We start from the raw sequence: 60,361 nt of genomic DNA on the forward strand, positions 1-60,361 counted from the left end.
AACAAGTTTCATCAATTATAAGATGTAGTGACGGTAAAATACACCTTCCTTCAACAGATATCGTCTTAGTTATGCAAAGTCAAGCATACAGAGAGGGGGAACTACTGTAGGCCCGTGTTAAGACACGGTTGTAAGTTTTTATAATGTGGATATGTTAATTAGTCTTTGATTACTTTGGATCTCCACAAGTAGCTCTATCCTCTCAAATTGTTTCCGACGCTTAAAAAAATGTATCAGTCACATCTCTGGTTATTTTCAGAAAAATAAAAAATTTAGAAATTTTCAGATCATATTTTTTCTAAATGCTCCTGGCTCCTATTTCACTACATTTTTGTAGAACTTGCTATTTATATCCAACTAGATATTGAACATTGTCTTCGTATGTGTCATATAGAAGTTATTTGAATTTGAAGTTTGACTTATTTTTTGTTGAAAATCATGTTGATTTATATGACGTATTCATGTTTTATATATATAACACCATTGGTGCATTTTAAAAGTGAAACTTTTCTAATAATGCTGAATTCATTATAAATCCCCTTATGACCAAGATCCCCATGTCTAACAAAAATCTACTTGAAGAAGGCATAAGATATTGTTAAAAACTGCTTGATCTATTCAGCAAATAAATATCTGTCTTCACTTTTCTGTAAAAACAGCTGAATACAAAACTTGGCTTAAATTGTTTCTCTGTAATATGCATACAGAACCAGTATGAAAAAGGCAAGTCAAAGAATGTATATTGTGTGTGAAGTGCTGCTAGTTGGCTAAAACTAAAATTTTTGTAGATTCGTATTTTCCAACAGACTGATATCTTCATAAAATACACATATACAGACAAAATACTCAATCATGAATCGCATCAATAACTTTTCATGAAAAATGTTACTCTTGATAGTTTGACCATAGTAAAAAAGTAGGCAAAAACTGGAATTGATTAAACGATGTATCAATCAGCATAATTCAATATGAAGAGTCTAAGCTGCACAGAAAATGTTAGAAACAATTGCTCAACATTACACAACACAAGCATTTGAACTTACTTCTCTCGGAAGCCTTTGACAGTTAATGGCATCCCCCTTTGTTTTCTTCTAAAAGCAGTCCGGCATTTGGAATCTATATTCAGCTTGATCCTGTGCCATTGCTGCTCTGTGATACCAAACATGTGGGTGAGATGACCTATCATAGAAATGCCGTAATTATATAGAGACACTATACAATCAACACTTCAAAGTACTTTGATATTGATTTGAGTTACAGACATTTGACTAAATGACAGACAAATGTCATTTATAACACATAATGCACATACAGAAAATAAATCCAACCATTTAAGATCATTTTAGAGAGATAAATTACCACATTTAGTTGAAAAATTTTTTTTACTCCCATAAAAAAATTGTATATTACAAAATTAAATTTATAGCTATCTATTCATGCTACTAAAGCCTGCTACCTATTTTTGATGTTGAATATAAATAGAGCTTCAGAAGCAATACAAGTTTCACCAGTGGTCATTCACTTCACTAGTTTTTATTTCATTTTTTTCAGGACAAGAGTAATCAGTTGCAAATAAATAGACTCATATTTATTTGAATCTAGCAGGCCCCAACAAGCACCTAAATGAATAGGTGCTTGATTTAAAGTGGAAAAAGTGAATGAGTAAATTAGCAGCTGTAATGAATTCTTATTGCACATTCAAATGGTTCAATAAGAATGCACATTATTCAAGTGCCACTTAAATCCTCAAAATCCTTAAAGACATGATTTTTGAATTTGATTTGCCCAAGTATTTTGGACACAAGTCTTAAAACAATATAGCATTAATAAATAATTATAAAAACTAGAATTAAAAATTACTTTTTCAAATCTAATTTGACAGTAATTTCATGTAAAAGATTTTAATGAAAAAATAAAATAAACAACAATACTAACATCGTATGCCAAAAATCCTTAGGGGATCCAACTGCAGCTTTCCATGTTTGCCTGCCCCAGATATATTTGAACATGCCTGAGTTTCTCTGTCGAAAAGGTAGTCAAGTAGAGTCAGAGCCATCTTTTCAGGAGTAGTACAGGAGTGATTGATGGAAAGCAATGTCCTGATATAGGAAAATGATTAAGTCAACAAGTGTAATAAAGCAGAAAATTTAATTGCCCAGTGCATATAGTGGATTTAATTTCATTACTAATCTTTTATCAAAACATGTGACAAGGAAAGGGTCCCAAGGTGATGTCTGCAAAAAGTTTTGAAAAACTGCCACTGATTCTACTGATTTAAAGATGAACAAAAATATATAAAAATTAGGTAGAATTATGGGCAATTCAAAAAAAAAAAAAAAAAAAAATTAAAAATTAATATTTTGGCAGCCAAAAATGAATTTAAAAACCAACAGCAATCCTAGAGTGTTAAAGCGATGTCATTCAAACAACACATGATCAGGTACAGCACAGACAAAGAGAAAAGAAAAATAGAGCTAGGATGTGTGAAAGTGAAAAGTTTTTTATAGATATCACCAAGAAGCGCAAGAGACAATGAGTTTTTGAGGCCATGAACTCTGTTGTCATTTTTAATAATTTTTAAATAATTGCACTCTGGCAGAATTTTTCTAAGTCTCTGGGTGAGATGAATGTACTTAAATTTCCTCATAATTTTATGAGGATGACATGTTGGGATCTTTTTCTTGTGAGATAAACAGGTAGAAAAAAAAGGTAAACTGTGGGTAAAATTTACGCCATGTGAGATATTTGAAGTAAGGTCTAACAGAAAATAAGAAAAAAACTTTTCACTTACTTTGGAGTAATATCACATCTAACCCTACAATTGGGATTGTCTGGGTTTCCAAGCCATGATCCATCGGGATATGCATCTACGAAAGTGTAACATAGGGAAAACAACTTTAATTTTTTTTTATTTCACAAATACAAACATGTAATACACAAATCCAGACATGTGTTGCACAAATACAAGCATGCAGTACACAAATCTGTAGACATGTTACATAAATACAAACATAATACACACCAAAAAAATAGATGTACACATATTATTTGTTTATTTAAATTGAGTTACAGTTAAGACAATTAAATTGGGACAGAACAGGCCATGCTGGGAAGGGGAGGGGTAAATTAAAATTTTCAAATAATTTTAATATTATTTTAATTTTACAATACATTCACCAATTAAAACTTCAAATCATGCAGAATCTAGTATCACTGCAATCAGTCTTCTATTTGAGAAAGTATCTCTGCAACGAGCAGCCAGACCTACAACATGGCACTTATTCAACATGAAAATTAAAGCATTTGAAATTTCACTTCAAAATATGAAAGACAGATGGCAGCAGTAACCAAAAAAACACACACACTCACACACTTGTGTACCGATAAGGAAAATTCCACAGAAGAATGTGTACAAGGTGCATGTACATAGTTAAGTAATAGTATCATTAAAATCAAATGTACAACAGACAATACACACAACTTGAACATCCTTTGCTATGTAGCTACATAATGAAGTTTTTCCAGCAACATAAATTGTGATGAGTCATTATTATTCATTATCTCCATGCTCATTGGCAAAAGAATTTCTGACTTTGGCCTTTTTCCCTCATCACTGAGGATAACAAGTATCACCAAAGAATTGAACAGCTGTTAACAGAGCTCCAAATAAATGGGAGTCAAATAATAGAGATTTTACTATTAGAATAATACAGTGGAACCTCCCGTAATGGACACTCACCATTTGCGGACACTTTTTTAACTGACAGGCCTCAATGTATTTTACTAATCTGTCAATAGACACTTGTCATTGACAGACAAAATTTTCGGCCTGTATGGTCGTTCATTACCTTGAGAGATTGCACTATACAGTGATACCCTAGCCTAACTTATGTCATCAGTAATATGTTTCAAGACTGATGACAAGTCAGAAAAGATGATGATGATTCAAGTCAGAAAAGACCTAAGTTGAGGTAAACTTTTCCAATGGTAATGCCAGGGCTTGGCAAATCCCAAGTGCCAGGTCACCACGGTGGCTAAAAAATTGGGATTGATGCCTAATATTTTCTACACACAATGTGGTTGCTAAATCGAAGTCAGGACAAAACGAAACTTTTAGAATTCGTTTCAACGTATCTATTAACATAGAAGGGGGTTGCTGTGTCCTGGAAAACTTGAAAGAAATATAATTTTTCAACTGTCTTTTGTCTGAGAAAAACAAACAAACAAACAAAAAAAATATTTTTTCATCTATTAAAAAAAATTTCTGACCCTCCTTCCTCCCCAGGCAGATTCTGCATTGTCCTTGAGCAAAATATAATTTAATGTCAGTCTTTCCATGCAAAATAGGAAAATCACATCTACATACTGTACATAAATGTTTCTTGTTGTGGATCAATGAACTCTTAAAAGCAGTTTTATATTTTCTTTCCGACGACATATTTAATCAGAGGAAACAATTAAAAACCTCAAAATACAAAGCTACTGATGAAAAAACTTATTGTGTTTACGGCATGGCTGTTAATGGAATACAATAATGATTATACAGGAATTTTGGCAACCAAGGTCATACCCCTGATAAATGATTGCCGATAAACGCTACGTAAACAAAGTCACATCTTTGCCAGTTGCTTAAATGCAATCACCAACACTTTTTTTATGGCCATGGCTGCCCTCTACGGGTGTTTTTCCCAACGATGATGGTAGTCATTGACGGCACGACAATATGCAAGCTTGCAGAAAATCTAATTTTCCGTCAAAATCCAGAAAAATTTTAACATTTGGAGAGCAGGAGGAAGGGTTAAAAATCCGGAGTCTTCCGCCTAAATCTGGAGAGTTGGCAGGTCTGTGCATCTAATTAGGAAAAAAAATTGGGGTAGGTTGTGTCATAGACATGGTCAAGTTTTGACGTGAATGAGTTTTTTGTGCCTTGAACTCCGTGGTAGGTACTGGCATAATTAAATTATATCACTACCATCGGCTTTGTGTTTGGAATAGCTAACACACAATACCAATTTTGTCTATTTTCATTGTGAACTACTCAAGATATAGTGGGAAAACAATTTTTTATGAATCAGGGCAGCGAGCCTGGTGCTCAGTTGGAAAGAGAGATTAAAACCAGAGTGGATTTGTCATTTGTCTTTGCAATGTGCATCTGATACCATTATTTTACTTGCATTGCATATTTTTTATTTAGCGAAAAACTTTTGTTATGAATCAGGGCAGTGGGTCTGGAGCCCAGACGGGAAGATATATTAAAAAAGGAACATCATTGAATACACCTTAACAGTGCGCATCTGATGATAGCATTGCTTTTGCCTTGTCTTGGGCACTTCCTGAGATATGAGCGTTTAAAGAATTTTGTTCAGCAACTTTTTGCGAATGCTCCCAGTATCATCAGATGATGTGCCAGAGTGGCATGGTGGTAAGATGCTCGTCTACCATTGTGAAGGTTATTGTCAGGGTCCCGGGTTCGAACCCAAGGGAGGAAATAGATAAGTTATTTTTCCTAATGAACTTGAGGCGACCACCGATAGACAGCGCCTTCATTTTCAACCCATCTCACTAATGGCAGTAAATTGCAATATAGCGATATGACCAGAGTTGGTGTTTGGTGAAGTAGTAGTATCATCAGATGATTTAACAGTCGTATTCATGCTAAAATCATTTTTAGGATGAAACGTCAAAGTAGAAGGATGTAAGTCAGGGGCATTAGTATAACCAAGTTTCTTTTTACACATGCACCTATTATTCCAATATAAATATGAACACAAAACTTTTCCAAATACAAGAATTTATTATTCACTAAAAACTATTCACATAATTCAATAAGAAATAAAACTTTCTGCAGTTTATCAACATGAAGAATAAATGTTATTTAATTGAATTCACATAAATAATATTTTTAATTTAAAGAATAATAAACAATCATACCTTCACAATTCAGGAAATTTAAGCGTGAATAAGATTTGTCATCTGAAAAGTAAATGAAAGTTACTACAGGTGAGAAAATATTATAAAAGGAAGCTGTACAAACACAAAACTATACAAACTCAGTACAGTTTTATGTTTGATTTGATGGTATTATTTTGTTTTATAAATATAACTCCATGTTTCTAATGTATTAAAACATACTAAGTATTGGCAAATCTTAATAAGCAGTCCTGGTCAAATTTTCCATGAAGAATAATATAACAGTATATTGTCATGATTTCCTGTGGTAAAGCCAAATTTTACATAGCTGAAATTCTTTTTTGTTCTGGCTGAGTATTGTAATTTTGGTACTAGTAGATATCCAAAATTGCTCCATCTTAATGCACTAAATAAATTTACTTTTGCTAATGAATTTGAGTGCGACACTGAAGTATCAAACATCATGATCACATTTATCAAGGAAATTTGCATTATTTTTGTCAAATTTTGCCAGACATATTTTTGGACGTTTATAAGTCAAGTGTAGAAGTAGTATATTTGTTTCAAAACCAAAATTAGCATCACTTATGAAATAAAATTAATATTTCATTACAACATTTTATAAAGCAATCTTGAGCACAAAAATTTTTTTCCATTGGGACCATTCAAGTATTACGTAAGTAAATTTTTAGCCATTTTTGACCCCCTCCCACCCCTTGTCAGCAAAATTTCGTCATCAGCTCTGCCCCTCTGAGTCCTAACTCATATTTTCATAAAGGGTGGTTAATGACGTAAGTATTATCCGAAGCCCCCCCCTCCCCCCCCCCTTGTCATCAAAAGTCAGCAAATCAGAACCCCCCCCCCCCCATCGATCGATGATGACATAATACTTGAACGGCCCCATTCCCACAATTTCAAGTATTTATCCTACTTAATTATAATGCAAAATGATTTATTTCCTTAGGCTTCATGACAGACATACAGAAAACTAGCTATTACGTAGAAATACTGATTTTAAATGATTGATGATGCTATAAAAAAAAGTTCCCATAATCACTTATAAAATAATTTCAAAACAAAAAAGCATAAAAAGTGAAATTAAGTTAAAAATTTAATAACATGATTATTTACTTCCGGTTTCAACAGGCACACCAAGCACAATTTGCTTTGATCTGCAACAAAACAAAAATAGGTAAAAAAAATGAAACAATATTGAAAGTCACTTTCATATTTTTACATCTGGAAAATTCAGATTTCAATGAACTCGCAATTCTAAACTCTGAGACTATAGATAATTAGTTTTGGCTCCCCATAACTCATTTTGAATATGTTCATTTTCATTGAAGCCTGCTAATAATTATAAACATATAAACCATGATTTATGTGATTACGTTTTTGATATTTTATAGATATTTAATAAGTCACCGAAAACCACAAATGCATAATTATTTACATACATAAAAGATAGAAGAAATACGTGAATACCTTCCTTTTCTTGGCACATCATAACCCAATTCCATTCTAGTAGCTTTGAGCAGAGCATTATCAATTTTTTCTTCTAGTTTTTGACATTTTGAACCTATTTTCTGGACTTTCTTTTCAATGGCATCTAGTCTTGTCAGCACAGTTTGTTGCACTGACAAAAGCATCTCCTAGAAATGAACATAGGTTTTAAATGAATATACAATTGCATATCAACTATTCACTAAATAGTTTTCATAGAAGAAATTAAAAGCAGCATATATAGGTGATATATGAGTAATCACTTGCGTATTGATAATAATACATACAAAGAATGAATAACATAGATACTACTAAACTGTAACTAAAATTATTTTCAAATGCATTCCCATAGCTACCAACTTTGGAGAATGAAAATTTGGGAGGTTTTCGCATGGATCCAAATTCCATACAAAAATAAATGTAAAAGAGATCTTTTAAAACATTTTAGGGATTTTTCATTAGTAAAAGGGAAATTTTAAGGATATTTTTGCATTGCAAAAACTGTGACACCATGCAAGCCATCACTAATCATTTGGTTGAATTACCTCTCGAAATCAAATCTTGCAAACCAAAAAATCTCAGTTGGGCTCGAAACGAGAAATATAGATAAAGCAGATTCAAGTGACCGTGCCAATTTTGGATTTTGAAAGGCCAGATTGACGCTTGCTGATTGGCAAATTTTGTGTTTTCTCCCAAAAAGATGAATTTTTTATTTTTTTGTGATTTGACAAAATGGTGACAATTTACACAACATTTATGAACCAACAGTTTTTTTTCAGGTAAATTCTTGGGGAATAATTTTTTCCTTAAATGTACGAATTTTTTATAATCACAGGTGAAATTCGGGAGATAAAAGAATTTTTTGGTAGTCCGAGAGATACAGTAAAAATTTGGGAGCCTCCCGGAAAATCCAGGAGACTCGGCAGCTATACATACATTTCAAAACAAATTCTGGATACAATGCAGCACAAAAAAATTTAATATTATGAAATTTATATATTTGAAATTTAAATCATTTTTCAAAGACTTCATAACAGGTTATTCACATTTAATTTTTTATCTCAAAATTATAGGCCTAATCAAAACATACTTATGAGAGTAAGCTTTTGTTTCTTTCACAACAAGGGTGAACAATAAATTAAAATTTATAACCATTGAACTTTGATATTTCAAAAAGTGTCACAGGAAATTATTAATTTGAGACATCAAAAATCTGAGTCACAGACTATAGATAATAAAATTAAGCAGAATATGCCCAAAATCTACGGCATATATCGCAGAACAATTAGAGATACTGCACATCAATCTGGAATAATTTTACGGAAAAAGTGCAGGAAACACCATTATGGAGATTTATACTACTACCGAACCACACATTCACCTTGTCCATATTTCTCTGAGAAACTTTTAATGAAGTGGTACATGCTGGAATGTCAGTGTGCATGTGTAGTGAATCTAATGTGAAGTTTGTTTCTGTGTAAAGCTTATGTGCAGTGCTGCCATCTTTTTTTCTAACTATGAGTAAAATGTAATGATTGAACAATTGTATTGTCGCTCTTTGTGGAGAGACTTTCTAATGGGGAGATTGGCTCGCATTTGAGCCTCAAAGTTGGGAAGCATGGAGATTTTTACTTAAGAAATCACCATCGGCTCAAAATGGAACATATGGTCAAAGCAAACACAAGTTATCTCACCAAAATTGGTGATGGATGATTGCAATTTTGCATGTCACAAAGCCGAATTGATGCTAGTTGTTTTTGTCTTTGCCTCTGAAAATGTAATTACATACTTTTTTGTTATTTGACACAATGGTGACAATTTACATTACGCTTGTGACATCATTTCGGGGATTAAAAATGAAAGCATCAGTCTTTTTCTATGTAAATTCTTTGGGAATAATTTTTTCCTATAAGTAGGTTTATTTACAGACATGGTGGAAATTTGGGAGATATAATAATTTTTTGGCAGTTCGGGCGATAGAGTAGAACTTCGGGAGTCTGATGGGAAAATCTGGTTGACTTGGCAGCTATGATATTTGTCCATTCTGTACTTTGTCAAAGTGATAACAATACCCAAAGGACAACATTATTCATGATTGTAATAAGCTGCGTCTTTTGTACCTGCATATGCAGCATTACAGTGAGGTGCTGTGTTACTTTGAGGTTAATGGCTACTTTATTATTGTCTATACAATAATTCTCAGAATTCAGATATTTGAAATACTGCAATACTTATACCTTAAATTTCTCTTCTGGATCTTGCTTCTGTCGTTTTGGCGGTGGTTCGAGTAGCTTGACAACATTTTGTTTTCCATTTTCAACCGGAAGCAATTTTCCTCCAAGAGACGATGAGGTTATGATGAAACTATTCTCAAGATTGATGAAAGGATGGAGAGTTGACAGACTAGAAACATCTTTCGCAGCATCAACTACTGGATCTATACTATCATTGTTTATGATGAGTAGCTCAGTAGACACCGGAACATGCAGTACACTACTCGCTATCTCGTCTTTGTCTGCCGCACAAAATATAACAATTAAATACACTAAAACATTAAGAAAAGAAATAATGCACTGCATGCTTAAAATTTTGAATTATCCAAGGGCATAATACTATTGTAGAAAGAGGATTTAAACATATACATACCATTGATTAGCTTTTCCAATGGGTTCTCTTTATGCGATTCATTGAAGATCTCATTCATCCTGAAAATTAGTAATAAAAAGTATTTAAGTAAAAGACTTAAAATAAGATTATATTCAGTAAGTAACGATTGCAAAAAACTTTGTAAGAAACTTTGATTGCAAAGTCATCAAATACAGAAAATTCTCATTATCATCAATAAAATTTATGAGGCAAATCGCGATACACAAATTACAGCTATTTGTGTGCTCTTACCATGATTCAGGGCTTTGCCAGAAATTAATTTTAGAGGTCCTGTGAGGTTGTATGTTTTTGTGAGGTCATTTATTTTTATGAAAATAGTCTCCAATTTTTGTGAAAAAGACCAATAATTTAGTGAGTGTCAAAACATTATAGTTGATTTTGCACAAAGGAAATAAATTTAAAATTTATGGTTCCATTAATTTGTATTTTGTAAGAGTCTGGTTTTCAGATTTGGCTACTTGTGAAGGATCCAGAAAACGGACCAAAATTTTGGCAGAACAGATATGATTCTATTATAATTTTTGAGAATTAACACTTGATTTTCACAAAAAAAAAAAAAAATTACACCTGTCTCTCAGACAAAGGCATTATCATTAATCAGCACTTTCCTGTTTTTTAATCCCTATTGGAAATTAGGGACATTTGATCAGTCTCTTTAAGGATGTGTCTATGTAGAGATGATTTTCAAGAGGTTTCTTAGTCGTTAGTAGGTTCTTGTTGGATGTGTATAGGATTAGGCTCACTCAGCCTGACCTCTGTTTGTGGTGGTTTTACTTTGCAAATTCGCTGTGCTCTTTCTCTCTCTATTTTTTCTTGTTGTCTCTCTCCTTTCCCACTGATTGTACAGTTCCAACTGCAGCCTTGGCTACACAAAATCAAAGAGACACAATGCTAGGTCCTGCCTGATTTATAGGCGGTGGCACCTTCCGAGTCTGGCATTTGTTTAGTGTGTGCTGCTCGGTTCACAATGAAATATTTTGTGACAGCCATACAAATGAATGGAAAATATAAACAAACCACTCAATGACTATGCAGAGTGCGCACATGTAGATACACATTGACATAAATCCTTTTCAATGCACTGTCTATGTATGAATATTTGTGACTTTTTGATAACAAATAACAATCTACAATTATTGCAATACCAAACAGAGGAAAAATTATAATAGTAGTAGTCTTTAGCGGAAGCAGATTTAAAGGCGGGTGTTATTTTCTTAAATAACGGTTAATATTTTCTTCTATGCCGGGACTTCAACTGACCTTAATCTGCTTCGGCTCTTTAGTTTATTTGTAACAAAAGTTTATGGAAAAAGATCAATCAGAATTATTGACTTTAGTACAAGCTACAATCTACTACTCTGGGTAAACGCAGTGCCTTTAAACATATGGGGATCACCAGGGACCCCATAATGAGATCTGTTACCATGATTTTTGAGATTACGTAAAATCGATAGACATATTTCCAGCCCAATAAAGGTCTCAAGTTCCAGGGGCTCCGGGACGATTCTTATCATTTTTGTTTATTTACTATGGGGGAGGGGCTCAAAGATCCCTGCCTAGGGACTAGACTGCATGATGTGGGGCATGAAAAGGGCCACAGAGCATCACTTTGCCCGGGGGCTCCCACGAAACTGAGACAGCCTCTGGTAAACAAAATGTGGGGAGAAAGAAGTACACAATTGTTTTTCTTTCAATTGCAAATTTTCAATTGCATCTTTAAAATGCAAATAGCTGCGCATATCAAATGAATGGTCATCTAATTAGATTAACAGAAAATAAAATGAACTTAAACACTAAGAACCTTTCATGATGTGGATATGGAAGAACTTCCCGGACGCGGGGTTGATATTATTAATATCGTGGATTTTAATTGACACGCGTCCCATTCCCCGGTTGACTGCACCAATAAAATGAATCCGTGGATGCATTTTCAATCCACGTAAACAATCCACGAAGTGATCGAAACCCGAACCGAAACAATGTCTAACGCGGATGTAAACAAACACTGCTTTTGGGAGAAATTTAAAAAAAAAAAAAAACCACGAAAATCACGTACCTTCACGAAATTTGCGATAATGGCGCCGTTTCTCGTCGGCTTCACGAGATTTGACCGACCGCTCTCTCCACAGATAACTCTACGGACTTCGCCTCGTGAACGATTTCGCTGCCTCCGATTCGATAATAAATCTGGTTTGATTGGTAATTTTAGCTGCCTGCAATAAGAATAAGTTACGTTTATTTTAATTGAATTAAATTTTTTTTTTCATCCGAAAAATGCAAATGAAACAAATTCGGAAAGAATTTAAATAAGGAAAAAATTGTAAAGAGTTAATTTAAAATATATTTCGTTATTTATAACAAAAAAACGAATTGATTTCGTTTTATCACGGAAAAGTTTCTTTTTCGCATTCAGTCGATATTGACGTTTTTTTCCCGATTTCTGCAAAACGAAGTTAGAAATTGCCCGGGGCTTCCGAGTTCAAACACATATTCGGTATTTAACCAAACTTTTCCTTTATTGAAGGGATCTTCTAATGCCAGATTTTTCTCGCAGCCCTTTCCCCCTCAAATCGAAATCGGGAAAGGAAAATATAACTTCTTGGAAGTGAAAAAATAACTTGTCCTAATTGACATGTCTTCACAAACAGAAACATATATTTGGTCTTAAGTAATGGAGAATTATTTTTGACTATATATACAAATATATTTAAGTTTAATTACAAAATTAAAAAAAAGTTTTTTTTGTTACTGGAATTTTAATGTTCTTTGTAATATTTAATTAATTTATTACTTTATGTTGCTGCTTCAACTGGAATTCAATTGATATACGTAATTGAAGTGTCAAAATAATAATAATAATAATAATAAAAAATAAAAAAAAAGTCGAAAGGTCTCTATTAAATGAAATGAATGAAACTCTGAAAGCAAAAATTATGCGTTGGTTTTTTTCCCCTCACATTTTTATTATATTTGCACTGAAATCAAATTTATAGAGTTGAAGCTTTCAACATATTTAGAAATGTTTGAAATTGCAATGTCAAGTGTACCGATTTCTACATGGACGAATTCAGCATTTGCCTAGAGCAGCGGTGCGCAAACCGGGAGTCGTGAACCCCTAATGGGTCCCGTCAATGAACTAGGGCGGTCACGAGAGATTCATCAAAATCAAAACTTCGCAATAAGAAATTCATTTTTATTTAAAAATATTTAAAAACTAAAGAATGCTTTTATTCAGCTGCGCCATGTATAATACAATGTAATTTTATTAAATGCTACTTGTACAGTGATCAACTCGGCCGCTGTGGTGGTCGAGTGGTTATAGTGCCGGACTCGTGATGCGAGGATCCGGGTTCGAACCCCACAGTGGTGGTCGGCTGAAGTTGGTTTTCTGTGGTTCCCAACTTCAAGGCGCAAATGCGAGCCGATCTCCCCGTTAAAAAGTCCCGCCACAGAGAGCAACAGTCCTACAACGGTAAATCATTCAACCATAACACTTCACTCATAGTTAGTAAAAACTGGGGGCAGATGACAGCACTACACATAACAAGCATTACACAGAAACAAACTTTATGTCAGGTTGCACTACACGTACACGCACATTCCCGCATGTACCGATTCATTGGGGGGTTCCGCGGGGGGGGGGGGTGCATGTGTGGTGTAGCAGTAGTAGGTAGGGGATCGGGGATCCATGATGTTCTTAAGTCAGCCACCTCGTTGGGCAATTTGCCTGTTGTGGCGTTGTATTTGTATTCGTAATATATCGGCTCCGTCATGCCAGAATCCCGAATGTACAATGTCTTTGCAAAAAAAGGGTGAAATATGATGTTCGAATTTTTAACTCTACCCACGTTACTTTATGGAAGTTGTTTTCCTAAAATGTTTTGTGACGTGTGTTTCAATAGGGATACACATCTGCGTTTCAGTCAGCAAAGCAAGGTATCAAATCAGCCGATAAAAAGAAAATTTGTACATTTGGGCTTCTGGCATGCGGTGGATGATATCAAGTTAGTATTTTTACCGGGTGACTAAGAGAGAATCACCCAATTTCTCAAAGTTGTATACTTCTTTAAAATTAAAAACACAGAATAGAATGAATATGTGAATATACGGGATGGGGAAGGAAATGTGTCGACGTTTTATGAATAATTTTTGTTAATGGTCAATTTTAAGTGTAGGATCATTTTAAAATCGGATGATTCTTTCTTAGTCACCCTGCATACGAAAACCAAGGACCATACACCTCGCTACACTTCTATCTTGCATTACTAAACCAGACATGCACCTCGTCCATATTCCCCCGCGGAACTTCTAACGAATTGGTACATGTTGGAATGTGTGTGTACGTATAGTGAACCTTCCATGAAGTTTTTTCTGTTTAATGCTCGTTATATGTCGTGCTACCATCTGCGATCAATTTTTTTAGATGAGTTTTTCTCAACTCATGGGGAGTGAAGTGTAGTGAATGAATAATTATACCGTCGCAGACCTGTTGCTCTCTGCGGCGAGACTTTTTAACGGAGAGATCGGCTCGCATTCGCGCCTCGATGTTGGGAACCACAGAAAACCAACTTCAGCGATCACCACTGCGGCGACGGTGGGGTTGCATAAGGGATACTAAATACTGTACATCAAAAAACAAAGTAAATATTTGTATGATATTGATGGAGATTGAATATCTTTGGAAGCCAATATCGGCTAACTTAAAATCGAACCTAATTAAAATGTTTTCGAAATCAGGAAAGTGTAACAGAGTGTTGAGAACATCAAACATTTTTTTTACTTAACAAAATTTAAATACATATTTTTTTATAATACAGAAATTTTAATGTTCTTTGTCTTTTTTTTATATTTATTTTTGCATCACTGATTTAATCGGAATTAAATTGATATATGTAGTTAAAACTTAAAAAAAATATCAAAAGGTTCAATTCTATTGCTTTCTGCTTTAATGAAATGAATGAAACCGAAAGCCGAAATTCTGTATTATATAACACTATTTATTATTATTATTTTTTACATCGTGATCCTCACGTATTCCCATGGGATCAGCATAATCCATCCAGGGACTTTGTTGATGTTAGTAGACATCCATGACCGAATCCAGTCCTGCATAGTGAGAGGCCACTCCCTAACCTCTCGACTGCTAAGGGGGGCAACTTTTTTGCTAAGGGGGCTGCTAAGGGGGGCAACTAAAATCATATTTATAGAGTTAAAACTTCTAACACATTTATGAATGTTTGAAATTCCAATAAATGAAAGCTATGAATTCGAAACCAATCAAAATGGAAGCCAAAATATGCCTCTTTTATTATACTATCTTGTTTCCATGAGATATTTTGAGTGAATGTCAACTGAGAATACACAACAGTTATCTACAGCGTACTGGTTTCACACACAGTATAGTGTGATTCAAAACTGCATCGTAAGAAAAAAATTTGCATTGCAAACTTCAAGGTAAAAAAAAAAAGAAAAAAGAAATTCAAACAAAACATTTAACGAAATAGCGAAATCACAGCCACACGTGCTCTGCAACAAACAAAGAGTTGTTGCCGTTAATTGGGAAATTTACCAGAAAATTCTAAATATAAAATAAAAAGAATATCATTGCCTTATGAGCAAAGGCAATTCTGAATTTCTGAATATCTTCGACTTGGCTGCAGTAATAAACCTTTAAAGAACCCTTTGCACGTATGCAAACCTGCGCATTTAAGGGCGTTCAACAAAGCACAGATCTTTACCAAGGAACGATACGGTTCTACTTTTGATAGACAAGGCATGCAGAAAGGGTTCCCTTGGCCACGGTCTCACGCTACCCCCCCCCCCCCCCTTCCCAGATTAATCCTGGGGTCGATTCCCTATGGCCCTTTGATAATAATTGCATTGATACTGTGGAGGGCAGAATCATTTTCAGCACTGGGCCAGGAAATACTTAAGCTCGAACTTACTAGTTAGGTTTTATTAAATATATTCATTTATACATGCTATGACGATTAGCATAGGTTCGCAGCGTTCAGCAGTTGTTTCAAGCAATTGCTATCGGTATGCGGTGGATTTTTTGTTTCTTGATGAATATAACGACAAATTTGTAGATGATAATAGCAAGCTATTTAGAAATTTGTATAATACATTGTTTAAGGGTAACCTTATTCAGTTTTTTTGTTGGACAAATGAGAAATAAACACACACACATCACGAATGATTAATTAATGAAAAACAAGTTCTTCCCAACGTATGACCTGTTTATATCAGCTCAAGCCACGCAATCGACCAACTGGTACCACAACAAAAAAATAAGATGACACGATGAAATGCATGCGGGTTGCCATTACTGAAAATGCTAGCGACAAACACCTCTAATTACTGTATTAGCATTTGTCCGATTTTCTTCTCTTATAATTTTTGAATAGAAAGAAAAGAAATGATTATCGTACCATTATGCAAATAAGCCATATCTTGAAGAAGCGTAACAGGTTTATCAGCGCTCTAGAAAAACAATTCAAATAATTTTGTCATGTTAACCAACTTTCGTGTACACATGAGTTTTCTCGTTTAAAAATTTTGAAAAATCATCAAGCGTGATCTAAATACCACGAGGCCCGATAACTTTTAAAAGTCACAAATTCCTGTGATTATCAGGACAACGATTGAATAATTATAAAAATGTGATCCAGTATTTTGTGTGAAAAAATCTTGAACGAGACATTAATCTTGACTGATCACTTTTGCTCATAATTTTAGGTATCCATAATCGACTACAGTCAAACTCGGTTATAAAGACCTCGGTTGTAACGACACCTTGGCTATAACGTCAATAATTGATTATTTGGACTGATTCCCATAGAGAATAATATAAATGAATCTTGCTTACAATATCGATGACACCATAACTGGGATTTAACGTCAAATTTTTCATCGTTTTTGCTTCCGTTTTTATGGTCTTTTCTTGAGAGATTCCCAGAATCGCAGCTTATCTCGTCAAGGAAATGTTCATCTACTTTGTACTAACATTAAAAAGAAAGATTCACGTTACATGGTCGACAACTCGACTTGCTTTTCATTGACACACGACCCGTATTCGCAATATTTCAGTATTTTCCAGTTATTTTGTCATTTCTTATTTTTTCCATCAGAAAATATTTTTCCACCGAAGCTTACTTTTAATTCTTAATTTTTATTGGAATCGAGGATGAAGGTAATTTGCATAATTTACAAATTGTGTTACAATGAATACGACTAAATATTCATCTCGCATATTTTGCCATGTTAAATTCTCTCCCCCCCCCCCCCCCATGAAATACGTTTTCAATCGTATACATTGTACATAATGCATCGTATTACAGTGGAACTGCGGTTGACGAGCTTAATTCGTTCTGCCAACGTGCTCGTTATCGCTCGTTATTCGAATCAAACTTCCTCGTAGGAAATAATGGAAACTTGGATAATACCACACGTGCATACCAGTGGCGCCGACATGGAGAAAATATTAAAGGGGAGGAGGCTGAATGTTGCTAGTCGTCCCGATGTACGGGGCTCAAGCGCATATGCAGGAGATGGACTGGGCATTGCTTTTTTTCGAAATTATTGGTCGGGGCTCAGCCCCCTTACAAGATTTTTTGGGGTGGGGCTCAAATGACCTCAGCCCCTAAGTTCTGGCGCCTGTGCCACTATAACAACACTATGAACGAGAGAGCATTCACTCAAAACAGTAAAATAAGTAACTACGATGTGAAAAAAGAGAGCACGTTTCGTGTGCAGATGATGCCTGCTAAGAAAGTGTTTGAGCAGTGACGTCACGGAGTAGCTCCGAGACCACGCCCACCGAGTCAAGGTGGCAAGCACGACTTCAAAGTGACGAATCAGCTTTTACTATATAGCCCTGAGATGGTGCTCGTATTCGCATAGGCGGAGATAGACTTGGAAGTCTGGGGGGGGGGGGCACGGTCATTATTGCTGGGGAGGCACGATGATGATGATGTCAATTCATATATACTTATATACATTAGATCAGTCGACTCCACATTTGAAGCTGCCTCCCCCCCCCCGTATTTCTGCCCATGCGCACTCGAAAAAAAGATGAGAACCCATGCTTTGGATGAGAATCGAGACAATAAAGGATTCTGTGTCATCCATTTCGCATTATTGAATATTGATGCATTCGCATTGATGGTGGATGCATCATTGTTCGTTAAATGCATATTTTTTTAATGGACTTCCATTAAAAGTTAAAAAAAAAATTATAGGCATACAGACCGGATTTTTTTTTTTCACGTGAACATTCAGTGGCAACATTTTGCCTCGGGCAATTCATGTTCTCTGTATGGCGAAGGAGCATTGCCGAAAGCAAAGATGCTTTTCATTCATTCATTTTTTTTCCCTGCATTTTTCATGCTCAAAAACAGGGGAACCGGAAGTGTTTCTAACCTGTGGGTGCTAACAGAGCTAAAACTGGGGGAAGGGGCAAAAGGAGCAATTGCCCCGGGTGGCAAAGTTAGAGATAGAACAAAAATACCGTTATATAAAATCATTGAATTATACCATGGGGGGAATCATGGTTGTTCCTCTCACAAAAATCATAGTTACGATTCTGGGTGCGCGTCTTCAGCTTTATGCGAGAAATTTCGATTGCTGAATCAATTCTGTGGTTGCTCGGACTTATGCCACAAAGTACCGTGGCTGCTCGAGCACCCACATCTCTCCCGGCTCCGACCACTGCACAAAATGTTCAACAATATCATTAATGTAGCTTCTCGACTGTATTCTCAGTTCCAGTACAACTTACTACAAGTCATCATTGATAAAAAAAGAAACCCATAAAGTGCACATTGTTTAACCAACAGTCACTAGAAAAATACATGCTAGCGCATAGCGTAATTAGAAATGAGGCATAGATTACTAGCTCATTGAATTCAGATATACGTTTGTCATGCCGATGAAATAGGTAGACCGAATGCCATGCAGTTTCTGGAGCATGAATATGAAATACGTACGTAAGATTTAGTTACTCTTTTGTCAAATCTCGAATTCGGTTGATGAAAAAAGGTTCTTCGCTTAAAACTATAGCCCACAGGGGTTCCCAACTTGTGCCCCGTGTGCACTTCCCGGGGGCTCCCCTGCCACTCTAGAAGAACAAAATCAATCCGTAAATTCTATAAATAAATTAAAAAAAAATCCTAAGGGGGATCCGTCATTTAGAAATATATTTTAAAATGTTGTCCGCGAGTCCAAAAATGAAGTCCACGGAATCACTGCTTAACTAAATGAAATAAACAAATTAAAGCACGTTCTGAATTGATATTACGTCACTGTTTCCCAAAGTGGGCAATATCGCTCCCTGGGGGGGGGGGGGCGATTATAAGGGTCTAAGAAGGAGATAAAAGTTTTGGGTTTAGTATAGGATCCTATAGGTTGGCTCTCGAATTTGGGGGCAATGAGAAGAAAAACTTTTTATTGAAGGGGTCGATAGAGAACAAGAAGTTCGGGAAGCTATGCATTATCTGAATAAATACGGGTCGGTACAGAAGAAATTTTGCAGTACTGAATATTTTTCTCCCCTTTTTTGTCTTTATTTCGGTAGTAGCTTAAACGTAAATTACGGATTTGTAATGATAGATACTTTTACAGGAAGTATCTCAATCAGACAACATAAGTAAAAGTTACTGCTTCTTTTAAATGAAAAATTTCCGAGAATATTTCACAGTGAACGTTATTTATGGCCAATATTTATTGCAAAAAACCAGCAGGCTAAATCTCCTCGGAAATTTAATTTTTCAAATAAATAATTTGTGATTGGTAGAAATGAAGCGGAGTTTTGCTGAAATATCAATGTGTGTGATGGAATTTATTCATTTTTTTTTCAAGGTTTACTTCTGTGCAATAGCCATGACGTTTTTGTACCACCAAACGTATGCTTCCACTATGTCCAAGAGTTTTTCGAAGGTCGCGCGGACTGTACACGGTGGTTCTTCGAATCCCGAGAAGATACGCGACATTAGAAAATTCACTATTTGCGACTCCAAGGGCTGTCGTCGAAGTGAATACGATTTAAGCCCGCAGCACAAAGAAACGATTGCAGCGAATCGGTTCCTCCGTTTGCCCAGCAGAATAAGCAGGTGGTCATCTAGAAGGCCACCGGGCCACCATTCTACAAATTTTTTTCCATCCCTATTCGATAACCACAACAGGAGAAGAAGGCGGTCGAATTCCGAGCGAGAACTTCCAAACAACAACAACAACAACAACGTGTTCGGTGACATGAGGGGAGACAGAGATGCTCAGATAGACATCACTGCTCAGTTCCCGGAACAGATGCCCGACAAAAATCTCGAAAATCGGCTCGGTGATCTGGTCCAGAGAGTTCTCGATAAACTCGAGCAAGAAGACAAACGCGTCGTCGGAACGATTGGAACGACATCGCCTGAAATGATGTCATCTACCATCAAAGCACCGGTCTATCACCAGTCTTCACAGGAAGAGCAAGAAAACTACGAACTCAGCGATAAAAGTGTCACGCAACAAATTTATTCAGCCACGTGAGTTTAGTCTTGGGATTTCTATTTTATACGATAGGGAAAACAACTTAAGATGCGTTCACACTGCTCGTGTTTGTACCCGCGTGCAAGCAACACATACCAGCATTCCAGAGAAACAAACTTAACGTTAGGTTCACAACACATACATGCGCATTCCGACATGTACCCATTCGTTAGAGGAATATGGACGAGGTGCATGTACGGTTTAGTAGTCGTCTTTGTAGTCTGAAGGCCAGATGTAGGATATGGCTACCGTTCGCAGACCAGAAACTGGTGTAGCTATAATGATGTGTACATTGCTACTATTCTTACGAAACACTTTTCACAAGCTGGATGGAGACCCTTGGTGCGCCGCATTTGGCTCGCGGACCGGAAATTATGCAACCCTCACTATTGGCGTACGCAAGGGAGGGGGGTTCTAACCCCCCCCCCCCTCAAGCCGAGATTATAGTGTTATTTTGCAGGAAAAAACGTAAACCCCCTGAGAAGAAAAGAAAACTGAAAACCCTGCTTGAGAAAATTCTGCGTACGCCTACGGCCCTGACAAAAAACCTTATAATTTCACTGTTTTTTTATGATGCCTGATGCTGTTGACAATTTCGAATCAAAGTTCGAGAGCAATTGGAGTATCAGGCCTAGACATGAACCCCAAAAAGCATAAGCAACTCTAGTTACTCTTCGGAAGACAAGTTTTCAGCACAAGTAGTGTAGACCAGTGGTTCTCAACCTGGGGCAATAAGGTCTCCTTCCATTATGGAGTTCTCTGGGGGGGGGGGCAACAGGTGAAAATCGAGGGAGCCATGACAGGTGGTTATAGGGGCCACAGAGAGCTTTTAAAAAAGTCAGATGTCCATAAATACATATTTTCAAGTGAAATATGGTGGAAAAAGCTGAGACTATTTTCATATTCCACCAGAATTTCCTCATAGAGCCTGGGCTCTCTTACCGCATAGGTCCATGGGGCTTTTATATGATGAGATCTGGCGCTATTGAGCTCAAGCATGAAATCTGTTATTTCAACTTTTGTGCACTATAAATTTACTGAAAAAATTCAATACAAGAAGTAAAAAGAGACTTTTTCTGGATGATGGAGGGGAGGGGGTATAAGTCATTGGGGGGGGGGTTAAGGGAAGGAAGCATAATTTACAGGGAGCCATGGGAGAAAAATATTAAGAAACATTGGTGTAGACAAGTGTATCCGAAAATCCGCCAAGTGCTATCCACCGCCATCTAAATGCAGGATTCACGCATCGGCCGCTGTGGTGGTCGAGTGGTCATAGTGACGGACTCGCATCCCGGGTTCGAGCCCCACCGTCGCCACAGTGGTGGTCGGCTAAAGTTGGTTTTTTGTGGTTCCCAACTTCGAGGCGCAAATGCGAGCCGATCTCCCCGTTAAAAAGTCTCGCCACAGAGAGCAACAGGCCTACACACAGTACAAATATTCAGTCACTACACATCACTCACTTCACTTCTGAGATATAGATGGCAGCACTGAAAAATCAAACACAATACTACATATGCACTCAGACAGTTAGGTACACACACAGTTACAAGTTGTGCCTGGCAGTAAATTGCCCATAAATGGCGATAGACCTGAGTTGTGCTCGGTTTGAAAAAAAAGAAAAATATTCACGCATCAAAATTCGATTTTACTGCTTCAAATTTCATTGAAGAGTGAAAATACTCCTTCAAATTTTAGAATTTTCTTTTAATAGAGTTGTTTCCTGTTTTTCTTCAAAAATATGTTTCTCTTTTTTACAAAAAACTACCCCTTAAAATTTTAGATAAGAGTGAAACTACTCTTCAAAAAAATATTTTATCGGGTAACACTGCAATATAGTATTATATAACATGTAAGAAACATCACTGAACTGGAACTTTTGCTGCCATCTATCATCCAAAAAAACACAGCTGCTAAAATTCTTCGATTTAAATTTCCGACCGGATTTTGAATGATGTGCCCTACATGGTGTGATGTATTAGTTTAATACGTAATTAATCAACAACTGTTAAAATTTCGAAGCAGGCGTAATAATTAAACTATTATTATTGCTTATAAAATATTTAGAAAAAAAACACCCTGTAGGGAACATCAATCAAAAACCGGTCAAAAATTTTAATCGAAGAATTATAACAATTGTGTTTTTTATATGATAGGTGGCAGCAGAAACTCCAGTTGAATGATGTTTCTTTCATGTTACATGGTACTATATATATACTGCAGTGTTATACAAAAAAATAATTTTGAAGAGTAATTTCACTCCTCTCTAAAGTTTTAACAGTAGTTTTGTGAAAAGAGGGACTTTTTTTTTTTTCAACAAAATTTTTTAACTCTATTAAAAAATCTAAAATTTGAAGAAGTATTTTCACGGTTCAGTAAAATCCGGAGTAAAACCTAATTTTGATGCTTTAATCGCGCATCTAGATGCGTATTGGCGAACACTGGTATAGACTATTTCACCAAACACCAACTCTGGCCATATCGCAATTTACTGCCATTAATGAGATGGGTTGGAAGTGAAGGCGCTGTCTATCGGTGGTCGCCTCGAATTCGCTATAGGGAAAATATCTATATCCTCCCTTGGGTTCGAACCCGGGACCCTGACAACAAGCTTCACGATGGTAGACGAACATCTTACCACCATGCCACTCGGGCACACTGGTATAGACTGGTTCAGATGTTAAACTCAAGAGGGGTGTTCTTTCCGATAAAGAATGTTCCAATTTTAACACTTTGCAATTCAATAAAACTCATCGGCAGGAGGTAATTACTTGTACGACAGATTATTAAAATAAAATTATATTGATTAATTTGATTATTGTTTTCATAGTAGGAATGGAAGACCGACATTGAGATCAGCTTATGGATGTGATGAATGGGACGAGAAAGATAGCCTTTGTTTCTTCGATCGTAACGTTGGCGATGCCATAACGTTCATCCTGAAAGTGATCAACCTCAACGATGGACGAGTTGTTCAGATACAGTGGAGGCAGGAATTCCACGTCCGAGGCACGAACGAATCCAGAGGAATTAACATTACTCCAGGTTCGTCTCGTAATAACCGTCTATCTCTTTGTCCAATTATACATATATACCGTGTTTCCCCGAAAATAAGAGAGACCCCGGTCTTTTATTAATTTTTACTCCAATAGATGCACATTAGGACTTATTTTCTCGTTATTATTTTTCCGATGTACAAATATCTACATTAACTACCTACAAATATCTACGAAATTCGGCTTGAATTTTTTACGATTCAATTTTCGAGAACCATTGGATTGATTCTCCTGTCGAGTAAGAGACCTCTTTATAAAATGAGTCTTTTTTCATCTATGGGGTTTGCTCCTAGTGAATTCGCAATACAACTGCCACTGATTTATCCCTGGGCAGGGATCAAAAGCCCCGTGCGTAAAGGCGCACTAGATGCTTGGTTAGTTGGGGCACTTTGTAACCACATTGTAATGTTGAAGGACAAAGGGTAGAGAATTTGCGCCTCTTATGGAGTCTAGCGTCCGGGCACCGGACCCGACTGCTCCCCCTCCCCCCAGTTGTGGCCCCGGCTTTTTAAATAGCTTGTTTAATATACCTACAATATCACGAATCGCGAGATTTTTTTGTTTGTGATAGAATGAGCGACCAAGACATGGAATAACAGAGTGAGTGCCCTAGTTAGTGAGTAAGCGAATGAGAATGAGTGACCAGATGATTGAGTGTGTAACAGAGTGAGTGAGTAACAGAGTTACCACTCGCTGAGCTAATATTCACGTTTATGTGATGCTCCTTTTTCATGTCTAGATAACACAGTTTGGAATATTGTGGTCGGAAGCAACGGCCAGGAGTTCCGATTGAGCCCGATCACAGAGATCGATTTCGACTACAACCGATTTTCGGCGACCGTCACGATGTCGCCTGGCAGAGGGATAAGTCAGAACTTGGTCACTCGGAAGATAACATTTGCAATAAGACCCGTTCCTATAGGTAAGACAAACTTCTTAAAATTAAGCAGAGCAATTTGAGCAGAGCTGTATGATATGACCATATATGATGAATCTTGAAATCAATTCTATATAATTCTTCTTTTTTCACTTCTTTGTATCAATGCTTATGCCATGGGCTATAAAGGGGTCTCATACACCTTTTAACATGGTGAAAACTATTCTATATAATAGAGAAATACTATTAAAAATACTACTTAACCATTGATTTATTTCAAATTTCTTACACATGCTCTTGATTGTATGCACTATCCAATACGTTTTACACATTTAAAACAGCTTGCGTTCATGATAAAATACCATGACTTCAATGTAATTGAATAAAAATTGATTCGAAATATAAAGGAAACTGTTCAGTTTATAAAACGAAACAAAAGATTTTAATTTCATTGATTGACTCAATTTTATTTAAAATTGGATTTTAAATTTCAAAAATTTTTAAATATAAAATTTAATTTTAAATGAGCTTGAGTCAATCGAACTTCTTCGTTTCATCAACTAATTTCTTTTATATATATCTTGAATCAATTTTTATTCGATTCTCAATTTTTAATCAATTTGCATTGATGTCATGGTATTTCATCAGGCGGCATAGGATAGCAAATACAATTAAGAACGGCTAAATATTATTTTTAATAGTATTACTATTAGAGAGAATTTTGCACCGTTCTAAAAAATATGAGACCCCCCCTTAACCTATGAGTCAACACAAACTTGATTCGCAGGGGGTCCGAGATGGGTCGGAAACAAATTCATTTACAGCCAGTGATTCTTGAGTTTTGTTTAACGATCAAAACTTTTTACTCATGGGCTTCTGAGATGGGTTGTACGAAACAGTCAGGGATTCTTGAGCTATGAGTCACGACCCCCACTTGATTCGCAGGGATTTCCTAGATAAGTCGCAAAAATCCTCTATCCCCTGTTATAGACGTACTTATCGAGTCACTGGTTTCACTAACTTCGTGAAACAAGCAATCCCATGGGCCGCGAAGCTGATCTTGTTGATTTTGGGTCACTGCTGAAAAAAGTTAAGAACCTCTGGCTTATACTAATATGATAATAAATCAGAGGTGCCGCTGACGCGTTAAATACCCGGAATTTCGGAAAAGGACGCATAAAAATTTGCTTCGCGTGTCCCATCGGACGCGTTCTCCAGTAGTAGAACCAAAAAAGAACCTACTTATAAGGTGGTAAATTAATCTTTTTTAAATGAACCTTTGGATTGAACATGTTTAATTATTAATTATTTATTTGATTCACAGTCGATACCAGTGAATGATGAGGGTGGGTGGCATATTAATTTTTTTTTCCGAAAGGATCCCACTTTCTCTTAAAAAGGACCCAGATTTTTCCAATCACCTGGGTCCCGGGACCCAGTTAGAGTGCAACGGCATCTGTGTAGGGGATAGATTAAATTAACAGGTGATGAAAGATTCTGACAACAAATATGAATACCAGGTATAATTAAATGTTATGGGCTTGAAGGCATAGATCTTATTAAGGAAACAGTTATTTTCCGGATATTATGCTGAGGTGAACTCGGAAAGAAAAATTATCACGTCTCCGCCGGGACTCGAACCCAGGCCCTCTTGCCCGGTATACAAGAGGGCCTGGGTTCGAGTGGATCTTGTGATAAGTAGTACCGTGTATTCGTACTACAAATACAAATACAACGCCACAACAGGCAAAATGCCTAACAAGGTGGCTGAGAAAAAGATGCCCATAAAAATATGGATGTCATATATTTCAAAATTATAGCAACCCAACTAAAAATGCAATTAACATTTACTGCACTACATATCACAAGATCCACCTCTCCGAATGCATAATGTCGTGCTGATGCAATTTGCATGCACAATCACCTACGCTGCACGGGGGAAAACCTGCTGCATTTTTTTACACATTTACATTCCCCACACCCGCTTTTTCCCCTTCTTTTTCTACTTTGGCTAAGGCGCCTCTGAAGAGGAGAGGGCTTGTCGTCCTTCATCTTTGGGCAAATTGGTTTACCGCTCCAAGTAATGTCTCGGAAGTCTTTGAAAAAAAAACCAGGATAAATAAGGAACAGCGATGGGTTATAGCGATAATAATAGCTTCGCACTTTCCCCCCAAAGATGGCGAATGAGTCAGCCTGGTCAGAAGCTCCACTTTTCGCATTTGGTGAAATTGGATTTGTGTCTTTCCTTTAGACCTTTGTCACATCTTCATTTGATTACACTAAATAGTTGTTAATGAATTATGACTAGAGAGATTTTCTGTTATTTTCGTTCATCGTGTCATGATATTCTCTTGCATTAAAAGACCTAGGCTTTGTCTACCCCGGGGAGCAACTCATGTTGAACGCGGAGAGTTTCATGAGCCTGCCTTTGAAGTCGCTGTCCTATCAGTGGTTCATGGAAGCGGACGGTGAGAAAAGCACTCTGCCCAGCAACATGATAGTCAGTCCTAGCGGTACATGCGTTGAAATTTCGGAACTGCGCAAGGAACAGGAAGGAATCTTAGTTTGTGCCGTGTATAGAATCAACGATATATTTCTCACGAAAAGACGCTTCTTATTGAAAGAAATCGGTACGGGTAAGATTTTTCTTCATGATGGTGGGTTCAATTACATTCGACTGCTACTACGTCCAAAACGTTCCGAGACTTATTTTATTACAGAAGAATGAATACAAAAATCGGACCTGTTTATTTGGCATATTTTCTTCGAAATTATGCATTTTTGTTATTGTTCATACAAAGATATAAATGCACATTCCAAGCCTCCTTCTGCCACATCCTGCAGTGTAGGACCACACTTGGGCCGGGATTGCACGAAAAACTTTGATAAAAGATCTTTTACAAAACTTGAAAAAAAATCAACCAATAAGCCTATTGGTTTCATTCGCTCGAATGTAACCGATACGCTTATTGGTTGCATTTTTCAAGTTTTATCAAAGAGCTTTTGCAAAACTTTTATAGTGTAATGTTGGCCTTAGAAGGTGAGAAAGGTGCGATCGCACCATGCGGCAAAATAATAGGGCCGTATAAAACTATTTTATTGCATTGATGAGGTATAATATTTTACTATAACTACTTTAAAAAGCCAGGACTTGAAAGTCTGTTGATCTATTGATGAAAAACATGTCGATTTATTAACAGACACACATATGGTAGTGAGCCTGTGGCCGCCCACATCTTTAAAAGGGATCCTTGGTATTTTACAAAACCCCAGTCTAAGATATATATGGTACTGGCTTCTTATATTGATTATTGATTTTCAAGCGAATTTATACTTTTACATAATCAAAAACTGTAAGGCCGATATCTAAGGTCTCAAAATGAGAAGCGGGGAGGGGGGGGGAGAGGGGGATGGCATGGTCTGAACCATGAGCCCTGTGGAAAAGAGAATCTCTGGGCCCGTCACCCTATCAGATTCGAAGTGCCAGTCAACACCGATTCAAAATCTTATTTCATGTATTAGACGTTATTTTGCTTAGCATATGTCTCGTTAACGTGAGGCCCCTTATCGACCTATACTATCCAGTATGTCCATGCGTTAAGACAGTCTTTCTAGAACCTCCTCGGAAAGGTTTTTCGATTGATCCGAATTATAAGACTTTTACCGAGTCCCCTAAATTGAATTTCGGTGGATGTATAGCGTAAAATGAGTTGATCTCTAGGTCTAACCCCCCTATCACATCATCTCTCGTGAAATATTGACGAGGTTCCGCAAAACCATTCTCGCACCGAACGGAGCCTTCGCGATGTTAATTTTTCCCAAAGTTGTTCCTTTTTTTTAAGAAGGAAAAAATCACGAAGGCTCCACACGGTGCAGCTAAATGACCGGCCCTGCTCCAGCGCCTTTGTCGCTAATAAGTTGGTTGTGCGGAAGTATCGTAATGTAATGCGATGTTTTGACATCTGGACACCAGGAGGGTCCCTTGAGTTCTTAAAAGTCGACATGATTTGGTGAGACGCAACTGACCAGATCTTTGGAAGGCCAAATTACGGGTGCTCCATCACGACAATGCGCCACCTCACAGGAGCTCTCCTCTGGTGTCAAATTTTCACCCAAAACATCACATTCCAATACTTCTACAACCAGCTTATTCCCCAGGGGATCTATTACGCTCACATCGTTGCATAACGAAATCGTTAGTGACGTCACGCCCTTGAAGCAAATTCTCAACGAGTCCCATAACGTAAACCTTAGTAGGGAACTGGGGCGGGGGGGGGGGGTATATTCGACCTCCACCCTCCCATTTATGATAGTATGTAACAAAGTTTTTGGATCTGCTCCTGCATCCACCTATGCAACCAGAGACCCTTGAGCTATGAGTCACGACCAACAAAAACTTGATTCATCGGGACTTTCGAGATTGGTCGTACAAATCGAATTACAGTTTTGTTATAAACGCACTTATTGCGTCACTGTTTCCATTAATTAAAAAACAAGCAGTCCCATGCGTCACGAAGATGATCTTGTTGATTTTGGGTCATGGCTGGAAAAGGTTAAGAACTTCTGAGATTTAGACAAAATAACATTGATATTTGAAGTTGTTTATATATTCGCTGCGTTTTCTCCCAAGAGTTTTGCTTCTTCTTGAGAATCTGGCTATTTATTTTGTTTTTCTCTAGTCGTTGATCATGACGATGGCATGAAATGCTTCATTGTTCTATGCGTTTATTGCAGTTGCAAACGCGCTGATGCAAGAGAGAAGTCCTCGAAAGACGAGGCGAAAAACGCGAGCCGTAGAAGACGAAGACTACGTCGCTAAAACGGAAGCCCCGGACACAGAAGAATATAATGAGCTCGGCGGTATAGACGCCGGCACCATATCCAGTTTATCCAATGCCAACGAGAAGCAGGCACCACCCGACGAACCAAACTTCAACTCTGCCGTTAGATACCCCATCGTGAGTGACGTTTCGGCAGTTGTGAACCAAGCGCATGTTAAACCATTCCCCAACAACTTGAACAGAATTAATGACCTAGGCTCAAACGGTAACGTGCCACCGCATCCCATAATACAACCCGGACAAACAAATCAGCTGTTCATGCCGGCCGCCCTTCCGAAGGTAAACACAGTTCCAGAAATTCCTACTCAAAGTGCCGAGGAAACGATATCAACGCTGCTTGGCGTGTGCAAAATCGAGAAAGAGTGCAGCGGCCACGCGTCTTGCATCGCATCCAAAAGTAAAAGTAAGACCTGCACCTGTCACGAGGGATACAGAGGGAACGGTATCTTTTGCTGGGAGATGATAGTACCGGGCCGAGGTCCGAACACGGTACTTGCTCGGGACAAGACTAACGATCGGGACAGAACACCGGTGTCCGATAGATAAAGAACTATACATGTCATGTCCTCAATAAATTTCAAATGGATATTTTTACATAGTGGTCTTTGAATTGACTCGAACTCATTCATTAATATTTAGAAAGATGAAGCACAACGATATTCACTCAAAACACAAAAATTAAACACCAGACAGCTGTTTCAGTTATAATACAGTAATACCACGAAGTTACGCAATGGGTAGGACCGCCAACAATTCGCATTCGCATAAGTCGGGGGATAGTTTTCCATACAAATACATACAAATTTTTTGTTTATTGGGACCAAACTTTTTAAAGAACACTTGAAGAACACCTGTCTTTTTCCTTCTTACTGTGACTGTAATGTTATGGTGCTCTTCTATGGCTCCATAAAATCTAACTTGCGCTTTGACTGCAATATAGTCCGGTAAAAAAGATTGTATTCCCCTTAGGATCTGGATGAATGAAAATCATGAAATCATGTGTTTAAAGCTTTAACACTAGGACTACGAGAATTACCATATCCCCTCCCCTATAGCCACCGGAGCGCTCAAAATGGCAGCCATTACGTGATAAAGCTGTAAATTTGGATTTATTTTTATGTATAGATTGAAATAATTCCCCCAAAAGAGCTAGGGTTGACGGACGTGAAATATTGTCGTATGGAGATTTTTGGGGGTCGGGGGGGGGGAAGCCCGGGTAGTTAAGAAAATTTTACGTTTGAAGCTAATACTTAATTTACTAGCAGAAAGAACGGAGGTGTTATCGTTGCAAACTTGTCGCTTTTGTTTTCAAGTGGTTGCAACAAGCAAGCCATTGTGTCACTTACCGTATGATGAGCTTGTATGTTTGCTTACTCCTGAAATGCAACGAAACATGAACGATTCTATACCCTAGTATTAGAATAGAAAATGAATAAAATATTTCTCTCTCTTTCTTGAAAAATTCACATAGTATATTGCATCATAGTGTATTTAAAATCTGGTTAAGCAACGAAATTTGTTGCACAATATTTCGTCGATAGTATTTGAATTGAAAAAAAAATTGAATTTTTTTTTTCTGTTTAGAACTTTTTAATAAGAGTAATAAATTTGATTTGATTAAAAAAAAAAGGACAAACCTTGGGATTCACTTCCCTGTGAAGTTTAATATTTATATACTGTAGCCTCTCAAAAATCGGTGTAGTTTCATCACATACTACGGTCTTGATCAAACAAACAATTCTTCACTTGCTTATCACTTAGTAATCTCTACTAATTTCAGAAATGTACATTTTTCGCAGAGAACTGTGTAACTTTGGAAATCACGCAACTCGAGGTAGCGTAAGTCGGGATGTTAGTGTATAGCTCCTTCGCCAGTACTCGCTGAAATAAAAGTACATCATCACCACCTCTTTCTCTGCCATCAGTCATCACTATAACGCGTCGGATTTCGATCTTGCCATGTACTTTTATTTCAGAGAGCAGCCTGGGTTATAACAAGCCATTTCCACGGACGAAGGGGGCTATATATTAGCCTTGGAAACGACTGTTGGGTGTTAAATTTTTGTAATTTGAGCGAATATCGGTGGACTTCACCTTTCTACACTGTGCTCAAAGGGTATTTCCATCATTAATATTTGTTTAGATGCACCAGTTTCACGATCAGATGACCTATCATCATCCAGAAAATAAATAAATTAATAATTAAACCGTGTAAAAAAATCGTAACCATTCAAAAAATTCTAAAATTTTTAAAAATTTCAAAATCAACTCTACAAAATTGTCTGTTTTTCAATAAAATTTATTACATATTTCGTTGAAAAATAACGGATGAATACATTTAAAGCTTTAACGTAAGTACGTACAAAGAAAAAAAGCACTTAAAAATATGTGTTGTGACGCATGTCCTTATGATTGGCAAATGACTCCACTGGCTCAGGTATTTCAAATCACCTATCAATAAACAAAAATCGGTATTGAATTGGTTAAAATAATTGTGCAAATACATACAGCAGTCGTCATATTAATTACAAATTTATTCAGACTGATCTGGATTCTGTTACACCCTGTGCAGTCAAAATTCTTAAGCTTCCTCCTTTTCCCTGCCCAAACAGATCTAAAGAAATCTAAAAAAAATCCCTTCTCAAATATTTACCACCTCTCAAATTTTTTACATGTTGCATACGCCTATATACGATCTATAATAGTCCTAAATAACAAATCTTGTCTGCTTGCTCATTATTTTAGTTTTCAGTAAAAGAAAGAACTCTGAATTGTTAATAATCCTTGAATGAATTCATAACTTTTTGCAAATATTGCGTATATTCAGTAGGTTACATTTTTAGTCCATAAAAAAAATCATAACTAAATTTTCATGAACAAAAATTTTATAAGTAAGATCGATCTCTGAAGCCCTGGGGCAGGCACGGATCCAGAAATTGTGTGATCATCTTTCCCAAGAGTCGAATAAAGTATAGGTCTCTGTAAAATATGGGATGATACTATGAACGCACAATCGATCCTCCCGACAATCACCGTGGGTCTATTCTTGGCTAGAGTTCGGTGATCTTCTTTCTTGGGGGGATTTTAGGTACGGCCGTTTCAACATTATGGGTCGTGACGTGTTCTGGGCTCCATACGTAGCTAGAAGTATAACAGCTTACATATTTGCATACTTCCATTCGACAGACATTGTTCCGATCTTGTCATATAGGCTCCCCTATAGATATGAGGTCCCCGGGTCTATGCGCACACATGCCCGTGGGTTAAGATTGCCCTGGGTCTATGGACAGCTCTGCCGGATTCTGAAAGAGTAGTATTTTCTCTCACCATTATTTCACTTAGAAGCTATTTCTTCAGAGCTCTCCGTGCCCCCGCCCTTCACTCTTGGTTGGGCAACCCTTTCATCTCGTGGTTCCCATAGAATATCTCAGTGTTACAAGGGGCCATATGGCTCTAGGTTGTAAAGAACTGCCTTAACTAATGCATACAATTGTGATTATTATTTGGAACTGACATCATTTGCTCATTTTTGTCGCACCACGGTCATTTTCTGCACAAGAAGGCTAATTAGACCGGGACCTGCAATTTATTGCCGATTCCGAACGGCAGGCTTGTTTTTTATACTCATCGATAGGTTGGTGCGCTAACTCCACGATGGGACACTCCCTGCGGTAGCAATTTTTTCTGCGGTCATGTCACCATTTTTGTTGTACCCCTGTGTCAGGAGAGTTTTCTAACAAGGACGAACCGGGTATCGAACTCGCGACACCTCTAAACATCCTTTGGTACTTTAGGCGAGTATCTTATAGACCTAGGCTACCGCGCGCTCCTTGGAACTGACATCAATATTTCAAGACGAGAGCTCCTCGAGAAATATTTTTGACCAGTATTTTACTTTCTGAAATCTTGCAACTAGTCGTGACCTTCGAATCTTAAGATTTTCTAATCCTCCAAAACATCTTAATTATACATTTATAAATGCCTTTTTCCATAATTAAAGGACTTGGTTGAATGGGGCGTCGTTTTTATGAAGTGACCTTAAAATTTTCCTTTTGTGCTACGTAAGGGACGTAATGTCTTTCACACGAATAATGAGATCCGGAACGTTTTGTTTCTTGTTCTTTTTATATTTTTTGTATCCCTGCTCATATCAACAACGAAGTTTCGGTTATTGCATTAAACGAACTAATTCAATTATCCAGTGTCTCTTAACCTTTTTCTTTTTCTCCATGGACTCCTTTGAACCATAATTTATTCTCGTATCCTCCTCTTACTCAGGGCCTCCCCCACCTTCATCCAGGGGAGAGAAAGAGAGAGAGAGAGACCTTTTTCTAATTAATGAATTGATATTTTGAGTAAATTTATAGTGAGCGAAAGCTTTATACAGTGTGATTCATTTAGAACCGGCCCCACAAAATGAGCCAGATCACAAAGATACCTTACATATAATTAGGTGCTTGATATATAACTGACCTTGGATTGTGAACTGTACGTTCTAGTGCCGCTTTTTGTGATTAGAGCAGGTGCTGAAAGTGGGTGCCGTTTCCTTGAAGGCACGCGGCCACACTCGATGTTTCATATTCTCAGTGAAGTGTCGTTGCAGTGCTCTTTTGATGATTGCTCTCATCGCAACAGGAATGTTGTTCTTCAAATTTTTTAATGTGTGAATATGATGTCCTTCGGGAACGCTTCGATACCTCTCAGAGATGTAAAGCAGGGTGTCTGCTGTTCTTTAATGTTCAATGTGTGTACTTTGTTTTTCAGAACACCTCTCATAAAAAGAAATCAAGGTTTGTCTGAGGATCTTGGGGAAGAGAGAGGGGCTTATTTTTCCTTGAAGTTATCACAGTATGTGTTGCAACCTGTTTGCGCCATTCACAAATTATTTGACTATTCCACTCTACAAAAAGATATTAATATGTAAGAGATTAATTAATTAATTAATATTAATGTTTAGTGGTTATGTGTATCAACTACGGAATTATAAGTGAATTCACTGGGCTGTTTTTAGAATAATCATCCTGTACATAAAGTTGGTTTCTAGACCCCCCCCCCCCGGTGAAAGTTGAGCGATCTTCTTTCTCTTGTAGGGGGGGGGGGGCTTTCAACTTCAAAGCAAGTCTGTCTCAGCATCATGGGGCCCCCGGTAAAACGTAAGTTCTACTGTTTACCTATTTATACCTACTTACTCTAAAAAATCATAATACAAGATCTTAGGCTGCCTATGGAAATGAAGGTCCTTGGTCATGCCTAGATGGTCCTGGTTCTATGGAGATTTTTGCTGGATTCTGAAAGTAGTCACACTTTTTCCCACAATATTTCAATTGAAAGCTTCATTTCTATTACATCTCAATTTTTTTTTCAGAGTGGTTCCCTTAGTCACCCGCTATGACCTCCCCTTCAACTTTATTTTCACCATTCATTAGACATTAGAGTATCCTAATGTCTCGCGAGGGAGCCATATGATTTCAGGTTTAGACCCATTAGGCTAATCCCATCAGGGTTGTCCCATTGACTCGAAAGTAGTTCAAAAACTCATATAAAGTGAAGGAATCGGTTTATTTGAATGCGGTTTGGGAAAAGTTTTTCTCACAGACGGTTTTTTTTGGTACAGAAAAAATAGTTAAATTTTTTGTCGACAGAGGGCACTGCACGAAATCGAATGTCAGCATTCTGGACCTAAACCTTTCTTCAAGCGCTTCTGCGTCCGGCACGTTCGTAAAGCTTCCACCGCCGATTCGTGGCTGAGGTAAAACACCTTCACAAAATAGTGCTTTATCCACCACCGGGGTCAAATAATGTTTGTTTTGTAGTTTTCTTTTTGTCTTTCTGTCTTGTATGTTTTTGATTTCGTCTTGTAGAAATAAATAAAATAAATAAATAAATATAACCATCACAATGAAAACCTTATGTAAGCGCCACGAACAGGAAATTTCAGAAATCAGCTGTTGGTCGTACACCCTGCATTTTATAGGACTCTGATAAGCATATTTCCAGTGATCTGCTATCGTGCAGCACCCTGTATTGATAAAAACTTAAACTGATTGTTTTGTCTGTGCCAAAAAAGTCCTCCCTCGTGAGAATAACTTTTCTGCAAACCGCATTCAGATTCGCTAATTCTTAAACTATTTACTCATTTATGAGACACCTTGTACATCAGTTCACTGATCTATACGTAGCAGTTTGTAGAAGAGCTCAGAAAATATTAAAAGAATACGTCAGTACACACTTCGAAAAAAAAAGCAAAAAACTCACCGATGAAAACTGTTCAAGGATCCAGCACGAAAACACCAGGCCTCGGTGGTGGTCCAACTTCGATACCTGGCATATTATTTGGCACAATTCCAGGAGCACCGTTCCTAAAAATATTTGGTCCAGGAGGGAAAGGTCCAACAACACCGGGTGTAAAACCTGGAAAAACAGGTCCGAACTGTCCGGGATTGCCGAAAATACCGGGATTGTTGTGCACGAAAATCCCAGGCCCAGCTGGTGCGACCGGGGGTAGTTGAGGTGGGAAGAAGTCGTTCCTTTCTGGACCTCCAAAACCGTTGAATCCTGGGAACACGGGAACTGGTGGGGGAGGTGGTGGTGGTGGCAGGATCCCAGGATTGATGGGAGGCAGTCGGTTTGCGACGTCGTTGTGGATGAGCACAGCGTCTCTATCGGTTTCCGGGTCCCTCGGGTATAGTGGACCGGATTGTGGGAATCCGCCGATCTGTCTTCCTATTCTGCTTATCCTGTAGAGGGAGTACACGAGGTTCGTCGAGTCGCAGAGCTGTGACAGCACGGTCATTGCTAGAATTAGTGAATATATCTGAAAAAAAAGTAGAGAAATGGACGCTTAATGTAGCAACTGTTGTTACATTTCAAGACACGAATGCCAGCCGGTCTTCCTCTCTAAAGAAAGAATGCAAATTTCCCACAGAAGCTAGTAACAGACCTCACAACATTTGAATTGCCCTCATTTAAATATTCAGTTATCGCCAGTTCTGTCTTCAGAAAAGGTAGACGGACACACGCACGCGATATTCCGATATGCACCGATTCGTTAGAAATTCTTCCGGTGAAATGTTTACGAGACGTTTCAACGGTATAGTGGGAACGCTTGGATATAATGAAACCTCGACACAAAAATGTTCTGCGACCCACCAGAAAATGCTCTTATGAAAATAAACTTACCACAAAAAATTTTAATTGATTCTTTGCCAAACAAAATTCAGTTGGACATGTATCAGCCTTGTAAACATGTTTATCGGGCAATACACTTGTGAATCACACAAAAAGTAGCGACACCGAAAACTTGACACTTTCGGTGATGAGACGATACCAAAAACCGATATTATTAAACGTCCTCGAAAGAACTAAAATATGTGACGAGTTTCAAATATGTTGGAGAATATTTCGAGCAAAATATAAAAAAAATATCTTTGTAGCGGTTTTTCAAAATCTCCTGAAAAAATATCATTACAGAAGGGTTTGTCGTAGTCGTCAGTGCCGTTACTAGCTATTCCTGCGTCCTGTGCAAGAATTTGCATTTAGGCTCCTTCTGGCCCATTCGTGGGCCATTGTGGGCCCCCTCCAAGTGGGCCCTGTGCAAGTGCACCCGTTGCGCTTGCCTAGTTACGGCACTGGTCGTAGTACAGGATATCGTTGTATCGAAAGGAATTTAACATTAGACTATATGCGATTCCAAACAAGATTTGAAAAAATATCGTTGTAGAGAGATTTATCGTTACATCGAGTACCGTTTTAACGAGGTTTCACTGTACATACATACATGCATGGAACTTGAATTAAACTTTTTAACCTTTTAGGGGCCGAATTCAGATTTAGATTGATTTTTTAAATTTCTTTTCTTTTAATTTTTTCCTTTAATTTAGACGTACCAATAAAAAAAATTTGTATAAATATTTCCCTGTATGTTCTCTGAACTTGCCCCACATGCCCATAGAAACAACACTAAAATTAAATTTTATTCTTCCTTCAAAATAGGTGATTTAAAAGAAAGTTAAATTGATATAATTTGTGCTGAAATTTTTGTTTTGTAAATTGAATGCGAAATCTCACACCTTCAAAAAACAGAAGTGCTTTCATGAACAAAAAATAATTTTTTCTGCTTAATGAAAAAAAAACCGATGTTCCCAATTGGCCGTTAAAGAGGTTGAACGTATAGTTGGGGGTTCCGCGATTATTTCTGTCTGTTTATTCCCATTCAGCAACCTCTTTGCAGGTAAAATGTTAGTAAATTGCCTCTTAAAAATTTGATAAAAAATAGTGAACAGAGTATTTTCTGAAATAACATTTGGTTTAAATTTATTTTTACATTTGTTACGGAATTTTGATAAGTTAAGCTAATATCATCTAAGGAACTTGCGCACATATCAACACAACTGTATGCGAATAAATGAAATGTACTTACCAAAGTTGCCATGTTTTAGGTATATCGTGTTCTCTTCAGAACGATTTTGTGACTGCAAGATGCGATCCTGCTTTGCCTTATATACCCCTAAAATTTTATGTCTTCTAAGAACACACAGCTATCTCTCTCTCATGTCTATATTTTTTCCTTTTTTATTCTTTAAATTGTTGCTGTTCGTGGTCACTGGGGCTTCCACGTGTTTAACGTATTCGAAATAACCCAAAAAGAAAAAAAATATATTTGTTTAGAAATTTTCAGATAAAATATTACATTTTTTTCTCCCAGTTGTTCAGTCAAAAAACGGTTCTCCCCGTTTTTACTTGAAACGACAGGGTAATGATACTCGTTTCTGTTTTTTACGGGTCCTTTCAACCACATTCAAATCATTCCGAGAAATACGGAGACGTTATCGGAGGACGTTAGGTCACCGATGACAAAGCACGAACGAATCCGTGACATTCAAGATCGTTGTTCTTCGAGATCAGTGTTCCAGAGCATCGGGACATGACTCTTACATAATTCCACCATTAATCCAAAAGACTTGCGTTTGCGCAAATTGTATCGATGAGGCATGTTATGGTGCATAACATATATTGGTTGAATGGCTAGAGTTAGGAAATTACATATTAAAAATACGAGTTATACAGGCATAATTACTATATATTTATTTGTCAATTCTAATCACCCTCCCCCCTTCAAAATGGGATCGAACTTTCCTGCAGGAACAAAAAATATCTCCCCCTCAGTGTTTGTCGCGTATGTTATTGTATTACGCGTTGTATTTACGCGTTGTATTATTTTCGTATGAGGTGCTGGATTTTTTTGAAGAATAGGCGAATGATAAAAATAGCTTCGCTCAAGCATGGTATTAATGGATATTTATATATATATATATATATATATATATATATATATATATATATATGTATATATATATATATATATACATACATAAAAAGTCAATTTTTTTCTTTTAATAATTATACAGTCCCTTGCAACATGAATCACATATCTGAGTTCTACGCGTTATTTGGATACCTTTTCCTAATTGGAAGTATGCCTCTAAGATCAACGGTTCGTCAGTAAAATGTCCTGTTGCCACGAACCTTGCATAATAGAGCCGTATAACATAATTGTTTTTTGTAAAAATATATTTTTACGCTCCATGCAATCTATGAAGTCTTTTTCCTCTTTGATGAATACCATTAGGATAAACTATTTCACTGGAAGTGAAGTTTTCCATTTTCCAGAACAGCCTAGTTGCAGAATATGAGAGCCCGTAACCGTTCGGGCTGCTAAATATTAGGACGTTGAAAATTCATCAGAATACGTTGACTACCCATTTGCACGTATCACGCTTACCAAAGAAAGCATTTCTGTGAAATTGCACGTACGTGTGTAGGAACTCTTGCATCATCGGCGATGAAAAAATTAGACGCGCGATTTTCAATTATCTTTATATGTCCGCGTTGGGCATGTGATCGAAAAAAAAAAATACATGCCCGATCAAAATTTTTACATGCCCAGTAGAATTTATCGTTCTTAATATATGCACAAAGGCAATAATGTCAAAAAAAAGTAACTTTTTTTACTAAGGTTCTTCAACCTTTCTCAAGTCGCCAGCACTGCCCATATCTATTATCGAGCGAAGAGAACTCCTTACGGCAACTTTGACATATTAATGCCTGAAAATATGCATAATTGTAATTCTTGAATGCGCGATTTATACAGGGTGTTTAATTGAATCGTTGATTATCAAGTTCTCGCTAGCACGAAATCGGACACGAGTATTTTGATACTCTTTGTGCCTCAAGGAGCACCATTTTGCTTATGAGCAACGGGTTGAAGATGGTTGGTTTACACCAGTGATTCCCAACGTGAGCGTTAACGCTCCCTGGGGGGGCGATGGAATGTTCCAGGGGGGCGGTAAAAGCTATGGGTATAACATAGGATCCTATGGGTTAGATTGCGTTGGGGGGCGGTGGGAGAAAAAATATCTGAACAAGGGGGCGATGGGACAAAAAAGGTTGGGAAACTATGGTTTACACGTGTTATCGAGATGCGTTCGAGAACTACGCCATATGCGATTTCCTCCCCCCCCCCCACGTATTCGCATATGCATACAATGCTTTATGTATCCTAGAGGCATAGGGACTGATCTTATAAATTTCGTAATTCTTCCTATTAACATGGGGTAGTCGCCATAGTCCGTGTCTAGAATATAGGCCTTTCAAATCCTCCCCATTCCAAAGAGGAGGTCATATCTTTATATAAATAAGCGTAAAATTGAATTTTATGGCACTGCATGAATTTTGATAGAGTTTTTCTAAAGCTTTAGCTTTCCAAACCATTCGACTCCTTGACCTACAGGGGCGAGGCATCTCGTTCCTGTGTATATGGAAGAAATACATGGTGTCCCATAAATTCGTAAATAGTTTAAAAGTTCCTATAAATTTAAGGACATGACATATTCGAATGTAGTTTGTGAAAAATGCATTCTCACGAAGGGGGATATTTTTGGTGCTGAAAAAAATTTAGTTAAACTTTTTGTTATATTAACAAAATAACGAAATTTACAATTTGAATTGTATTATTTGCAAAGATGAGAGCTTGTGTGCTTGTGTATGTGGAGGTGTCTATTCACCTCCACCGTTCTCTATATACACCCTTGGTGATTCTTCGCCCCCCTCCACCCGTTCGAGGATCCCGTATCCGCTTATGCACGTAGAACGCATATCACTCGTGGGTACGTGAAAGTTGCCAGTGGTCCGAGAAAAATATTAATGAATAATAGCGAAAAGAGGGATAAATTTTCTTTCGTGACATCAAATTTCAAAGTTTATTCCCATACTCCGCGCTGCAAAAGGCATTGAATCGACACAGACTCCAGGGTGATCAGCGAATAAGCCCTTATTTCAAAATTAAATATCTCTACAACAAAGATCAATAGAATTATGCGGTAAACGGTACGCTTATTAGCAAAACTGTAAGAATGTTGTACAGAAATTTCGAAAATTTAGTTTTTTTTTTAAATTTTTTTAAAATTAAAAAAAAAAAACAAAACTGGAGATTTTGGGGTTCCGAAAATCCTCATTTGTGTGAAGAGAAACCACTGCATTCGCCTAAAGTTACTGCATGGGCTGTGGTATGCGCCATGTGTGCTGACAAATTGTTCCGAAATTGTAACGTAACGTTCAGTAGTAATCGTTTCTCGCACGACGAAGGGGCCGATAATGCCTCTGGCGAATACCGCAGCCCATGCAGTAACTTTAGGCGAATGCAGTGGTTTCTCTTCACACAAATGAGGATTTTCGGAACCCCAAAATCTCCAGTTTTTTTTTTTTTTTTAATTTTAAAAAATTAAAAAAAAAACGTTTAATTTTCGAAATTTCTGTACAACATTCTTACAGTTTTGCTAATAAACGTACCGTTTACCGCATAATTCTATTGATCTTTGCTGTAGAGATATTTAATTTTGAAATAAGGGCTTATTCGCTGATCACCCTGTACATTTAAAATCAAATTAACATCGAAAAACCCACTATTACATGGAGTTGTAAACAAAAATCGGGCCGGTCAATCAAAACACAATTGCCAACACACACATATATATATAATCTGGGATTCTACTAAATATAACTCACAGAAACCCATTTTTTTCTCCATATTATTATTATCATGATAATATACGAAATTGGACCAAGGCCAGCCAAAGATGTCCGATTTCACCATTCGATGGGGAATTTACTTAACTCTCTCGTTGTCTTGAAAGAAAATTAGTGAGATACACGATTTCGTAGGCGCTGTATGAGCTTATTATGATGGAGTTTCGACTGTTGGGCGCAAACACCCATACTGGGTGTAACAACAACACCACACAAACACGAGTTATTTTTTCTTTCACGAAGACATTTCCAGTGTTGTTCAGAACGCTCATTTTCTTTGTCTTCCATGTTCATCCGGGTCAGCACGAGTTCAAGTCACCCACGCCCCGTAAATTCTCTTGCGTACCCGATCAACTCATCATATAATCACGAAATATTTCACCAAGATTATTATTTATTAATTTTTAACTTTGAAAAAACTCAATCTGAAGAACTTTAAATTATTATAAATTATTGTATTAGAATTTATAGCAATTAAAAATATAATAATAATTCGGTGAAACCTCTCTAAGAGGATCATATCACTGCTCAAAAACGATTTCTTTAGGAGGGGTGGCTCATTAATATAGAGAGAGGTGAATAACATACGGGGAAAATTTTCAGGCAAGAAAAAAATGGACTCTATATGGAGGTGGTCCCTTCGGGAGGTCTTACTACTATTTATTTTTTACTTACACACCGATGTGCATGTGCATCAAGTGCATTGAGGATACAGAATTTCATTGTCAGGTAAACGATTACTGAAAAATCATTGTGAAGTCATCTGAGAAAAAAAAATTGTTCAACCTATTTTCTTGAGAAGCCTTGTTCAACCCTCTCACCGATATGGACGAGATAACTCGCTGTTAAAGGCCTTTTATTTTAGCAATGACCAGCCTAGATATTATGTGAAGCTCATTACTCAATGGCTCATCTTTTCGTATCTCAATTACTTTGCATCAGCTGAAAATCGGAAGAAAGTCTACTCAATAATAATAATAAAAAAGATATGGCATTTTACAGAGGGTTTAGGGATTTCTGCTGTGCCGGGTAAAGTGTTAAAAACCACATAGTCAGTGTCCGAGTTTGTCAGTTCGCGGCCCGATGCAGAAACAGTTTTGCGAATTCTCTACATAAAAAAATTAAATTATACGAGGTCAATGTGTATTTTGATCCCATTTTATGGCCGTTAATGCGGGGTGTCCTATACATTCGTGAACAGTTTAAAAATTCATAAAAATCGAAGGAATCGGAGAATTTGAACACGGGTTGCGATAAAGCTATTCTTGCGAAGAGGTGTCCTTTTTTTGTGCGGAAAAAAATTAGTTAAAATTTTTGTGAATAAAGGGCGCTGCACGAAAGCATATCACTGAAAATATGTACATTTTTCATTGTGATATTCTCATTGGTGATGAAGTTGTTTTACCTATGCCACGAATCGCCCGCTGAAGCTTTACAAACGTTTCAGACACAGAAGGGATTGAAGAGGATTGAATTGGTTTTTTTTAATCCTAAAAACCCTTTTTGATATTCTTTGTGTATTGGGAATTGGCTACTATTTTTTTGCACTATTTCGCACATTGCCCGTACACCAGCAACGTTCATTTTCCACAGGTAAAAATCCATCTTACATAAACATATGGAAGAAACAAGTCATTAGATCCGAAGTCCCCTCACCAAAAAGATGGCAAACCTTATAAATTCTATGGAGATCCATATGCATATGTGGCATACCATAATTAGGCCTTCTGCTGGTCTACCTCTAGCTAGATTCAGACATATCCTTCGACTTCAATCTTATCACACTTCTAAACCAACACCTTCTATAGCAGAAAGCCTCCGCGCGAAGCTTTGACGTCACTGAAGTCGTCCATTTCACCTGTTGCCATTGGTAAAGCAGACCGATGCATGCGATATCTTTACCTTTTTTTGCAGTATATTCAATGAGTATAGGTGAAATGGACGACTTCAGTGACGTCACGAGCTTCGCGCTTAGGCTATCTGCTATAGAAGGTGTTGACTCAACCGCCTGTTACTCGAAGTAAATCCCTGCTACAGAATAGACTGATAATGTGAACGGAATTAAAAATAACCTCTGTAGTTATATATTGCATAGATCTCTCTGGTAGTGTCAGGCCCGTAGCCAGAAATTTCGTTCGGGGGGGGGGGGGAGGGCAATGTGAGAGAAAAATAGATTTGGCCATCTTTTTCTCTTTTCTCGGTCATTTCCTCACCTTTCCGGGGGAGGGACCAGATCCCCAAGCCCCCCCCCCTTCCGCCACGGCCTTGGGTAGTGTATTGCACCTGATGACTGGTTTATCTGATGTACGCACATTTGTTTGTATTTCTATCGCTGAAATGTTTGGACATTTTGGAATGTGTATGGGATGCGCATGCTTATACATATTTTTTTTGGTTGAATGTCTTACTATCTCTGAAACGTTTGGAAACTATGGAATGTGCATGCGATGCACATATGTGTGTGTGTATACTATTTCATTTTGCATTTTAAACATATTGAAAATGTGTTTCCCGGTGATGGCTTTAAGGTTAGAAATCCCGTAGGATAGGGATCGAGGCATCACACGGTTAGTTAGTTTGGAATCATGCTATTATCATTTCCGAAAACGTATATATAAAAAAAACAACAACTCTGTCGTCCTTGAAATATGATTCTCAGGGAAAAGGTCAACAGGACATTCGTATGTTGAAGCCTAAGACCTTTATTTATTTATTCATTTATTTTTATGGCAGAAAAATAACATATCATTGCGCCGTGTCACATTTCAGTTGCGTCATATCATCGTCGGAGCGTGTCCAGTGACGTTGTGAAGACACTAAAGTTAGAAGGGTCAAATCCATTGTGTTTTGGCAAGAGATTCAAATTCGCTTTCATAGTAACATCGATTATAAAATGAGAAATGAAAAAAAAAAAAGCATCTTAATTGCTATGTAAGGTTATTCGGATAGTTTTTAGAGTTTATTCTACTAATTTTAATCAAATAAAAAAAATTTAAGACTAAATCTACTTTGAAATACAGGGTGCCCCGTAAATTTTTAAGGTCACTTCATAAAAACGGCGCTCCATTCAACCAAGTCCTTTAATTAAGGAAAAAGGCATTTATAAATGTCTAATTAAAATGTTTTGGAGGATTAGAAAATCTTAAGATTCGAAGGTCACGACTAGAGTTGCAAGATTTCAGAAAGTAAAATACTGGTCAAAAATATTTCTCGAGGAGCTCTCGTCTTGAAATATTGATGTCAGTTCTAAGGGGCGCGGTAGCCCAGGTCGATAAGATAAAGTACCAAAGGATGTTTAGAGGTGTCGCGAGTTCGATACCCGGTTCGTCCTTGTCAGAAAACCTTCCTGAGATAGGGGTACAACAAAAATGGTGTCATGACCGCAGAAAAAATTACTACCGCAGGGAGTGCCCCATCGAGGGGTTAGCGCACCAACCTCTCGATGAGTATGAAAAACAAGCCTGCCGTTCGGAATCCGCAATAAATTGCAGGTATGCATTAGTTAGGGCAGTTCTTTACAACCTGGGCCCATATGGCCCCTTGTAACACTGAGATATTCTAAGGGAACCACGAGATGAAAGGGTTGCCCAAACAAGAGTGAAGGGCACGGAGCACCGAGCGGCAAGAGCACTGAGAGTTCTGAAGAAATACCTTCCAAGTGAAATAATGGTGAGAGAAAACACTACTCTTTCAGAATCCGGCAGAGCTGTCCATAGACCCTGGGCAATCTTAACCCGTGGGCATAGACCCGGGGACCTCATATCTATAGGGGAGCCTACATGACAAGATAGGAACGATGTCTGTCGAATGGAAGTATGCAAATATGCAAGCTGTTACTTCCAGCTCGAGGAGCTCTCCAGATTCTCTCTGACATATGGAGCCCAGAACACGTCACGACCAGGCCCGTCATTTAGGGGGGGGGGCAGGGAGGGGCCGTTGCCCTCTCCTGGCTTTCGAAAATACACTAAAAATGATGTATATTTATACAAATATATATATATATTAATATTATATATATTATTATATAATATATATATTAATTATATATATATTTTCCCCCCCGGAAAAAGTTGAAATGACGGCCCTGGTCACGACCCATAATATTGAAAAACGGCCGTGCCTAAAATCCCCCCAAGAAAGAAGATCACTGAACTCTAGCCAAGAATAGACCCACGGTGATTGTCGGGAGGATCGATTGTATGTAGTATTGCATATACACTGAACACTTCTACACGTATTTATTGCATTTAACCTTGTATGCAAATGTGTGTAATTGTATGTAAATGTATATCGCATTGAATTCATTGGCATAAACATATATATACTCTGTTGCAGCCATTAGGTCAAGTGTTCCACATATATTTGCCAATCATTAACTCAGATAATTCACAGTTAGATTCTCTAATTGGATATGAAAATCATGGGCTTAGACAATAAAATGCAGTGAGATTATTCAGCGATCTTGAACTGTGATACTTCACCTCCTTCGGACTATGATAAGTAAGCCACAACTTATCGAATTCACATTTTCTAAAATCATTTTAATTGATTTGATATATACTGACTCAGAGTACAGCATCGGCTGTAAAAAATTTCTTATCCTTTATTGACACACCTCTTATACATGTAAACCCAACAAACCACGGGGAAGCTTATGGGAGTCTATAGACTAGCTTATGGGAGTCTATGCATCTACCCCAGCCAATTTTTAGTGAGCAGTACTTTGTCGAACTCCTGTTGTACACATCTGAAGGCAGGGCTAGTTCATAAAATGCAATTTAGGCTTCAGCTCACTTACTATTAGTATTTATTAGTGTTTTATATATATTTTTTAGGATTTTAAAGTATTCAAAATATTTTCAATTTTAGCGGAATACAAAAAAAAAAAAAAAAAAAATGAAAAGAGAACACGCGCACAGAAAAAACACACAACTTTTACGGAAATTCCCAGAATTTCATTAGATTAGCATGTTGTGTAACAACTTGAAAACTACGACGTCGTAATAATTGAAGTAGGTTACCGTTTAATCTTCTCTCTTTCGGGTAAAGCAACACCCGAATTTCGTTTTGTTTTACTTATTCAGTTATTTTTTTTTCCAAAAGAAACCTAAAATCGACAAAACAAAAAAAAAGCGTCCATACTGAAACAAAAAAGTATGTGGGAGTTGTTTTACTTTGTCTCCTTTAAAAAAATAGAAGCAACAACAAATAAACACGTGCCAATATAAAAACGATTCGTGGTTTTTATTTTTTGAGTCACAAATTAGTCTTTTAGTAAAAGCGTTGTAGAAAGTAGTGCTCGCGATATAACGAATGTCCACCATGAAACAACTTGTGGTGAGTGTCGTTAATTTGTATATTTGTTATTTTAAATTTCATTGTGAGCTTTTTAAATTATTATTATTACTAATCGATAGTTATTAATTTTTTTATAAATAAATTTGTATTATTTTGTTAAATATGATGATAAAAAATATATATCCGGGAAACAGATATTTTCTACATTTTTTATGCAGAGGTGAACTCGGAAAGAAAAAAGCCATCTTACTCCACCCGGACTCGAACAAAGGCCCTCTTGCATACCGAGTTCACCTCAGCTTGATACGTTGGGCTGAGAAAAAGCCGTCTATCTCTACCATCCCACCTGAGGGGCCATTTGCTGCTGTAGAGCTACTAATGCCTCTACTTCAGCTCCTTACACCACAGTGCGTGAAATAAGGAAGGCAGGGTCCTGTCGATTGCAGTGTAGATGGTAGCATGCTTGCGAGGTATGAAAGAGAGTCTGGGTTCGCGTCCCGGCGGAGACGCGCATAAAAAAAATCCAAAAAAAAAAAAATCAATTTCCTTGATACATTGGGCTGAGAAAAAACCGTCTATTTCTAAAAGTATATAATCACATCATAAAACATTTCATGCAAAAAAGTGAAGCCAAGTCCCAACATTCTTCACCCGTAAAAAGGCTGTGATATCTGCTGTAGGTCAAGCCAAATGCTGTTATTAACTGTGACACTTTGATTCACAAATCATTCGAAGGCTCTACACCTTTAGTTGAAGCGCATTTTCGGAATTGACAATCAAGCAGCACGTATTACACCTTGCCATGTTACGTAAAATTAAGTCAACGCTGTAAATACACATATCCTTTCATGAACAGCATTTGATGGAATTTTATTAATGACGTGAACAATATAACGTGGCCAACATATTCTCGTGCTGTGTAATTGCCAAGTCCCAAAATGTTCTTCAATTAAAGGTGTAGAGTCTCTCTTGCAGTGATTTTGTGAATCAAAGTGTCGCAGTTAATAACCGCATTAGATTTGGCTCCACTTCAGGTATCACATCTTTTTACGTGTAAAGAATCCCGACACTTGGTTTCATTTTTACATGGAATATTTTGATCTGTATCTTATATATTGGGATCTCACTTCTTTTTTGTAAGTGCCGTAGTCCTCTTTCGTTTGACGTTGCGCACTTTTTGGACATCGTTTTTTTTAAATTAAATTTTATACATTGTTTCATCATACAATGTAAAGTAAACGGTGGCTGCACAATTTTCATTTTAAATAGTATTCAAGTAATTTTTCTGTCTCGACCCTTATTTTAAAAATATGTCCAGGTTTTTCATCGTAACTCAGTTGAATTAGTAATATTTACTAAAGTCGTGGACAAAGATAATAGACATAACTTATAAATTTTATTATGATAATTATGTCAGAAGTTTGACAGAAAAAACAAAAAAAAACAGCCGACAGGTGGCGCTGATGTACACAGGTCAAAGAAAAGATAAGCAAATAACGAATAGAATGCCTCCAAATCGTTTATTACAGCAGTATGTGTTCCACATGACCACCACCACAGGGAATAGCACATTGCAGGCGAGTCACAAATCCAGCAACGGCAGAGTGCAGCAGGTCCACATACACAACGGTAAACTGGTTGTGAATTCTTATAACCGTCTCATTTGCATGTTTCCATCGAAGTCGCTCGAGCAGCGTTAGGCCCCTTTCACACGGAGCGGATGCGGACGCGGGTCCGCATACCCTTTCAAACGAGCGCTGAAGATGCGGACGAATCACCCGCATCTTTAGTTCGAAATTCGTGCATAAAAACTGTTTTTTCGCAATTTTTGTAATTATTTTTCTCCTTCACCCCTGATTCAGTGCCCATAGGCAGCCTAGAGGCATTCTTTGGTGGTTTTTATCATTGAGCCTAAAGATGCCTCCATTCCGATCCTCACAAGTAGTCGATGGGAGAAAATATCTTAAAATATTTTCAAAAAATTTTGAAAAAAAATCTGTCTTTTCGGAAAAATATGAAAGAAAATTCCAAAAACGCATCCAATGTTCGAAAAATCCAATCCAAAAACATCCAAAACATTCGATGTTCCAAAAAAAAAAAAAAAAAATTCAGCAAATATCAAAGAATTTGGAAGTATAAAAAAAGGGAGGGGTTGGGACTTTCAAAATGTCTGTGCTTAGAAATATTCACATCACAATTCTGTCTTAGGCCGGGATTACACTATAAAAGTTTTGTAAAAGCTCTTTGATAAAACGTGAAAAATTCAACCATTAAGATCACCGGTTGCATTTGCTTGAATGCAACCGATGCGCCTATTGGTTGAATTTTTTAACTTTTATAAAAGATCTTTTACAAAACTTTATAGTATAATCCCGGCCTCAAGTACGGATTACACTATAAACATTTTATAATAATTCTTTTAAAAAAGCAACTAATAAATTTATCGGTTGCACTTGCAATTTATTAGTTGCTTTTTTCAAGTTTTATAAAATAACTTTCATAAACCATTTAGAGTGAAATCCCATCCTTAGATTAGTCACTTCTGAAATATAAAATTTCATTTTTTTAAGTTTATAGACTAAATATCGAGTAAAATATACTTGTAGGTATCGGGGAACCACCTAAAATATTCAAGTGCTAGGGTCTTCAAACGGCCCTGAGTGAACACCGTACGTGGATAACGTTGTTTAATAAAAGTATTTTTTTTAAAGTTTAAAAAAATTAACAGATTAAAAATTTAAAAAAATAACAAATATTTAAAATAATATTTCAGATATTTATAAATTTTTAAATAATTTTAAAAATTTAAAAAGAAAAAAATTGAAATTTTTAAATTAAATTTAAAAGTTATTAAAGTATTTAGTCAATTAAATATTCGTAATGAACAGAACGGCTTATAATTTTGGTCCCGTCAGTGGCCCTTGTTGACAGGTTTTATTGTATAAAATTGTGAAATATGGACAAAAGGCAGTTAAAGTTGCTATATCTCAATCTCAAAAGGAAACGAAGGAATACACGTATGTAGGTACGTTATATTAATGAGCAGGGACCATCATATGGTGTTTTTAAGGGTATTTATGGCAAATAATTAAAAAAATTCCGTGAAAAATCACCTTCAAAAAGTAGCCAAAGATTTCCGATCCCGAGAGGAATTTTCCATATTTTCTAATTTTTCCTTACTTTGTATCCGAAAAACACTACCTTCATACCGAATTTCATGTTTCTAAGGCTGCTGGAAGTGCCCGGGATTTTTCTCGATCGATGAGTGAGTCAGTGTCAAAATAACGAAACCCTGGGCAACTTCAATACGGAGATATGAGGGTATCAAAAGTACTTCAAATTGCTTCCAGCAAAGGATGTTTACGGCCGAGATTTTTTTGCTCGACTTGGCGGATCCCCCCCCCCCCTTCAGATTCGTTAATTTATTTATTAATGAGCCAAGGATTTTTGTATGCTGTAAAGCAAGGGCGTAGCCAGGGGAGGGGGGGGGGACCCCCCCCCCCCGAAATGTGAGAAAATGACCGAAAAAAGGGAAAAAGATGGCCAAATCTATTGTTCTGTCACTTTGGTCCCCCCCCGAACGAAATTTCTGGCTACGCCCCTGCTGTAAAGTGTGGAAAATGATCATCAATATTTCGTATTATTAAGAAATGTTTCAGACCCGTAGAGCTCATTGTAAGACGATTTGATTTATGAATTTACTTTGGAGCAGGGGGGGGGGGAAAGTGCTTAACCCAGTGCTACAAAATTGTGTGCTTGAGTGCCGACAACACCCAAGGCTCTGACGACATTGGTATTAGCCTATTATCTGTATTTTAAACATAAAAAAATCAGTAAGGCCAGGATTACACTATAAAAGTTTAATTAAAACTTCTTTTATAAAACTTGAAAAATACAACCAATAAGCGTCTCGGTAACTTTCGAGAGAATGCAACCTATAATCTCATTGGTTGTTTTCTTCAAGTTTTGTAAAAGATTTGTATCAAACTTTTATAGTATAATAACGGTTATAGACATTTGAATTTATGTTTAGTGTCGCCATCTATGCTTCAACGCAAATATTATGAATAAGAGCGCTAAATCAACGTAAGGCTAAGGCTGACATTACAATATAAAAGTTTTATGGAAGTTCTTTATGGAATTGAAAAATTCAGGTATTAGCATATTGGTTGTATTCGATCGAATTTAAGCAATCAGCTTATTGGTTGTTTTTTTCGAATGTTGTAAAATATCTTTTGTTACACTTTTATAATAATTTAGAGGTATTATTTGAGTTCAGACCCAGATCTCCACCAACTTCTTAATCACCTGTGACAATTGTCGGAGGAGGAGAAAGCTGAGGAATGCTGACAATGTCTTTGCACGAGATTTTCTCAAGACATAGTGAACGGAAGTAAGGTGCTTTGCATGAGTCCGGGGTTGTGAGCGGTTCTATCTATCTATCTACTATCTCATCGCATGGACCCACCGGGGAACTTCATGAAAATGGGAATTGATTAAAAATTTCGAGAGTAAGCGTGCAAATTGGTAGGCAGACATTTCTAGTGAGGAGGGGAGGGGGATTAGAAAAATCACTTTGATCGAAGGTCCCATGATGCTCTTGAAAAAGCCCTGCTGTAAAGCCCTATCATGGAATTATAATTATTATGACTATTATTTAATATTCTACCCTCTCGGTCTCTCTTTATACAGGGTGTTTCAAAAAAAGAAGAAGAGACATCTCGCCCCAAAATAAAAGGGCAATTCAGGCATACGATAACAATCCAAAATCATGCAGGAACGTAGGTGCGTGCGTCCCACACTTGTAAATACACCTGGGGGCGTCATATACCGGGTATTTTTGGGAAGTTGCGGCAGTCTATGCAGCGTCGATATAATGTGCTTGTTTGTGCGGCTGGAAAAAAAAAAACGTTGAGCATCTACTGTAGTAGTATAGTTCCTAAATAAATTATTTAAATTATTGTAGAAGGATTTTTCTTCGTCGTCCTTGCATTACGTAGTATTTTAAATGACGTCTGCTGCTTCCAGGTGGCGATTGCGCGCCTATGTTCCTGTGTGATTTTGGATTGTTATCGCATTCCTGAATTGTTCTTCCACTTCGGCGATGTATTCTAGAAACACCCTGAATAAGTGGTGTAAAGTATCTTTCTCTTTCAAACAGAGGTCTATCGAAATAGGCAATTTAATACCTAGTGAGTTGTGCCGGAAGTGTAAGTGTGTGTACATAACAGTCTGAGTGCGTATCTAGTTTTGTGCCTGATTTTTCAGTGCTGCCATCTATATTTTAGAAGTGAACTGTGATGATTGAATATTTGTACCATCGTAGGCCTGTTGCTCTCTGTGGCGAGACTTTTTAACGGGGAGATTCGCTCGTATTCACGCCTCGAAGTTGGAAGCCACAAAAAACCAATTTCACCAGTCAGGTTCGAACCCGGGACTTCGCGATGAGAGTCCATCACTATGACCACTGGACCAGGCACAGACCAAAGTACCTGTACCTACGAGTGCCTCCTCTTGAGAAGAATCAACGTAACGAGAGATTGTATTGTAATTTACGAGTGATCATTCGATTAACGAGTGTGAAACGTGCGAGCGAGCAAAAATGTATTCAGCACTCGAAAGCTTTGGGTGATTTGAGGTAGTCGAAGTAAATCTTTTTGTCTCACTGTAATGTAATGCATTGTATTGAAAATTAAATATTTCCTAATTTTGAAAGTGACGCACTGTGCACCTAATGCTCTGTGATGCAGAATATTACTGAGTGCAGTCATAGGCACCGGAACCTAGAGGCTGAGGCTGTTTGAAACCCCTCAATAAATTTTACGAGGGGGTTGAGCCTCTCCCCCCAATAATTGATGAATATACAAAGCACTGCATCATTTCCCGTCGTGACATGGCCTTGAGTCCCGTATATACGGGCCAACTGGGAACTTGGCCTTCAATGGAACTGACCTTTCAATGTTTCCTCTATTTCGATGCCTGTGAGTGCAGTTATTGTGAGGCTAGGCAGCAAATTAACGGGGTCCCTATCAGGAAAGCTACAACTATGAGTTTTATTGAGGGAGGGGAGGCAAACATGATTCTATCACCACCCTCCATTGTAGAATTCGATAATTTTGAAATGGTTTTCCCCTCCTAAAACTTTCGGCCTGAGGAAATTGCTGCCTTTTGTCCTGGGTGTATTATTTAGCACAGCAAAATTCATATATACAAGGTGCATAGTAAACAGACTAAAAAGATTTATTATACACTATATGCGTGCGTTAAATTGGCAACATACAGGATGTCCCAATGAATAAGCAGCGTCTGATTTCTGGAGATTCCGATAGAGGTCAACGAGTCCAGCATCTGGATACATACTACGGGGAAGGGGGTCTCTAGTTTAATTATGACTATGATTATCCAGATAATCCATACACTATGATTCTGTATTCAGAGACCTTCCCCACCCCACACTGTCCTGTTACATATCAAAATTCTCACCTCGATAATCTCTATCGGAATCTCCATCAATCTACTAGCGTATCAATTGGAACACCCTGCAAGTAGTTAAAATTATAGTAGTATGAGTTTATTAACGACATCCAAACAAGTACTTCAAAAATATACTGAGAACGAGAGAGTAATAAGTAAATACACTAGAACTTCTCGATAACGGACACCCATGGGATAAAAAGTTATGTCCACCAATGGGGAGTGTCCGTATATCGGGATGTACGATAAACAGTGAAATCTCATTTACATTACTTTCCCATCTACGCGACGTTTGGCTTCGGGTGCAATCGGTTGCTATAGATTTTAATGTTAAAATGCGTTTTACTGTAAAAGTGTACACGGTGCTTATGCATAATCACCAATCCTCTCGATAAAGAAAGTTTGACTGAATTTCACTATATTTTCCACTTTTACCGGCGATTATGCATAGTTCTCATGTAAAGTTGAAAAGTCTGATAGACATGGTAAAACTTATGACCTATCTTCTCTTCTTTAAACCAGTTAATTACTTTACCCGTACATGATACGCGCACTTCACATATTTATGCAATAAAAATTAAATTAAATTATAATAAGTGTGAAGAAGATAAAAAAAACATTCATAACAACATTATCAGTCTTGTAGAGTTGGCTTTCTTCACATGTATCAGCAAACAAAACCAACATTTACCATTTGAATTCACGATCCTGGACCATAGCTAGTAATCCACCTAGGCCTATGCTTAGTTTATGGGCCATTAATTGAGGATTTATCATATTTACCAACACTGGCTTTAGATAAAACGTTATATTTATTGAACATGATAAATTCTCGGTTTACTACCACAAATTAATAAATTAGAGTTTGCCGGATATTTTACTGTCCGGAATAGAGTACTTCCGCTAACGGGAGGATTGAAATACATTAACCGCTTCGCGTATAGGGGGTCATTCAAGTATTACGTCAGCATCGAGGGGGGAAGAGGTTTCGGATTTGATGACTTTTGATGACAAGGGGGAGGAGGGTTTGAAGGTTGCTTACGTCATCAACCACCTTTTTTTGAAGTTATGAAATATGCTAAGCTGCTGACGGGGGGGGGGGGGGGGGTCAGTGTTTTGCTGACTTTTGCTGACAAGGGGAAAGGGGTCAAAAATGTCTGAAAATCTGCTTACGAAACACTTGAATGGCCCCCTAAGCTGTTGGGTATAAATTTAAATGATCTGTATTAGACGTAGAGGAGATAAATGTGGTAGCCTTCTTCAACGCAAAAAAAGGAAGACAGGGAAAAAAACAAAAAAAAAAGTGGAGAGGAATAGTACAGAAAGTAGATAATTACATAAGAAAGTATTATATAGTATATACAGTGCCTTGCTTTTTCGCCCTCACATATAAACTTGTTTTGTAGTTTTTTGAATTACAAAAAAACACTTGTTCTCTTTCTCATTTCTATGTACAGTTGGCTGTATAATAGAAGGATTATAGTTCTGAGAAAGTTACATTACATGTGTGTGTGTGTGTATGGAAGGAGGGGAGACTGTGGAGGACGAGAAGGGAAAAACGCTGAGGAGAATCACTGCCATTGTTATCTCAGTTGCTCGTTATCTCGTTGATATATCACAAAAGTGGTGGGAGAACGGGGAGAGGGGGTCGGAACAGACACACACACACAATTTTTATCTTCTTTTTTTTTTCAAACCGAGCACAACTCAGGTTTATTGCCATTAGCAATTTACTACCTAGTAAGTTTTGCCGGAAGTGTAAGTGTACCTAACAGTCTGAGTGCGTATCTAGTGTTGTGTATGATTTTTCAGTGCTGCCATCTATATCTCAGAAGTGAAGTGAGTGATGTGTAGTGACTGAATATTTGTAGTGTTTGTAGGACTGTTTCTCTCTGTGGCGAGACTCAGGGAGATCGGCTCGCATTTGCGCCTCGAAGTTGGGAACCACAGAAAACCAACTTCAGCCGACCACCACTGTGGTGACGGTGGGGCTCGAACCCGTCACTGTGACCACTCGACCACCAAAGCGGCAATTTTTATCTTTGTAACACATAAGGTTACGATACCTTCGCGATGAGGAAAAAACGAGGTTGAAGAAACAGTCAGCTGGATTGAATTTATTCCAATGGCGTTTTGACGCAATTTCGTCCCTGATCGTAAAGGGATTGAAGCACTATTCCACGGGACCGGGAATCCGAGAAGTGTCTGTTAACGGGAGGTGTCCATTAGGTGGACGCATTAGGGAGGTTCCACTGTACTGGTAAAACCGGTTGAATTGGTCACCTCTCTGTAAGTTGTTTAGAAAACCACTGCACCATAGGAGGCCAAACTTTCATAGGTCTTACAGTTTTATGTTATAATTCTCTGTTTACGGTATGATATCTAATGTAATTCTGTTTTTTGCCGTTCCAGGTGTTCTTGCTGTTATGCATAGCGGCTCAATCACTGGCACTAATTTTCATCACCAATAACCACCACAAGCCATACCAGAAATATTACGACTACTACGGCGGATACGGCGGATATGGCGGATATCAACGAGGCGTGTACTGGCCCTCGTATTATAAGAAACCTTACTACGGGCACGGATGGCAGAACTATTACGACTACTACGGAGGATATAACAACGATTATTGGCACAATTCTGGGTACAATGGATGGCCATATTACGGAGGATCTGGTTACGGTGGCGGTGGACAATTGGCAGACTATGCTAGAACGTAGACGTTATCGCGACACACCCGGAGTTTATTTTAGGCACGCCAATCCTTTATAACGTTATCATGACAACCACAAATATTTTATACACTGTACACTTTTTCGGATCGAAGGGTACGAGGGTATTGTACGCATTTTATATATGTATATAAGGGAGAGTTGGAAATATATATGTGAATAAAAATTTCTGTACTTTATTTTGAGCGATCATTGTGTATTTTTGACCACACAAAGAGAAATGAGATGTGCTTTAAGCATCATGGTCCATTAATTTCGCGATGATGGACAAAAAATTAATGGCTGACCGGTCCATTCCAGACCAATGACGCTTCCGCGTTCGTCGCTGAAAGGGAAAAGGTTACGATCATGTCACGGTGTATACACCACCCATTTTTTGTTGCACGTTACAGGTTCAGTAACTGTCTGGAACCAACTGCATCAATTTTTGTTGCAAACTACATACAGTTAGGCTTCCGTACCCGCACCGAGGAAATGATGGGTTTTGCTCGTCTAAACGTGACACATATATTTTCTCTTCTTTTTTTTTTTAACATTTTCATTTCACCGATATTTCAGAAGGTCCAGCGAATGTTTTCAGTTGAAGTTCTGTGGCCTAATTATACTTTTCTGTGCTAATGAAAGCTTGTTGTGCGCCCGCGTGATGGTTTCAGACCCATTTTTCGCTTAATCAGTCTACAATTTCCTAGACATCTAAATAGAGTTTTTTTTCCATTCGAAAACTAGATGTATTTCAATTCAAAGTTTTTTAGATTTTCACAAGTAGAATGAATCCTTTAGAATTGAGTGAAATAATGTCTTTAAAACCACAATACAAGGCGTCTCACATGTGAGTGCTATTGTGGCCTTTATCTCATCAACCGTCCGTCGTAGAGGTATGATTCCAGTTTAAAAAAATGTTCAAAAGGAGTTCGGAACTCACCATGTACCAGTTTTGAGAGTGAAAACACAGTGTGTCCCAAAATAAAAAAAAGTCTAAATTTTATTCGGTCCCCTTTTCCTCTAACTTCTAATTAGAAAGTTGTTATCCTGTGTCTTCTAAAGCCAACAGGAAAAAAAATTCCACTCTTCTAAGAGCAATATTCGCTGAGGTATTTAAATTCAAAAATGAAAGAAGAGCGAAATCTAGCTGGAAAAAGCTCCTTTTCCTCATTTGTTCTGCCCTTTCCCAACTTTTCTCCGATTTTTGAATTTGAATATCACAGTGAATATTGCACTTATAATTTTTGAGTTTTCTTTGTTGGCCTCAACAACTTTCTAATTGGAAGTTACACAATGTATTTCCAAGTACATGGACCTACGAGTGCCTCCTCTTGAGAAGAATCAACGTAACGAGAGATTGTATTGTAATTTACGAGTGATCATTCGATTAACGAGTGTGAAACGTGCGAGCGAGCGAAAATGTATTCAGCACTCGAATGCTTTGGGTGATTTGAGGTAGTCGAAGTAGATCTTTTTGTCTCACTGTAATGTGTATTGTATTGAAAATGAAATCTGGCCGGCCAATGTCCGAAACTGGCCGGTGATCCCTGGCCAAAGACGGATAAAAATAGACATGATTCGAGACCATAATCGGGTTGGCGTATTTTTTCATGATATTTATGTACACGTTTGTTACGGCAACCCATGAAATCGTAGTCACGATGCGGTAATCATTTCTCTCTCTCCAAAATTTGGCAAAAACTATATGTTTATGTAATTATTTTTATATAGTTTTTCTCTCAAATTTTTTTACTTTTTTTATCTCGTCACACGGAGCTAATCCAATACAGCTGCTACATATAGACATGTATCACACGTTGACGATAAAAAAAAATGGATTTGGCTCCTACCATCGAGTCTTACATCGAGCTTTCGCCAGGGACCTTCGGCTACTTTGCGAAATGAACGGCCAAAGTCGGAATCATTTCTGCAATTCGGACTTAGACCCAAACCTCTTGGCCAATTCGTTTGCATTTTCTAGAATGTAACCAATAATCTTATTGGCGGCATTATTCAAGTTTTATAAAAGTAATTTTATCAAACTTTTATAGTGTAACCCCAGCCTAATACAGGTTCACAACCCCCCCCCCCCCCACTAAAATTTCTTGAAGGACCCATGTTTAAGAACCTCTGTCCTAGATAGAAAGCTGTTAGAGTGAAAGCTAGATAGAGTTAGCAAGTTGGATAGATAATTGTATTGATCGTAAGGGAAATTACACACACATCCCATGAAATAATGCGATAACAATAACGACACTATCTCATTCTATCAATAAATGTTTGAAAAATAATGCTTTATGTGTACAAATTTTTCTAATTATTCAAATAAATATTAACTTTCAGCCTATAATCCTCTGAAACTAGTAGGTGTAATCTCATTTCGGAGGCTTTGGCCGAACCCGTAGGTGCTCTTGCGGCCCTGCCCACGTGAGTTTTCACTGGTTCATCGAGGACAGGTACTGTACACGGTGTCCCATATAATCGTAAATAGTTTAAAAATTCATAAAAATTGAAGGAATTGGATAGGATGCGGTTTACAAAAAGTTTTTCTCACGAAGGGGGAGGGGATTTTTTTTGGTTACAGAAAAAATATTTAGTTATAATTTTTTTTTCAATAGAGGGCGCTGCGGCTGGATCGATTGACTCGAGTCTTTCTTCTATCTGTTCTGTGTCCGAAACATTCTTAAAGCTTCAGTTGACGATTCGTGGCATAAGTAAAACAACCCAAGCAATAGCGATTTATCCGCCAATTTCTATATCACTATGACAACCTTGTGTAAGCACCAGTAACAGGAAAGTTCAGAAATGAGCTGTTAATTGTATGCCCATTTCATAGGACTCTGAATTCCATATTTCAAGTGACTTGCTTTTATGTGGCACCCTCTATCAATAGTAGCTTGAACTACTTTTTTTTCTATACTAAAAAAAGAAAAGAAAAAATATCCCTCTTCGTGAAAATAACTTTTTCCCAAACGGCAATAGAAAAAACCAAATTCTTCAATTTTTATGAATTTTTATAAAATTTACTAATTTTTGGGAGACGCTGTATTTCTGAGGAATTGAAAAGAATCATCAAATCTCTCCCTTGTTCTAATACATGGAGGAATATATACTCACTGTCATAAAATGTTTTCAAAGAACTCACATAAAATTGAAGGCTCCTAACGTATAATAATTTTGTCTTCAATATTTCAAAGAACCCTCACCACTGAAACCTAAATAACCAGAATTTATAGATTACATTGGATTCCGGTACAAACACTGCTGATAATTGATTCAACCTCGTCTCGCCAGAATCATTTTTCCATGAATAATCTGCTGTTCAACCGTGAAAAAAAAAAGATACAATACTATGCATTAGAGATTAACATCATGCGTAATTTGTAGAACTTTTCACTTGGATGAGTGTTTTCAGTATCATAAACGTTAGTTGTTATTATAGGCAGTGTTTCAACCATACTATTAGTTATCCTTGATGGAAATAGTAAAAAGTTTCAGTCATTTCTTTGAATCGTTAAATCTCTGAGACCCATCCAATATATCTCTAACAGCAAACTTGAGTTTCGCAAATTTTATTAATCGTTAAACAGGAGTTTCTTAACTCCATGGACCGTTTGTGCCAGCCTTTTATCGAATAATATTTAGCACAAAATAATGTAAGAACATTAAACTCTAATTGTTTTCTCACAACCTCACGGTCCCCACGAACTCTATCTCTCCAAGGATCCCTGGTTAACGCTTTAAGCGGCACAGCAAAAATCACCAGATCTCATTCAAAATGTGTGTGCGTCACATCTTTTTCTAAATTAAATAAGACTTTTTTCAGATTTTTAGCAGTTGCAGATTAGGGGGGGTTTAGGGAAAGGTCTTCCATTGAGAAATCATCTTTACAAATATCATGCTTTGTCAATGCTAAAACTAAAATAAGAGGCTTTTAAGGAGGCGAGATACTCCGATCCGCTGGACCAATGCACACACGATCACACGATCCGCAGCGCGTGGTCCTACCTCAGCGCATGCGCTTCGCGACGCTGCTTACGTCAGATATGGTGAGCGAACCCACGTACGCATTCAGCGATCGACTGACATCCACCTTTCGTCTCCTCTGGACTGAGCCTGCATGTGTTTTTCGCGATTTTCATCCTTTCATCGTTTTCGTTTGTGGCACCATGTTCCATCGCAATTTTTGTTGTTCTTGATGCCTACTAAGAACTCTCTGAGTTTGTCGGTCCATTAACAGAACACCCTGTATATACAAGTTTCCAGCCCGTGAGCGGCTGAAAAACCGCATATCTGGTTTAAGACTGAAAAGGTTCTGCTCCCTCCTTCCCAGCTTAAAAGGTTAAGAACCACTGTTGTGAGGGAAAAAGCGTATTAACCGTTAATAACGAAAAACATATTTA

The 60,361-nt window shown here is 37.4% G+C and overlaps 3 protein-coding genes across 4 annotated transcripts in view; 1 reads left to right on the forward strand and 2 right to left on the reverse strand.

Moving 5' to 3' along the window:
- LOC149090344 (protein BANP-like) overlaps nt 1–12,269 on the reverse strand; it is a 15,499-nt gene extending 3,230 nt beyond the window's left edge. The window contains exons 1-9 of one of the 2 annotated variants that reach the window (XM_089234306.1): nt 12,137–12,269; nt 10,060–10,118; nt 9,651–9,928; nt 7,396–7,562; nt 7,042–7,082; nt 5,932–5,973; nt 2,792–2,867; nt 1,936–2,099; nt 1,044–1,179 (exon numbers count right to left, since the gene is read on the reverse strand). In XM_089234306.1, the coding sequence (XP_089090432.1) occupies nt 1,044–1,179; nt 1,936–2,099; nt 2,792–2,867; nt 5,932–5,973; nt 7,042–7,082; nt 7,396–7,562; nt 9,651–9,928; nt 10,060–10,117 (962 nt within the window). In that variant the 5' untranslated portion in view covers nt 10,118; nt 12,137–12,269. Of the gene's footprint in view, nt 1–1,043; nt 1,180–1,935; nt 2,100–2,791; nt 2,868–5,931; nt 5,974–7,041; nt 7,083–7,395; nt 7,563–9,650; nt 9,929–10,059; nt 10,119–11,881; nt 12,081–12,136 lie in introns of those variants that run through there. The other variant, XM_089234313.1, reaches the window with a different exon arrangement.
- A 19,446-nt stretch (nt 12,270–31,715) lies between these two features.
- On the reverse strand, nt 31,716–37,862 carry LOC149090345 (uncharacterized). The gene is made up of 3 exons (XM_089235952.1): nt 37,804–37,862; nt 35,640–36,198; nt 31,716–31,835 (listed from the first exon to the last, which is right to left on the reverse strand). The coding sequence occupies exons 1-2, from the start codon at nt 37,813–37,815 to the stop codon at nt 35,653–35,655; spliced, it is 558 nt and encodes a 185-aa protein (XP_089092078.1). The 5' UTR covers nt 37,816–37,862; the 3' UTR covers nt 31,716–31,835; nt 35,640–35,652.
- Nucleotides 37,863–46,708: 8,846 nt separating this feature from the next.
- On the forward strand, nt 46,709–56,155 carry LOC149090346 (uncharacterized). The gene is made up of 2 exons (XM_089235963.1): nt 46,709–46,805; nt 55,653–56,155. The coding sequence occupies exons 1-2, from the start codon at nt 46,782–46,784 to the stop codon at nt 55,962–55,964; spliced, it is 336 nt and encodes a 111-aa protein (XP_089092089.1). The 5' UTR covers nt 46,709–46,781; the 3' UTR covers nt 55,965–56,155.
- The last annotated feature ends 4,206 nt before the right edge of the window (nt 56,156–60,361 follow it).

The sequence above is a fragment of the Pholcus phalangioides genome, unplaced genomic scaffold, assembly GCF_987345545.1.
Source record: "Pholcus phalangioides strain wild (caught in Gottingen) unplaced genomic scaffold, Ppha-v1.0 ptg000001l_1, whole genome shotgun sequence".
Lineage (NCBI taxonomy): Eukaryota > Metazoa > Arthropoda > Arachnida > Araneae > Pholcidae > Pholcus > Pholcus phalangioides.

Coding starts and splice junctions, on each gene's coding strand:
- LOC149090346 (XM_089235963.1), top strand. CDS start 46,782: ATGTCCACCATGAAACAACTTGTG. Junction 46,806..55,652: donor CCACCATGAAACAACTTGTG/GTGAGTGTCGTT, acceptor TTGCCGTTCCAG/GTGTTCTTGCTGTTATGCAT.